Source organism: Mixophyes fleayi, chromosome 3 (assembly GCF_038048845.1).
Source record: "Mixophyes fleayi isolate aMixFle1 chromosome 3, aMixFle1.hap1, whole genome shotgun sequence".
NCBI classification, from domain to species: Eukaryota; Metazoa; Chordata; class Amphibia; order Anura; family Limnodynastidae; genus Mixophyes; species Mixophyes fleayi.
Genome location: NC_134404.1, coordinates 331931861 through 332003949, shown reverse-complemented (window position 1 = coordinate 332003949; position 72089 = coordinate 331931861). Strand labels below are relative to the sequence as shown.

Genomic DNA, 72089 nt, shown 5'->3' with positions numbered 1-72089 from the left:
GTGCCCATCAGCTTCTAAAACTATAGGGGTAGTAGTAACGCTCCCCAAATGCTGCCCCCCCCCCCCCACACACACAACCCCATCGCATGTAAGCACTGAGGTATTCACCAGCACCTGGCCACTAGCTGAGCTGGCAACACCATCTATGATATCCCCAGCTGAGACAGTGGTAGCTGCAACACCACCAACAGAAAATACCCCCAAATCAGCGCTAGAGGAACCTCCAAACTCTGCAACTAGAGGGTGAATAACTCTATTACAGTAGATTATTATGGGGGAGGACAGAGCGTTCTAAACGTGCAACATGATCATTCTGATCTATATATACAACTAGGGAAGACTGGCATTGATCAGTATACAAACAGTGGTTACTGGATTCCTAAATATGCACCTAGGGGAATACTAACAAATATTAAGAGTCAGATCATGCAATGCCCTGAATAAGTGAAAAGTAATGTCAGAAACTTAATACACAGAACTTAATATCAGATATGCAAACCTATGGAAATTGCACCAATATAGAGCATAATACACATATAATGACTTATTCAAATGTAAAAGGGGAAAAAATCACGTACTCGCCCGGCGATCACGTCCAGGGGCTGAGTGAGGGCACTTACTTTCAGAGGGGAAAGGAGGGGGAAGGAAATCTATTTTGTAAACTTCCTTGGCATAATACTCCTCATCAGTCCTCTCTTTCTCGCAGACGATGGCCCTCTGGTTGGCTTTCTCCTGCAACAGGTCCCTGGTGCTGTTATAAATGGCGATGACATCCTGAGACACTTCCTCGGGCTCCGGGTATTCCTCCGGGGGGCTGTTGAGCTTCAGTTTGCTGAGGATCTGCCCTCGGATCGCCTCGATCCGCTTGCGCATGAACTGATCCATATCTAGGGTGCTGCAGGTAGAGAGGCTGAGAGCCACTGCGGCCAGATCCAGGGTGAGGAACACGCTCAGGAGATAATAGTGCATCTTCGGTGGCTTCCCTGTGACAGCAATCCACAAACTCAAATGGTATGTACAATACAAATAAAATAAAAAAAATTGATGTGCAAAAAAAAAAGTCAAAAGTTACCCAAAAGTTTCCAAAGTAAAGAAAAAAAGTTGAAAAACATTAAAGAATAATAAAAAAAAAACAATAATGCAAAATGCTAAAATATCTGACAGCCCAGTGGAGCAGAGGTGTCTTCCTGTAGGTGACTGCACTGGGTATAGGGCAAGGAGAATCCTGATCACCTCCAGATCCCAGCTAAGGCGCACGCAAACATAGACTGGTGGGCAGGGGAAGGTAGATCCTGGTGGGGACTGAGGGAGAGAGATCCAACGTGTCCTGTAGGCTGCATCCAGGTCTCCAAGTACTGCTGGGATTGACACACAGGACTGTGTAGCAGGGCAGCTCCCCTCCAGTGTGCGCTCTCTCCTCCTAGCTGGCTGATGTGCAGACCGTTATGAGGCACACAGTCTGCCCCATGTGTCAGCCCCTCTCTCTCTCTCTCTCTCTCTCACTCACTGACGCTCAGCCTGGGAAAGTCTGCCAGCAGATAACATCACAGGCTTGCAGGGCAGGCACACACATTTATAAGGTCTCCCTGAAACCACGTGTTTGCCTTCCACAAAGTGACGTGATGTGTAGTGGAAGATCCCTTCTGTGAGAGCTCGGGGATCTAATGCGCTGCGCCCTGGGCAGAGACTGACGCCTCAGTGTGGACAGTGCTGGCCGGCGACAAAGTGTCTGCGACATCCCAGTCAGCTGATCTGACGCTGCGCTTACTGCATGGACCACTTCTATGTACTGTAAGATATTACCCTTTTGTGAGTGGTGATGTCAACAGGATTCTTTTTTCAAAGTGTTGTGTGATGGAAGTCAGTGAATGAATAACACACCTGGATGTGGGGCTTTATACAAGCTTGTTACATTTTACAGGAGTGACATCACTGTTTTCCAAAAATAAACATATATTACACATATATGCATGCTGCATGGGTATGTACAGCGCTGCGTAATTAGTGGCACTATATAAATAAATGATGATGATGATGATAATGTAATGCAAAATTTGTACCCCCCCCTACTGTAAAATATTAGACGTCACCGAGGAATTCTGAGCTAACGCTTTAATATATCTTTTTGTTTTACAGTAAGCAGTTCATTGTTATTTAAAAACAAACGTTTACATTGGAAACAAAGCAAATGAGGCTTGTACCAGGTGATCCTAAAATCCAGGTGTGTTGTACCTTCACTGCCAGCTGTACATTCCATGACAGAACACTTACACACTGAGTCATGTGACACCAGTGACATCACTGCTGTCCAAATATAAGTTATATTTTATGGAAAGTGCTCTCCAAATATAACAGAAGGGGTATAAATATGTAACGCCCCATGAAGCATGAGTGAATGTCACCTCCCCTGTGAGGGACGAGGAGTGTGACGTCTTAAGGAGCGTGATAAGAGTGCTCACAAGACCAGAGTGTTTAATAAGTGTGACTCAGAGTTCTGAGGCGGACGGTAGGTTCAGGTTTAGTCTAAGCTTCAGGTTTATGGAGTTATGCTGGTTTGAGCCTATGGGGGAGATTCAATTCAACGCGAGGTACGGCTGAACGCCACGGCGATGTCCGGCTACGCACATTGACGCCTGTTACACTAAGGAATTGCCACTAATTTTTCTGCCTACCTCTACGGGGAGCAGGGGGAAATGAGTGAAGGTTTCTTGTCGGATATGGCAGCAGACTGTCACCGCTGGGCGCCACGGCGATGTCTAGCTACGCACGTTGGCGCCTGTTACGGTAAGGAATCGCCTCTCATTTTTCTGACGACCTCTATGGGGTGCGGGGAAAAATGAGTGAAGGTTGCTTTTCGGACATGGCAGCAGACTGTGGGGCTATCAGACTTTCACACACTTACCATAACTCCAACGCAAGTTGGAGTGTCCCGCATATTAATGAATCGTGGATATCTGCTGCTTTGCATTTCTGTTTCGTTTTTGGGAGCAGTCACCATTCAATAGTATGGTGACTGCTCCTTCCCGCAATCTAACAAGTTCCGAATTAATTTTTTTTCCGGTAACTTGTCGTGTCAATGTACGCAGGCTGAAGCTGGCTTACATTATCATAATTGAAAAATTTCAGTGCTCCGAAGAGCAGAGCTGGACAATGCATGTGTGGAGGGATCACCTGATCCCTCCCTGTCACTCACCGCTCTCGTTGCAGAGATGTTTGTGTGCATGCCCAGGTCTTCGAACTGCACATGCGCAATTGCAGTATGAAGAGGAACGAAGAAGACAAGGAGGAGATCCAGAGACAGCGCGTTCCGAAGAGGCGGGGTAAGTATTTTTTTATCACAGAAACAGCCGTTTATCGGAACTGCTGTTTCTGTGTTGCGTTCTTCATAAATTTGAGAAATAATTCAATCCTTATCAATGCGATAAGGATTGTAAACTATTTTTCACTTTTTGAGAACATTGATAAATGTGCCCCTGTGTCTCCGTGGACTGTTCTAAGGGTGATTCCCTTTGACTATACCTGTCGCATTTCCTGAGTAAGCAGAGTGAGCTTGAGTAAGAACTGTTGCGATGCTGCTGCTGAGTGTGTCTCAGCTGCAAGAGGAGTTCTCCAGAATCCAGAGAGAGCTGAGGGATGCTGGGGAAATTAGACAGCCAGTCAGGGCAAGACGCTACCAACATGTCCTTTATGTGAGTCCAGCAGTGTGAGCATTGGGTACTCACTTGGATAGGCACATGGGAGTTTCAAGACTTTGCTTGCTAGTACCCCAAGTACAGCCATGAGCTGAGTGAGGGATGCAGTACAAAGAGGCATGTGAGGACACAACTGTGACTGTAGCTGTGCAGAGATAGCGGAGTGAGAGAGGGACAGTTCTCCTATACAAGAGTGTCAGCTCTTAAGCCAAGTGAAACAACTAAGTGAACTGTGCTAAATTTACATACGTATATATATATATATAATTTTTGCACGGAATTACTGGTATTCCCTCTATTTTCAGGTACAGGAATACTTTCTTCTGCTGGGCCACCACTGCACATTATACGACAGCTGTAAGCCTCTGTGCTGAATGTGAACTTTGTCCCACCCTTTCCTCAGTTCAAACAAATGTGGAACCCCCTGGTCTGCCTGAAGTCAGCAGGTGAGTGCCATCTAGTGGCAAGTTTAGTAACTTGTACAGGCCTACTGGGGTAACAGGGCTTTGCTAAATGGTTAGAGCCATCCCTCCCCTGCTGTACACTATATATGGCATAAAGCACAACTTTCTGTTATACATGTTAAGGTTATTAGAGGAGTGAATGCACAAAGACACAAGGTCGTAGTATACAGGTCACGGAAATCCGAGGTTGCTATATCCATTATATATGATATGCACTGTAACTTGTTATTTGGTATAAGACAAAAGTATTGCCAATGAGCAAAGGAAGTGATGACATCAAGGCTATTATTTACAAATATATTATTTCCAGGTGTTTATATAAATATTATCATCACTTCTATATTATAAGGAAAATAGGAGTCCCCATAAAGTCATGTTGACCTGTTGTAGATAGATAGATAGATAGATAGATAGATAGATAGATAGATAGATAGATAGATAGATAGATAGATAAAAAGATAGTTCAATAGATAGGTAGATCAATAGGAGATAGATAGATAGATAGATTGATCGATAGATCAATAGGAGATAGATAGATATATAGATAGGAGATAGATACATACATACCTACATACATACATACATACATATATAGATTGGAGATATATTAGATAGATAGATAGATAGATAGATAGATAGATAGATAAATAGATAGATGATGGATAGATAGATAGGAGATAGATAGATAGATAGATAGATAGATAGATAGATAGGGGTTAGATATGAAATAGGTCGATAGATATATATGGGATAGATAGATACATATACAGATAGGAGATAAATAGATCGATAGGAGATAGATAGATAGTTATGAGATAGTAAGATAGATAGGAGATAGACAGGGCCATCTTTTCCATTGGGCACGATGGGCAGCTGCCCGGGGGCCCCACGGGCAAGGGGGCCCCATAGGCACGGCTCTTAATGAGAATAAATAATCCTGCAAAAGAAAAAAACCTGCAGAAAAACCTTCAAGGGTCACTGAGCAAGTACATCTATCTATCTCTATCTATATATTTCTATATCTATATCTGTATCTATATCTATATCTATATCTAGGGGCCCCGGTGCACTGCTTTGCCCGGGGGCCCATAATGTTGTTAAGATGGCCCTGGAGATAGATAGATAGATAGAGATAGAGAGATATATAGATAGATATAGATAGATAGATAGAAGCAGGCGCGGGCTGGGAGAGGGATGGCCGGGGGGCACACAGGCGGCCGCATCATATTACAGGGAATGCGGCCGCGTCATTGATGACGCGCCTGCATCCCCTGTCATGTGATGCGGCCGCCTGTTCGCTGACGCGGCCGCATCTGATGACATCGGATGCGGCCGCGGAGGGGAGAAACTGTTTTTTGCATCCGGGGGGCGGCGGCGGCCGGCCTACCCCCGGCCCTAATAGGCGTCTAACCCTGGGCCGCTGCCCCCCTGCCCCCCTGGCCAGCCCGCCACTTGATAGATGATAGATAGATAGTTTTAAAGATGACAGGGCCTTTTGCTCAAGATTTTGAAAACCATCCCCCACCCCTTCTCACTGAACTTTGATATTTTCTGTGCAGGCACCGGCGCCATATGTCCGGCAATCTCTTAGGAGTCGGTGAGGGTACTCATACCCATCACTGGCATAGAGTGGTCTGTCTCCTGACTGCTCCTGAAGAGAACAAAATAAATACAGCGCCAGCACCTCAGTGCCAGAGTCTTTGCTATCATGCGCAGTCGTTGGCACATATATCCGCCAATTTCTTGGCACAGTCTGGCTTAATCCTCTTATTACTGCCAGAAGTATGACGCCGTCTGGGTGCTGGGTGAGCGCCGTACCACCCCTTGGCTCATGGTCCTGTGTGCACGGCACACTCTGTACCCATTATAGATACATAACTGCCCACAGATGAAGACTCGCTGGCATCCTGGTGCCACCACTGATCTCTACTTATAGGGATACACTTTACATAAGTGTATATTCAGCTGTATCCAGTATTATTGTTACACAACATATGTTTGTATCAAGTTTTATGTCACAAAAAAATTCCATTTATAGCCTCCTATACATCTCCATGCAGATCTGCAGAAAGTTTGTAATCTGCTGATAGATTTATGGGTTTATCTATGTAACAGTATATAGATAGATGTAATTGTACCCAGCATGGGAATATCCCGGAGCAATGAATCCTCCCAACAGCTATATATCAGAGATCAGCAACCTAGAGATCTCAGGCTCTTCTGGAACTACATCCGACTGGTCGGACATGCTGGTACTTGTTGTTCCCCATGGCTAGACAGCCCCAGGTTGCTTAACTCTGTCATACATGAATTGTATTCATTAACAGAATGAATCTACATTCAGGACCCTGTAGTAACCGGCCTTGTGAAGATGATGGAGGTATAAGCACTTAGTGAGCCGCAAGTAGAGAATCCGGAGAAGCTCTATGATGTACATGAGTGAATCGACAGATGATCACAGGGCATTGACCTGGGTCAATGTGAAGTTCAGATTGTTTAACCTATGAATATAGGTAAGATAATTAGGTAAGATAATTGCCCCACATTCATCACTAAGAAAACATAGGCCAATGATCAATATACACCAAGGGTGGGCCCTCTTCTTCAGCTCAGGCTTGGTTCCTCGAGAACCGAACACACCCGAACTTAGGGGATCCGAGTAGCCGGCTCAGTACTCTTGCGTGTCTCGGAATCGAAAATGAGGCAAAACGTCATCGTTACGTCGTCGGATCTCGGATGTCGCGATTTTTGGATTCCTTTTTAAAATCCAAAATAACGGTGGGTGGGAGGGAGGGCGATCCCAAGGGCAATTCCATCTTGCACCATTTTTAGTTTGTGTGCTAGGAACTGCCGTGTGTTTGAGTCATTGCTCTGTCGCTTACCATCCAGCCAGGTCGCTGCAGTATTTGTCCGAAAGTGTATGAAAATAATATTGTGACCTGTGAGGTGGTCTAAATTGACTGCAAATGAAATTAGTGATATTGAGGTTAATAATAATGTAGGAACAAAAAAAGAGCAAAAATATGTGATTTTAGTATATTTTAGGACTTTTTGTAAAAAATCCAAAACCAAAACACACGAGGGCGGTTCTACCAAAACCAAAACACGAAGCTAATCCAGATCCAAAACCAAAACCAGTTCACGGGCTCAGTGAGCATCTCTAATCTCCAGTCAATAAGGGGCAAGGGTAGGGGGAGGTCTTGGCTAACTATAGCGACAAAAGGATAGGTCTACTCCCCTGCACTTTTCCTTGCTTTATATAGTATACATGGTTATTAGGAGAGCTGGTACTGGATAGGGATCGGGATAAAGAGGAGTAGCTGACTTGGGAGGAAAATGGGAACTGGATGCCTCAGGGAAATCTGTGGAAAAAAGAGGCTCAGGCCACGGTTGGTAACTACAACTATTGTTGGATTTCACTCCCCTTCCCTCGCACTGTGGACAAAATACACAATATTGCCCTCTTTGGGGATAGTCTTAAATCCAGGGAAGCAGCAGGTAAATTCTCTAAGGGCATCCCCAATGTTTATCAGTATGGCTGGGGCTGGCATCTTAAGGGGCTAAAATTAACTCAAACTGCAGTTAGTATTAAATCTACACCAACGTGGATGTAATAGTTATACCTTGTGTGAATAAATGATTTGTCTCTCTCGTACAAACACCTAAGTCAGTCTCTCAGTATAAGGCCCCTGGTGACGTCACTGGGACTTCCCTTCACAACGTTCTGGTGCTGTAAGTATAGCAATACCAGAAACCGCTTACCCACTAAAATTCCTGTTGAGAAATTCATGACAAAATGGACCACAGTCAAACCACACCCACTCTGGTGGAGACCACCCCCCTTTTGTGACAGAACACTCCCCTTTCAGCCATTTAAATTCACAACAGTTCTGGTAAACTTGGGACTGTAGATATGGAATTAAATAATTCCCGGCTCCTTCATTGGATGCCCAATAAATTGGTAGAAAGCACCAGAACACTCTTGATTACTTCTTACAGATTTTGTTAGGAATAGCTGGAGAGACCAAGAATCATCATAACATTACCACAATTTCTCAGTGGTTTGCAATTTTTAACCAGATGGGGTACAGTAAGTCTGGTCATGTTGCAATCTGGTCTCTTGTCTTCATTATTTAGTGGATATGGTGCCAGACTGGATGGCCAAATTGTGACCATCCAAACATGGCACAATGATGTGATCTTCAGCCAACCAGGTCTGGTCAAAACACGATCTGATTTAATTTGGATTTGACATAGCAATCAGTTGTGGACCATGAATGTACCAATGTTGGGCTAATTTGATTGGAAACTACAAAATTGGCTAGCCACATTTTACCGCGTGTGGCCAACATACACAATGATTTTATCTTGTTGTGTCCCCATGTTCACTACATGTTTTGGTGAAGAAATTTACATAATGTCCCTAACAATTCAGTCCATTGAATAAGCTTGGCAGTGAAGCCTTCTGGATAATCTTAACAAGTAATATCCTAAACATAATGAATAATTTGACTCCTACTATTTTAAAACTAGGCTCTTTCCTTTACAAATCGACATTTTTGAATACATGTTTAGTTGGCTCTCAGTGACGTTCCTTCACTTGGTAATGTGCCTGTGTGACTATAGGACTAGTTGAATGGAAAGAAATATTTAAATGACCTTCAATGAGTAGAAAGTGTGCGTTTAATGGGGGTGTTCTCAGGCCAACTAGTGGCCAAAGAGTGAATAACATAAGAAAGGACCATTTGCTGAGGATCGAACACCTTTTATAAGATGCACTTTATACGGAAAAGCCCATTTACAGGAGCAGTTTGATTAATGACATAAATATGGTAATGATTGTGATGAAGACCACATCGTTATCCCCTCACTCTCATCATTTTTTTAAGACACGAATAATGCCCTACCAAGCAGTGTTTTAGGAGAACAAAGCAACACTAAGAATGAATGAAGGGGTGGTCTGATAGTGATAGTCAGCAGGACTTTGAGATGACATTATCACTCTTTCCACCATGTACATTTCCATCTGGACCCACAATAAGGCAAAAATTGTGCAGAGTGCATTTACTAGACCAATAGAATGTGAGTGTGTAAGTCACGTATGTGTAACTCACGTATGTGCAGAGAAATGATTTGCATTGTGCAGCTGCATATTCTGTAGTTAGTAAGTGACTCTGATGGACCGTTGCATCACCAGCCGCTTCCGCACAGTCCCACTACAATTTATGTGATTCCTGATCCACATTGCATTTGCTCATATCGACTGGTGCTCCAACTTCATCTTTAGAAAGTGACTGACCTTGTCTTGGGCAGAACTAACCAGTCATAGGTGGCAGATTCCAAAAAACTAGTCTTTGGCAGTGGTGGATAAACCATTTTCTGGCCCTGGGCTCCCACCTCACACGAGTTTCTCGAATACAGGTCAGGTGTATGGCACATGGTATATACATTTGCCGTATACACTTCTGTCCCGTTCATGGGCCATATTATGCCCCCGCCCACGCACTTCACCCTCCTTTTGTCACATATTATTTGTGCATATACCCTCCCCACTCTCCTTTGCCACATATGCTCCTCCCATCATTCTTCCCTTGTTACATACGACCCAACACTCCCCACAGGTTCCTACCTGTTGTGGTGTCTAGTGGAGGAGGTCTCTGGTCTTCATCACAGCAACTGCGGCTCCTTGTGGGAGGGAACTCTATGCCAAGAGCTGGCACCTCCTCCCACTGATGATGTCACTGACGCTCTACACAGACCAGTCGCATCATGGAGCAGTAGCATGATCTGCTGCTGTCTAGTGCAGTGCAAAACCCAGACCCCTCTCCATCACCTCACGCCCATACACCTCAACCCCTACTGCACACAGCTCCTCAGCCCTGGACAGAACAGGCCCTGGATGAAAAATACAGCCCCCTAGGGTGCATGGGGCTGGATCCGTGGGCCTCCTCAATGCGCCAGACCCTGGGCGTTCAGCCTCTCCATCCATACTATGATCTGCCACCTAAGTCTAATTTGGCCACCGACATAGATAGCCCAATCAGACAAGATCTGACTGTTCGGTCTCATTGGCCAGGTGACCGGATCACCTTAAGCGTAACTTCAGACTATTAAATGGCCTCACACACAGTCAAATGACAGCGGTCTTTCACACTCTCTTACCAACACACCATGATAATCATCTGATGGCAATCACATTATTATTTCGGCACTGTGCTTGTCTCCGGGCCACACATGCTGCAATATCCTGCCAGTGATGATATCTGCTGCGGTATCAGTGAAAGTTTATGGCAAGGATACTGTGAAATTTATTAGCACCTTTACAGTTCAGCTAGAAAATGCCTTGTTTCCCTTGTATCAGAGCAATGGAAAGTTCCTTCCCCTGAATCATACAACATTCCATTCACAGAATCTTTCACACGTTGAACTGTTTGATAAGAGTGTGTGGTATATTTGTCTGAGGAATACAGAGAGGTGTGTGTGTGTGTGGTAAAGTGGTAACGTTTATTTTGTTTCTGATAAGATAGATATGTCATTCCGTCTGTGATAAGATAAAATCACATTAAAGGTTACATAATAGATATAACTTCACATGTGGAAAATATCTTATCAACTGCCATATCCCAAATAAAAATAAACCCCAGGTCTTTCGCTTCATAGCTAGAAAAATATTTTAGTAGTAAAATATTAAAGGACAAGTATCCAATAGATAAATAGTATTTTCTGCAACTAATTTATTTTAAAATGTCCCTCTTATTGATCCGTAGAATGGAAGGATTTCCTGGATGTAGATTCAGTAAATTTAAATCGGTCACGCATAAGGCAATTTTATTAAGTCAATGTTTTAGCTAAACTGTCTCAAAGTTCAGTAAAACCTCCACACAACACCGATGGAAGCAGCGGACAATATAAAAATCTATTTGGATTTTTAATCATTTCTGGTTGACAGTGTCCAGGATTGTTATGTGTGTGCAGCAAACATCCAACTGCACTAATGGGACTGAGGGTCCAACGATGAAAGTATTCTTTACGGAAATTTTATTAAAAAAAATTACTGACAGCTAACATTTTACTGACACATTATTTGTGAATCAAAAATTTAAAACAGTAGCATCAAAGGGGGGGGGGGGGGAGGTCCTGGAGATAATGGATTCATAATGGATAATGGAATTCAAACTAGAGATGCTCACTGACCTCCGGAACTGGTTTTGGTTTTGGATCTGGATTAGCTTTGTGTTTTGGTTTTGGTTTTGGATTTGGCAAAACCGCCCTGGTGTGTTTCGGTTTTGGTTTTGGATTTTTCAGAAAAAACCCTAAAATATGTTAAAATCACATAATTTTGCTCTTTTTTTGTTCCTACATTATTATTAACCTCAATAACATTAATTTCAAGTCATTTGCAGTCAATTTTGACCACCTCACAGGTCACAATATTATTTTCATACACTTTCGGGCAAATACTGCAGCGACCTGGCTGGATGGTGAGCGACAGAGCAATGACACAAACACACGGCAGTTCCTAGCACATCTAGGACACATTGGCACACAGCAGTGGCAGAAAAGAAAAATGGTGCAAGATGGAATTGTCCTTGGACCTGCCCTCCCTCCCACCGTTATGTTAGATCTTAAAAAGGAACCCAAAAATCGCGAGATCCGAGATCCAACGACATAACAATGACGTTTTGCCTCATTTTCAAATCCGAAAAAACGCGAAAGTACAGAGCCGGCTCTGCTCAGTACTCGGATCTGCTAAGTTTGGGTATGTTTGGTTCTCGGGAAACTGAGCCTGAGCATCTCTAATTCAAACCATTGTTGTGAAGAATGCTGTGTGTAATTTCTTACTGACATGGTAAAATCTCATACATTTTTTACTGTCAGTAAATTTGCTGATGGTTGGCATCCATGATGGCGTCTCATAGGATCCAACCATGTTGTGGTCAGGCTGTACTGACTCATTGGTGTGGATCAGTCCACTTTAGCCGACGACATCTGGACCCCAAATGAGCATAGATCTGATCCTTCGGTGACCAGGAAAGTCCAGGTCCTAATGTAGCAGCTTTCATTGGCTCCCCAGATTGAACAGGAGACAATCCTAATCAGCCTGGACATTGAGCAACCAAATTCATCCAATTTGGTGACACGTGGCACCAGATCCAGATCTAGCTGTGCGTGGACAACTTTATGGGGTTCAGTAGCGAGACCCTAAGAATTTTGAGCACACTGTAAAATCATCCAGAATTAAAGTGACATCATCAACAGGGGCAAACGCAGGATTTGTAGAGGGGGGTTTCCACACCATGCCGCCAGTGGGCGTGACCAGCATGCATGGGGGCGTGGCTATAATATTAGACAGTGCTTGGCTGCTCTCCAACTCTTCCTATCCTCATAATATACATGGGCAATGCTGCGTGCACTACTGTTAGGTGCATGCAGCTCTCCCCTTTCAAGCAGAACCGTGTGAAGCTGGGGCAGGGTCCAGCCACCTCAAGTATACAGTGCCCCAGACTTGGAGGGGGGTTTACAGGTAATAGGAAACCCCCCTCGGTTTGCCTATGACCAAGTTGTTTCTATACCAGTCTTCAGCAACATCTTGATTTTAAATATTTTTTTTTAATAATCGTACATCCCCCCAAAGTGTTGTCAGCTTGCAGGCTGGTAGCAGCCCTACCCCCCCCCCCCCCCCCCCAAAAAAAGCCACTAGCACTAGGCTATAACAGGCTGCGCTAGTGACACTATAATAGGGATATCTGCAGTGCATCATAATGGCATCCAGCCCTAACCTGTTCAGCACGGGGCCGAAATCTCTCAGGCAGGACTGACCAACCTGTGGCTCTCCAGCTGTGAAACTACAAGCATGTTCTGCCAGCAGATAGCAAACCAATAGCTGGCAAGGTTTGCTGGGACTTGTAGTTTCACAACACCTGGAGAGCTTCAGGATGACCAGTACTTCCCAAGGGGAATCAGGACCGCCAGAAATATTTGGAAAAAACATCAAAAAACATCTGGACGACATATTCCTTGCGGTGGAACTTACCTCATATATAAAAATAACTGTTTTACAACCCCTTACCAAAAAACTACAATCATGTCTGAATTTGTAGGGAAACAATAGTCTGTCCATTCATAGAATGGATTTTTTTTAGTCTTCTACAAATTGTTAGTAAAGCATAATATAGTATTAAGCTAAGGCAGAGTACATGCATATTTATTTTAATAAAGTAAAAGTTGCCACATTGCTTTCTCTGTCAAGTATGTATTCATGCCTCAACATCGCCCTCCAGTGGTCAGTGAGCCAAATGATCGCAATAAATCCTGCAATACCTGGGAGAAAGTGGTTCTTTCTAAGGGCTAGATTTACTAAACTGCGGGATTGAAAAAGCGGGGATGTTGCCCATAGCAACCAATCAGATTCTAGCTGTCATTTTGTAGAAGGTACTAAATAAATGAAAGCTAGAATCTGATTGGTTGCTATAGGCAACATCCCCACTTTTTCAAACCCGCAGCTTAGTAAATCTAGCCCTAGGAGTCAATAACTTTTATAAAGACATTTTGCAGAGAAAATTACCAGATAGATGTTTTTTTTTTAAAAAAAATTATATTATTTTGCTTGTAATCATTTTTAAATTATTCCCATACTAGCAGAAGGAACTTGTCGTGGCTATTTTCTTAGGATATTTATGTTTGTCTTGCTAGTTTTTAGTGGAGCCTAGCAAGCAGTAGATAGTTCAGGGATGGCCAACCCACGGCTGACGAGCCGCATGCAGCTCTTTGACTTTACAGTTTAGGCTCCTGGCCGGCTCTGTGATAACTCTATGGCTGTCAGCAGTGCTCCAGGTGCCGACAACCACAGATCTGTTAGCTCGGCTGACTAACAGCAGCCGCGTCATGTGACCTCCTCTGCATAACGCAGGGAGGTCACGTTATCACTGCTATCCAATCAGGGGAGGAGGAGGAGAGGGTGCAGTCTGCTGTCCCTCCTTCCTCTGCGCGGGATCCAACATCTGTGTGTGAGGTAAGTAAGGGGCATGTGCGGAGGTGAATGGCATGTATGGGGCACATGGTGATGCTGAATAGCATGTATGGGGCAGTGGCGGATCCAAGGAGTGGCGGATCCAAGGAGGGGCGATCCCCCCTAGCAGCACTAAGTTTATTATATATGGGTCCAAGACACCAATCAAAACGGTTGAAGACGGCGGTCCAATCATGGCCGGTGGGCGGGGTTATCCGGGGCCCAGCCAATCAGAATGAAGGAGGGGCGTGATTATGCAAAATCTTCCGCCCTAAAAATTAAGTCTGGGTCCACCCCTGGTATGGGGCACATGGTGACGCTGAATGGCATGTATGGGCATGCATGTTGCATGTGGTGAGGCTGAGTGGCATGTATGGGGCATGTGGGGAGGCTGATTGCCATGTATGGGGCTTGTGGGGAGGCTGATTGGCCTGTATGGAGCATGTGGGCAGGCTGATTGGCATGTATGGGGCATGTGGGGAGGCTGATTGGCATGTATGGGGCATGTGGTGAGGCTGAGTGGCATGTATGGGGCATGTGGGGAGGCTGATTGGCATGTATGGGGCATGTGGGGAGGCTGATTGGCATGTATTGGGCATGCGGGTAGATCTGGTGGCATGTGGAGAGGCTGATGTGTTTGTAAGGGGCATGTGATGAGGTCTGGTGGGAATGTAAAGAAGACTGAGGGGCATGTTGGATATTTATGTCTTTTTTTTTATCCCCACTTCAACAGGTTCCTCCACAGCGATTCCACAGAAGCAGCGTGAGCTACTGTGGAGAGACGTGCCCTTTGAACCTACGTTCGCTGGACACGGCAGCAAGATAAGAGCTAATTTGATTATTATTCTGAACATATTGGCAATATTAAATATCTTATTTTTCACTTAACGAGATATTGTAAATGATGTTGTATTTTCATTGTATGTGTGAGCGGTATGTATGCACATGTTTACACTGTGTATATGTAATGCACACATACAGTATAAAAAAGGTAGAGTTGGCTCTTTGCCGTATCTATGGGTATTTTTTTGGCTCCAACCGGTTGACCACCCCTGAGATAATTGATCGGATGTTCAAAAAAGATGTTAATAATGAAAATTAAACCTTGCCAATTAGGTGATAACTCACTCACCTGGATGGTTATATAATCAACATGTCTGAAATAACAAGCACCGGTACACAAGTGCCATTACATGGAGCATCTTGTGTTCAACTTGATAAAAATTGAAATGCTAATTTTTGTGAAAATGCTCATTTTTTCACCTTTGTGACCCTTTTCAGATTCTATCAGCAGACGTGGGCAGGACTTAGGTTTGTGAAGTGCTCACAGCAAGCAATCAGCTGAGTGTCTCATGCAATGGAACCCTGGGTGCATCGGACTTCAATGTGGATCCACATTGTCCCCTTCTCACTGTTACCTGCAGTTCTGTAGAGTACTCGATTAATATACTCCACCCACCTGTCTTTGCTCCACCCACACGAAATGTGTTTGCAGGATCTTCTCGCTACACTCACCACTATAGCACAAAATATTTTTATTTTTGCCTATCCCCCTCAAGCTTTAGAATAGGCCCCTTTAACTAAGATTCCTTTTTTTTTCTTTGAAATATACCCCTCAGAACCTCGCTGAGCCCCTGACAGAAACACCCACTGCATTCCCTTTATAAAGCATTGAAAAAAGTAACTTCACGTATCATTTTACTTCACAGAATAACTAGCCTGGGATTTCGAGAATTTTGATCTTTGTTGGCCGTGGGACACTCAGAAGTATTAACGCTCTTTTAGGCACGAACGGAATTAAAACGCTGCGTGAGATGAAAGAAATGACATATTTAACAATACAAATAGTAAAAGCCTTGCCTGCAAGCGAGAGCGTCCACTGAGTTTAGCCGGTCATTGGGGAGGACGAGTCGCAGGGTTAAAGAGAAGGGTTTGAACTTCTCAATTGCTCTGGGAAACGGAGACTGTTTCATCATAAAACGTGTATACCATATAGAGAGAGGTCTAGCCAAGACCCACTCTACTACTACTTAGTGTTTGCATTGGCCCAGTTTTCTGCGTGACGGGAATCGTGCCCCAGAATTGCTTTCTAACCAGCTCACGGTTGGCAAGAATACAGGCAATAAGGAACAAAAATCTACATCCTATTGAAAAGTCAGAATAACCTTCATCACTGTTCATTTATATAGCGCCACTAATTCAGCAGCGCTGTACAGAGAACTCACTCACATCAGTCCCTTCCCCATTGGAGATTACAGTCTAAATTCCCTAATATAGACCTACAGACAGACTAGAGTCAATTTGTTAGCAGCCAATTAACCTACCAGTATGTTTTTGGAGTGTGGGAGGAAACTGGAGCACCCAGAAGAAACCCACACAAACACATGGAGAACATACAAACTCCTGACAGATAAGGCCATGGTTGGGAATTGAACTCATGACCCCAGTGCTGTAGGAATAAACTACAGAGGAGCAAAATCTTGGTAAAATTTAGGGTGGAACGAGTTTTGCGGCAAAAGAGGTCGTTATGTAGCGATTTCACTCATCTGTAGTATAAACAGATCCACAAATATATGTGTAGGCTGCTAGAGCTAAGCAGAAATAAAGCTATAAAGCTATGTCATCTGATGTTTTTTGATAGTTGAAGAAGTCGTTCTCCTGTAAGTAACACAAATGGTCATGTAGGAGCCAGCGTTGTAGCACGTGTGTCAGAACTTGAAGTGCCATAGTGATGTCATAAAAGTATATCTGTGGCAATGGGCCTATTTGTGCTTAACCAGCTTGCATTACGCAGGACATGATATTTAAATAATCTCATAGAAAATAAAGTGTTCCTGATTTTGAGAGAAGCTGAAGCACAAAAAATAGGGCCTGAAACTTTTACTTATGGTAGAAAACATTACTTTCAAGAAATTTTACCTCCATATAGTCGCAATTACACAGCAAGCAATTCACATGTGCATGTAAAACAATGCATTTAAAAAAGTATTAAAATATTTGACATTTATAATAAAAGAGGCTGTGATTTATCTGTTTTGTTAGGAAGCAATATATGGGAGAACAACATAGATAATGAATGATGGGGTGATTAGGTTCTAATCCACTGTGGTCACTCACATCAGAAACTATGGGGTAGAATTATCAAACATTCTAAAAAGGAAAAGTGGAGCTGTTGCCCATAGCAACCAATCACATTCTAGCTGTCATTCTCTAGCATGCATTAGATAAATGATAGCTAGAATCTGATTGGTTGCTATGGACAACATTTCTACTTTTCCTTTCCAGAAGTTGGCATATGTTTAGACTCCACACCATTTTGGCTGTTTAAAAATGACCCCCATAGTGTCACAGTACCTCAGTCAATTGATAGGCTGCAGTCACATGAACTTGGGTTCAGCGCACAAAATGGCTGCCTCCACTGCTTGTAGGTAACAAGTAAATAGACCCAGTCACTCAGGCAGGGGGATCACTGCGTCCCCCTATTGACCTGGAAGAGAAGAGAGCCTGTAAATTAGCAATGTCTATGCCAAGCGCCTCAGACTACATTATGCTCCCTCCTAGCATCGCCCATACATCTTCCGTCATGTCTAGTACTGGCAGGATTCAGACGCTGAGGTGATTGGAAGAAGCTGGCCCTGAACAGAGCAGAGTGGAGCTTTAAGCTCGCAATGAAAGCCAAATAATGCAATTAACGTACAGAATGCGCTAAAATTATAGGTTCTTTACAAGACAAACAGGGAACAGAGATACGCGGCCTGATTCATTAAGGATCTTAACTTGAGAAACTTCTTATTTCAGTCTCCTGGACAAAACCATGTTACAATGCAAGGGGTGCAAATTAGTATTCTAAGTTAAATACTGACTGTTTTTTTCATGTAGCACACAAATATCAACTTTAAATTTCAGTGTACAAATAAGCTATCAAGTATTTGTGTGCTACATGAAAAAACAGTCAGTATTTAACTTATGTGCAAAACAGAATACTAATTTGCACCCCTTGAATTGTAACATGGTTTTGTCCAGGAGACTGAAATAAGAAGTTTCTCAAGTTAAGATCCTTAATGAATCAGGCCCCTGCTGCTGATTTTTTTTTTTACAAATGCACAATTCAAATGACACTGTATACTTCATTAATAAGACATCAACCTCCTCACCGCTTCCTCTATGACAGGTTCTCTTTACATTCTGAAAAATTTAGAGAAACCTTAATATTCTAATGAGATCCTCTTCCACACAGACCAGCCTATATGTTGCTTTTTAGTTCCCCTCTAGCCTGCATAGGAGCTTGTACTTTTAAAATTCCAGGAGTTCTTTGCAGCGGTGGTTGAAAAAGAATTTGATGACAAATCAAGTATTTAATGCTGTCTACTCAAACCTCGCTCTCTTTTTCTGTAGCTCTGAGAAGTTGGCAATCCAGCTTACAAAAATATTGAAGGAAAACTAGAATTCAATTGGCGGACTTCACATGGCTTCAAATATTCCACATTACAAATTCCTCCTGATCAGTTATAAAACTGAGGCTATGTTACACAATAGGAAAGAATGGAATGCCTTTCATTTATTAAATAAATATTTTGTAGATATTTGTTTTAATAATGTAAAATATGTTTTTTCCCGGTTTCCAGTGAGATTTCCTCTTTTATGTTACAATGCAAATGGAAAGAATCCATTTCTACTAGACGTTAAAGCATTTGACAGTTTGGGAGGCAAATTAGTGACTAGACTGCTGTAGAGCTGGTCCAGATAAATGCAGACTAGAGATTAAAAGTTGGATTCGTTCTGAAATGGTTGAGTGTAGATTTATGACTGGATTGAAGTGCGCACCTACAGAGGAGGCGGACATTTTGTGTGCTGTATTATTCGGCCTGTCAGTTAAACAGAAACTCGGAACAACACATATGATGTGTCTCTTGCCTCAGTAATATAATTAGAGTTTAGTGAATGTATAGGTTGACGTAGTCCACAAAATGGCTGCCTCCATGTGTAGGAGACAGTTGAGATAAGCAAACCGGTTTGCCCGATTCTGAAATTCGTCTGAATTTCAGCGATTCGTGATTTGTGGATCGATTTGCGGATCCTTACACCTAAAGTTCAGCTAATAAGGTACACTTCCTGCAGAATCAGGCCAATCAGAGGGCATGCAACGTAAAGGAGCCAATCAACAAGGATGTCACTTGTCTATGGCCTCAAAGAATCTAATTGGTGCTTGTTCTTTCTGCTTTATTCTAGGGGAAATGTCTGTGAATGCTACAATTTGTGATTATGTCCTGCGAAGTGATTAACCTACATCTTCACGTGTGTTCTGTGCACCCTTAGTGCATTTACATCCTACTTAGTTATCCCTATAATGACTTTGGGTAGCACAGTGGTTCAGTGGTTAGCAGTTCTGCCTGACATTGCTGAGGTTATGAGTTCAATTCCCCACCATGGCCTTATCTGTGTTGCGTTTGTATGTTCTCCCCATGAGTGCGTGGGTTTCCTCCCACACTCCAAAAACATACTAGTAGGTTAATTGGCTACTGACAAAATTAACACTAGTCTGTGTGTGTGTTAGGGAATGTAGATTGTAAGCTCCAATGGGGCAAGGACTGATGTGAATGCCAAATATTCTCTGTACAGCATAATTACGTTGATAGCGTAATCACGCCTTCCGCAGTTGCCCAAAAATAGGCAAATATGACCCAACTTCACAGCAAATGTAAATATCACGATTTGAGAACTTTTACATATATATTTGTGAATGTGATCAGAAGCTCTTTAATTCAAGGCAACTTTTATTTTAGGTTTAGCGTTCATTTAAAACAGACTTTCAGACACACATGGAGGGCTACCAATACAGCAGTGTTTGAATGACAGAGATTTGGGCTTTGGGGCAAAATTAAGGATTCTTACAAATACAGACAGAGGCATCAATTATTTTTGAAGTTGTTACTGTTAATTGTGCTTTAAAGTGGTGAACTCTAACTCTCTAGTTGTCATCCTAAAGAACAGACATTTCGCACAGTGAAAACATCTTTAAATGTTGTCCATCTCCATTAACGTACCGTGACATTAGCTTGTCTGGTGTCCGACTCCTAAGTGTCAGGGTGCACATGGCGAGCATTGCTGTACAGTCCTCTACATAAAGAATTGTTTTCTGGGTAACAGTAGACTGACTGGCTATTCATCATTGGTACTGTCGGCGACAGCTGAAGAACTGTTAATAAAAACAAGTTCAACTTTTATTAAAAGAAAGGAGAAGACTGAAGTAATTGGATCCTCAGTAGAGTATTCATGTTACTAACCACAAAAAGCTTTGAAGACACAATCACTGAATACCAAATATATATATATATCCTTACCTCTGGCAAAAGGCTCTGGTGAGTTCAACGTTATAAATGTAGTGGTGAAAAAATTAAATATTTTCAGACCAACTTTTTCTAAGAGATATATGGAACTGCAAGAGCTATTTCTATGCATAAGAGAAAAGAATTGACATAAAATTTTGAATTGAAAGGATTGTTGTAATTTTGTGGATAAACTTCTCAGGCAGTAGTCTCCTCCTTAGACAGCATAGGGGGGGGGGGGGGTTGACTGGCAATCAATGCTAAATTAAGGGGCTTGATATTGAGAGAGGAGTTGTTAGTTCTGGGGAATGTGGAAGATTATAACAGAGACCGAAGGGGTGACCGTCCGCTGCCCACAGCATTTTGGGGCCTAAGGCTCAGGAGAGATGGTGCAACGAGGAACGAGGTGGCAACCAAAAATGTGCCCCTTGTTTAATTTATCTTTCATACCAGAGGCTTGTGCCCCAACTTATTGGTATCCAGAATTGTATGAAGAACGTGTTAGGGCGCCGTATGAAGTACATATGACATATGGGGGGAGCACATACCATACTTTCAGCCCAGGGTCCAGATCTTTTTTAAACAACCACTGACTGGAGAGATCGCTGGGAGAGGGTTTCAAATCTACAAGAACTGGAATGAGAAAGTGATTATGGAACCTGATTGGGTGAGACATCCAAGCAACCAATCATGTGATGCATTTACTTCACACTTCCTTTTCTAACTTACTCTAGGATGAGTTCAGTCCTCAACCACCAGGAACCAAAGTGCCACCTTTGAGGTTCCTAATTAAATAGGGGGTTGGCTCCAAGAAGACACCTTTACATATAATTGAACATTTAAAATGATTTAATTTTAAACATCATCATCATCATCACCGTCAACAGTTATTTATATAGCGCCAGCAAATTCCGTAGCACTTTACAATGTACTTAGTCTTTGTTTGCGGATAATTAAACAATGACAAGTAACGGCAATTCCAGCCCACATGTTGAGAGCTAATTATCAACATCAACATTATGTGTGGAGTGCTTCAGTCACAGGATACACAAACAGAAACGACAGTGATACATAAAGTTATATAAAACATACGTAAAGAACACTAAACACAAGGAATAACATAACAACAAAATACATAAAACAAAAGCGTTGTTTGTTATTAAATAAACTGACGTTTACATATACACACAATCATTGAGAATTCAGCTTTCCTTTGAAAAAGAAATGACACTGAAAGGGAAATTGTAAATTTTTCCGCTTTTACAAGAAAATATTTCACCATTGTCTGATGACATCGCCAGTCTTTTCAGAGGAAAAATGTGGTGTTTCTCTTAGCAACCAGTTACAGTTACCAGTTTCCTAGTGTTAACAATATATCCCAATTGTAAAGCGCTCCGGAATTTGCTGGCGCTATATAAATAAATGTTGATGATGATGATGATTTCTGCTTGTTTGCAATGGGCAAACACATTATCCTTTTTCTTTATAGAGCTAAAATCGTGGACCCTAGAACAGAAACAAACAACTTCTAGCTCTCTAGCTGTTGTTGAACTAGAAGTCCCAGCATGTTATGCCACCCAGAGCCGGCAAGACATGCTGAGACTTGTAGTTCCACAAGATTGACCAAGGCTGATCTAGAATCTCATACTCCTTCTTTCCAGAGACTTTGTACTTTTTAAACCAATATTTTCCAGGTTATTATAGTTGACATTTGATATCTACAGAACATTAGGCTGCTCCAACTACCTCCTGACGACATCTACATATTGATATATTCAGTACTTTGAAACCACAAATAGACAAAACACTAATGCCTTACGGCTTATTCACATTACTGGTGACATTACTCTGTGAATAGGATTACTTTCAGACAGAAAACTGGGATAAATAGGCGATCTGGCATCTCCTCACCCTACAAGTTCATGTGCATTTTAAATACTGTAAGACACTCGCAAACTCATATTTCAACCAATGACGTTAATCTAGGTGCATCAGGCATCTGGATTAAAAGCAAATAAAAATTCAATTCTAAAAATAAAAACAGGACTGTTCTGCAAACACTGGGAGACACATGTATGTTCGTATGTAAGCACGGCATTACCTCACTACATGCACAGCGCATATCGCTGGTGTAATGGGAACGAGCCCTTACATCCTGAACATCTGCAACTATTAAGTGAAGTGATTCTGCCAGTAAATCCTTACCAGTGTTATAAGTGGAGGCCCTGAAACAAACTTTGGACCATGGGCCCAAATAAACCTTTTTACTAGACTCTTGGCTGAGTAGCCAAGAGTCTGGGCAACACTTTGACTGCTAGCCACTTTTCTGGTGGGCCAGATTCATGGCTACTGGGCATAGATAGCTCCACTCTGTTGGCTAGTGGGTGGAGCTAGGTCCACTCTGTTGGCTAGTGGTTGGAGATAAGGCACAGTTTGGTGGCTAGTGGGTGGAGCTAGGTTCAGTCAAGGCGGGGCTAGGCCCAGTTTGGTGGCTAGTGGGCAAAGTTTGGTCCAGTCTGGTGATTAATGGGTAAATCTGATGATGTATTGGAATTTCAGAACTGAATATACCTCTGGCTCAAGGAAGATGCATTTTCTTTTGTGTTTGATAATGTAATTCTGCCAAGCTCTTTATAAAATCCATATATGCAGGGGCCTCATTTGTTTATTTTAATTTTGAAAAAGTAAAACATAAAATGACAAATATTATATACAGTATTTTACCTTCAACGCTACCAATTATCACACAAAGTAACATACCATGAAGGCTTGTTTATTAACCAAAGAATAGGTGGATCCCGGCACCTTTTATTATGACCTCACGGGCCTACTTTCCCAATTCCCGGATTTCGGAAGTGTCTCCATGTTAAAGCACTGTGCGATCGTTTGTGGGATTTCGGGGCCAGAAGGGATTATACTTGGTGGAAAAACATTGTTTGTATTACATTGACATTTGTACGCATAACTTTCCCGTCTAAAATAGGTGTGTATCGATGTCTCTGTCTCTGTCACCACCAAGGCCATGTCAAAACCAGGCGGCCAGGTATCGAAGTAATAATTAGCAAAAAACTATATTACCAAGGACTCTACAGCCACCCACTAAGTCCTACCCAAGCGGGCTCTCTCCGCTCCTTAAAGTTCATTTAAAGAACTTGTTCTGCAACACAAAATTGTGAGTTGCTCTACTGGGTTCCATTACAGCAAGGTATGACGTGACCTACCCATCTCAGCCCATCACAAGTAAAAAGTGTAACAACCTTATAATCAACGACATTCCGTCCCACTGAGCCGAGGACTTATTCATATAAACACAGCGTTTCAACAGATATTCCAATATCTTAAGTTAGCTGTGCACAATGGCCACCAAAATCATGGACACGTTCTGATATCGGGTTAATAAAGTTCACATATATTTTATGGGGAATGAATACTGTACTTTATGAGGGCGTTAGAATGGAATGGGACGCACGTCTCCTAGAATAGACCTATCATAGAGTTTAACGCCACAACTATCCCGTCTTTAATCTTCCAGTGAGCGTCATATTCTGTGAAAACCGTTAACCGCTAGGAAAAGAGGCTGCAGAAAGGTTAAATGAAATAGTTATACAGTTAAATGGCATAATGTTCGTAGACATTTCTTGTGTCAGAAGTAATTCCATTCCAACCGATGATCAAATGGACGTCTGATGCATAGATGGAAGCTTGGCAGCTCAGATTAAAAATAAGTGTAAGGGCTTTGCATAGGGTTAAGCTTTTACATAATGTCTTTGTGGCCTGAACCTGTCAGACACCCGTCCGTGACAAGTGAGCATATCAGTTTCAAAAGAAGTCACTCGGAGTCTGAAATTGCACAGAGGCCGTGTTAAAGTAATCACTCCGTGCTTTCAGTCGCTCGTACGTTGCACGCTTGTCTGAAGATATTTTAGAAGTTTTTCGAAACTATTCCGTCAAAGAGGTGGAAAAAATACAAAGCTGGATTCAAAAGAGTTTAAAAATGGAATAAGAGAATACATTATCAGCAGAAAAATAACAATAAATACACAATGGCTATATTGTGCTGCCCGATGGTTTGTTATTGGGTCTATCTGGTAACTATTGAGATGTGTGCAAAATATATGGGTTATAGATTAGGACCAACTTGTGACTTCCTCATCTGAAACTTTGGAATAGTTCAGGCCATGAAAACATTAATAATTGTACAAAATCAGTACTACTTCACCAACTTAATTCCGTAAGGACTGCCAGGTCATTGCAAGTTAATTACCCCCAAGATAGTAATTAAGCAAGAGTCCTGCCCTTATAAGTTCCCAATGCCGATTCCACTGATATACTTACTGAGATGTCCTCTCTGCACATACCTCTGATATACTTACTGAGATGTCCTCTCTACACATACCTCTGATATACTTACTGAGATGTCCTCCATGCACATACCTCTGATATACTTACTGAGATGGTCCTCCATGCACATACCTCTGATATACTTACTGAGATGTTCTCTCTACACATACCTCTGATATACTTACTGAGATGGTCCTCCATGCACATACCTCTGATATACTTACTGAGATGGTCCTCCATGCACATACCTCTGATATACTTACTGAGATGGTCCTCCATGCACATACCTCTGATATACTTACTGAGATGTCCTCTCTACACATACCTCTGATATACTTACTGAGATGATCCTCCATGCACATACCTCAGATATATTTACTGAGATGTCCTCTCTGCACATACCTCTGATATACTTACTGAGATGTCCTCTCTGCACATACCTCTGATATACTTACTGAGATGTCCTCTCTGCACATACCTCTGATATACTTACTGAGATGTCCTCTCTACACATACCTCTGATATACTTACTGAGATGTCCTCTCTGCACATACCTCTGATATACTTACTGAGATGGTCCTCCATGCACATACCTCTGATATACTTACTGAGATGGTCCTCCATGCACATACCTCTGATATACTTACTGAGATGTCCTCTCTACACATACCTCTGATATACTTACTGAGATGGTCCTCTCTGCACATACCTCTGATATACTTACTGAGATGTCCTCTCTGCACATACCTCTGATATACTTACTGAGATGATCCTCCATGCACATACCTCTGATATACTTACTGAGATGGTCCTTCATGCACATACCTCTGATATACTTACTGAGATGTCCTCTCTACACATACCTCTGATATACTTACTGAGATGTCCTCTCTGCACATACCTCTGATATACTTACTGAGATGATCCTCCATGCACATACCTCTGATATACTTACTGAGATGGTCCTCCATGCACATACCTCTGATATACTTACTGAGATGTCCTCTCTTCACATACCTCTGATATACTTACTGAGATGTCCTCTCTGCACATACCTCTGATATAATTACTGAGATGGTCCTCCATGCACTTAACTGTGATATACATACTGAGATGGTCCTACCTGCACATACCTCTGATATACTTACTGAGATGGTCCTCCATGCACATACCTCAGATATATTTACTGAGATGGTCCTCCATGCACATACCTCTGATATACTTACTGAGATGATCCTCCATGCACATACCTCAGATATATTTACTGAGATGTCCTCTCTGCACATACCTCTGATATACTTACTGAGATGGTCCTCCATGCACATACCTCTGATATACTTACTGAGATGTCCTCTCTGCACATACCTCTGATATACTTACTGAGATGGTCCTCACTGCACATACCTCTGATATACTTACTGAGATGGTCCTCCATGCACATACCTCTGATATACTTACTAAGATGTCCTCTCTGCACATATCTCTGATATACTTACTGAGATGTCCTCTCTGCACATACCTCTGATATACTTACTGAGATGGTCCTCTGCACATACCTCTGATATACTTACTGAGATGTCCTCTCTGCACATACCTCTGATATACTTTCTGAGATGTCCTCTCTGCACATTCCTCTGATATACTTACTGAGATGGTCCTCCATGCACTTAACTGTGATATACATACTGAGATGGTCCTACCTGCACATACCTCTGATATACTTACTGAGATGTCCTCTCTGCACATACCTCTGATATACTTTCTGAGATGTCCTCTCTGCACATTCCTCTGATATACTTACTGAGATGGTCCTCCATGCACTTAACTGTGATATACATACTGAGATGGTCCTACCTGCACATACCTCAGATATATTTACTGAGATGGTCCTCCATGCACATACCTCTGATATACTTACTGAGATGATCCTCCATGCACATACCTCAGATATATTTACTGAGATGTCCTCTCTGCACATACCTCTGATATACTTACTGAGATGGTCCTCCATGCACATACCTCTGATATACTTACTGAGATGGTCCTCCATGCACATACCTCTGATATACTTACTGAGATGGTCCTCCATGCACATACCTCTGATATACTTACTAAGATGTCCTCTCTGCACATACCTCTGATATACTTACTGAGATGTCCTCTCTGCACATACCTCTGATATACTTACTGAGATGGTCCTCTGCACATACCTCTGATATACTTACTGAGATGTCCTCTCTGCACATACCTCTGATATACTTTCTGAGATGTCCTCTCTGCACATTCCTCTGATATACTTACTGAGATGGTCCTCCATGCACTTAACTGTGATATACATACTGAGATGGTCCTACCTGCACATACCTCTGATATACTTACTGAGATGGTCCTCCATGCACATACCTCAGATATATTTACTGAGATGGTCCTCCATGCACATACCTCTGATATACTTACTGAGATGGTCCTCCATGCACATACCTCTGATATACTTACTGAGATGGTCCTCCATGCACATACCTCAGATATACTTACTGAGATGGTCCTCCATGCACATACCTCAGATATACTTACTGAGATGGTCCTCCATGCACATACCTCTGATATACTTACTGAGATGGTCCTCCATGCACATACCTCAGATATATTTACTGAGATGGTCCTCCCTGCACATATCTCTGATATAGTTACTGAGATGGTCCTCTCTGCACATACCTCAGATATACTTACTGAGATGTCCTCTCTGCACATACCTCTGATATAATTACTGAGATGGTCCTCCATGCACATACCTCAGATATATTTACTGAGATGGTCCTCTCTGCACATTCCTCTGATATACTTACTGAGATGGTCCTCCATGCACATATCTCTGATATACTTACTGAGATGGTCCTCCATGCACATACTACTGATATACTTTCTGAGATGTCCTCTCTGCACATTCTTCTGATATACTTACTGAGATGGTCCTCCATGCACATACCTGTGATATACTTACTGAGATGGTCCTCCATGCACATACCTCTGATATACTTACTGAGATGATCCTACCTGCACATACCTCTGATATACTTACTGAGATGGTCCTACCTGCACATACTTCTGATATACTTACTAAGATGGTCTTCCATGCACATACCTCTGATATATTTACTGAGATGGTCCTCCATGCACATACCTCTGATATACTTACTGAGATGGTTTTTCCTAATTCTGATATACTCAGATAATTCTCTTTGGACATAGCTGTGATACATTCATTGGTCATTGCTCTAATATTGTTAGCCAGTGCTCCCTCTATACTTAGAGAGTTTTCCCCAGGACACGCATCTAATACACACAGAAAGTACTTCTAGGACATGCTCAGAAGGTACCTTGAGGACATACCTCTAATATACTCAGAAGGTGCTCCAAGGACATGTCTATAATATATTCAAAAGCTTCCCAGGACATTCATGTGTTTTTCAAGGACATGCCTCTAATATACTTTTTTATACTAAGATGGTGATCCCTTGATGTGCCTGCAATATACTCAGACATTGCTCCCTGGACTTGTCCTGAATATACTCTCAGCCGCATCATAAAAAGAAACAACAGCTGAGAGTGAGAAATGTTAGAAATGTGGGTAATAGGGGATTCCCACGGTGCACGGTCCAGCCCTATTGTAGTTGTATGAAAACCAGATGGAACATTGATTTCATGAGCAGCGTTCCGTGTGAGACTCAGGATCGAATGGTTAAGAGGGCTTATGAGTAGAGTTGCTATACTTGAATCGAAAAACTGGGACACATATAATATTGAGTGTGTTAAGTTTATTTTATCTCAAAATGCAGAAAAAGAGATGTACTTACGAATTGTCTTAATATTCATCCCTGAAACAACTGAGGAGTTTATGTTTAAGTAAGTTTCCCAATCGTGCTATCTGTTCTATTCTTCAGAGATAGTATGGTTGTGTATCTCTATTCTGCAGCAGTGCAATGTGCAGATGGGCAGATTGATTCACAGAGGTGTGGTCAGTGATGTCACAGCAAGTATAACTGACATGCTATGTTGTACATTTTTATATTTTTGTCCTATATTTGATCCAGGTAGAAAACCGTCATTAAAATGTGGAATGGGGCTTCAGCTTTCTGTAATGTAGGGATTAGCACTTGCTGAATACCACTTTGCTTTTTAACAGAGCTGCCGTGGACTTTTAGGGTAAAAATGAAGTGTACAATACCCTTCCATCATATATTAAAAATCACGAGGTTTAAAGTTAAAAACATGCCATTGATTCAAAACTTATTAACACATTGATCAGTTGTGGTCCTTTATCAAGGAAACTAAAATAATTATAATGTCTTTGTTGGAGACGTAATTGATCAGTTCTGGATCCTGTTCCTGTCTACAAAAGGCCAACCGGCGCTATAAATAAAGGCTAAGTCCATCTGAGAACCTCCTCAGCAGGAAGACTGCCAGTGCCACTTCCCGTTGTTTTCTTATATGTCACCATTATTATATGTACCCTGTAAATTCGGTTAAAAACTGTATATGTAGTTCATGAAGCAGATATATCCACCATGGGGATTCTTGGACATTAAGGACGTACATGGAGCTCCGTATTTTAGAGACAATAGGCGCCAACAGCTTCTATTTCAGGTACTGGGGGATTGTGTTAGCGGTCGTCAACATAGGACCAGAAGAACCAGTCAGTCCTAAGATCCAAAGACACGCTATATTCTAGGAGACAGATCACCAGTCTTATCATCTATGATTAAGTCCCTTTGTTGAATAAGTGCTTGGCTGCTCTCCAACTCTTCCTATCCCTATAATATACATGGGCAATGCTGCGTGCGCTACTGTTAGATGTACACAGCTCTCCCTTTTCAATCAGAGCCGTGTGAAGCGGGGGCAGGGTCCAGCCACCTCAATTATACAGTGCCTCAGGCTTGGAGGGGGTTTCCAGGCACTGGGAACCCCCCACTCGGTTTGCCTATGAGAAGCCAGAGTATGTGAGGCTTAACTTTAATTGATCCCCAGGAAATAAGGACCCCCAACCCAGGCAGTCAAGGAGGTTAATCTTAACTCCCCCCATACTGTCGGAACCAGGGGGGTATAAAAGGCAGTGCCCAGGAGCCCTGGCTGTGGGTTATGGCTTCTGTGTCTCAATCTGAAAGGGTTACTTACAGCTTATCATGTATAGGTAGAATCTCCGACCCAACTGCTCTTTCATTGTGTGTCCCCCGTTAGTGGGTTGCCATTTGGGGATGGTTACTGCCTTGCTAGCAGGAGAACAGAGACTGTAACTGACCACTCTTATTGGAGTTCAGATACCCAGGGTGACTTGCTTTGTACCCATACTAGCAGTACTAGGTATAGGGATAAGTCCGGGGGTGCTCATCAGCTGCTGGTGGTACCCTGGTTATGTCTGTGTGTGTGCTCTTCGCTGGTTGGTAAAAGAGCCAGAAGGTGACCCGAAATTCTAATTGCTGCCTGACTAGACTATCCTGGACCCTGTTGGTGCGACACCCAAATATTGGTTAATTTCCTGATATTCTTGTCTGCAAGTACATGTAACTTCAGTTTGGTCCAGCAGTGTAGTGCTTCCATCTACTTGTCGCACTCCCGGAATGTGGCAGCAGTGCTGTTTCCATTCTTAGAGTTCTCTCATGTATGTCTATTAGTCAGATCTACTTCCAGTTTGGCTGCTTACATGGGGCTAACATTAAAAAATAAAATATATGCACTGGTAAATGACTTAAAAAAATGGCACTTTTGCCAATTGACTAACGCAGCTGCTGTTGGATTCTGGAGGCCAAAAAATGTGGTCTTGTTTTATCGATAAAAAAATGTGAAATTTACAGCCTTTTCACCATAAAAAGTGTAATAGCTTTAGTCAAAACCTGCCACCTACACATTGGAGGCAGCCATTTTATTTATTTATTATTAGCATTTATTCATATAGCACCATCATATTAATTCTGCAGCACTGTATAGAGAAAACTTGTCATTCATAATAGTCCCAGCCCCATTGAAGCTTACAGTCTAAATTCCCAAACACACACACAAACTAGGGTCCATTTTAGTTGGCAGCCAATTAACCTACTAGTATGTCTTTGGAGTGTGGGATGAAACCGGAGCACCCGGAGAAAACCCACGCAAATACGGGGAACGCTACACTGATAGGGACCAGGGCGGGAATCGAACTCATGAACCCAGTGTTGTGTGACAGTAATGCTAACCACTGTGCCACCATGCTACCCTTTTTGTTGATGAACAAGAATGCATTTTATCTTCACGGTTTTTATTGAGGCCTAATTATTATTTGTGAGGTACTTGTTCGATTCTCAGGAATAGTCCATCCCACAAAATGGCTGCCTCCCCTGTGTATAGATGATAGATTCAGTTTGAGACAGTCACTGTAGGTTCTTAAAGGAACAAGTGCAACAAATTTATAACACAATGCATTCTATAAATGTAGCACTGAAAAACAGGTTTATTTTTTTGCTAAAATTCTGAGCGTAATATTTTTGTGTCATAAAATATTAATTTTTGTTGCCAGCCATATCAGAGTATGCACATAGTGATATGATATTATTATTAATTTTTATTTATAGGGCGTCACTTGGTATCCGTAGTGCCGTACAGGGACATACAGAAACACGGTACAGGGTGAGACAGCACTGTACAGTTAACAAAAAGCACAGTAACTCGGAAGCTCAAAGTACAGCTAGATGAAAGGTGAGAGCCCACAGCGGGGTAGAGAGAGGGGTAGAAGGGCAGAAGGACCTCGCGGAAGAGGCAAGGAGCTGGAGAGCAGAGTTAAAGTGGTGGAGAACACGAGGAGAGGAGGCCCTGCTCGAAGGAACGTACAATCTAAGGGGAGGGTAGGACGGACAGAAGCGCAAGGGTAGGAGGAGGAAAGGGGGAGAACGGAGGCAGAGACGGAGAGGGGAGGGGAGAACGACGAGGAGGTAGGTAGGAGGGGGACAGGAAGGAGGGCAGAAGTGGGAGGGGGGTAGGTGGGAGACTGGAAGGAGGGCAGTTATACTTATTATGGTATTGGACCTCTAATGATTATAGTGGAACAATTTCTGTATATTTACATTTTCATATACAGCAATATCCTGTCCAATGAGATAGATATACACAAAATACAGTCCATGTTTATGATCTTACAGCTTTTTGTACGGTATGACGAGATCTCTTTAAACTAGAAAAAGATACTTTTAGTAAACCAAAGACACCTGGAAAGTCAATTCACCAACCTTCACGGTCTCATGTTTCCTGTTTAATGTTACACATTATGCGGTTGGGTTTTTACAATTTGCGGTTGCTTTTTAGATTGCCTTTCTTTAGTTATACACGGATAAGCTTTGCTAACACAAAGGAAGTAATCTTTCTGAAATTGCTGACCAGATCGTTAAACCAGTGTCCAGATTTCACAAGCTGAATGCTTCAAGGAGACGCGCGTTTAAAAGCTCGGAGAGGAGACGCGACTCAGCACAGCAAACTCCTGATAATTGGAGCTTTAATGAGGCTGGAGACCTTAAGATTTATTTCTATACAGTCATCATAAACTGAGGTTTTTTCTATAACATCAGAGAGGGGCTTACTGAGTCAGTATCCTCTGGTTAAAGACAAGGGAAACATAATATAGATGAAGTATTGGTAATGAGTGCTGTAGCCCAAAGTACCCTTTCCTGTACCTGGTACCTTGCTATTGTCAGAAGTCAGGGTCAACACCATGGGATAGGTACATAACTGACCCAGCTCAATATCATTCTCAATTAAGAGGTAAGTGGAAGCAGGATGTGGGTTCTGTTTAACCAGGGTAAACTTGTTCGCTACATCACATTTCCAATACCCACCCAAGTGGATCATCATCATCATCACCATTTATTTATATAGCGCCACTAATTCCGCAGCGCTGTACAGAGAACTCATTCACATCAGTCCCTGCCCCTTTGGGGCTTACAGTCTAAATTCCCTAACACACACACACACACACACACACACACACACACAGACACAGACTAGGGTCAATTTGTTAGCAGCCAATTAACCTACCAGTATGTTTTTTTGGAGTGTGGGAGGAAACCGGAGCACCTGGGAGAAACCCACGCAAACACGGGGAGAAAATGCAAACTCCTCACAGATAAGGCCATAGTTGGGAATCTAACTCATGACCCCAATGCTGTAAGGCAGAAGTGCTAACCACTTAGCCACAGGATAGTTTAATTATTCTACTCCCAGGTCTACGGTGTTACTTCTGGTTTGGTGACCAACCCGTTACCATGTCTAGTATAAGACAGACTTGGTCATCTGTCTCAGTCAAAAGTTTTGAAGGTGAGGCTCACAATTGCATGGAATTAATTTAAAAATTAAAAACTAACTAATTAGTGGCTTCTTCCTTGTTAGAGGAGCTAATAATGATCAAAGCGACAATATTGGACTTTTATGAAGAACAATCCAAATGTTTCTGGCAGTTTTTGAAAGGGATGGATGGGCAACATTGCAGCGGAAGTAGACAGATATGGCACAACCTGACCTATAGATAGTCGCGCATTGAGAGCAGAACAAGATAAGAGATTCCTCTCTTCTAAGTATAGCAGATGTTCCCAGCTTATAAAGGTTATTTGGGGGTCAATGTTTACGTGGATGAGACCCTGCCATAAATGCAACTAGTTTATACTAAACATAGATTGAAATTGATGCATTACATTTAAGAGTTCACACTTTAGTCCATTCCTCTAAATCGCTGTATATTCTGGGGTATAAACCCTCTTACAAATTTTTGCATCATCATCTGCAAAAAGACTTAACTTCCCTTGTAGCTCAAAATACCACCAATGAGTGCATTAAACAAAACAGCACCCAGGACTGATCACAGAGGTTCTGGCTTTGTTGATTTCCAATCATCTGGAGTGACTGAAAAAAGTTTGGTTAATGACATTGTAAGTACTGCTCTTCTGCAGTAAATATATTTGGATCTACAGTACAGTAGGATATATATTTTACGTCTGCTGTAGGTGACCACTCCATTTTACTCCACCATTTCTCAGTAATTTTACCTTTGTTTAGGCAGTTCTTTACCTGCTTTAACATATCCTCCCCTTCAAGTTTAGCTTTAACATTCCTCCCATTGTGTTTGTTTCTTTTCCTTTCACTAATACATCTACAGAACCTTTTACAACACTTTTTTTAACTGGTTGTGCAATCTTTTCTTCTGTTTGTGCTTAAGCAAGTTTTATTGTGTTTTGCTTTAGACCAAGTTTATGTGTTTTTGTCCTCCTCTGATTTGGTTTGTATATATTTCTTACCACTTCCATGAAGAACCATAATGGTTTTCTCTTCCTTATGTCAACATATTTAGCACAGGTTCTGTTTTATTTAATAATAATTATTTTCTATTGTTTTTTCCACTGTTCCTGTATTCCACCTATCAATTCCCACCCTGTCAGAGATTCACATAAATGGTTTCTCGTGGGACTAAAGGATTTTCTGATGACTGTGTATTAAACCACAATGACTGATGAGCACTAAACCAAGGTTATTTCCAAGAGACAGATTTGATACTATTATCTATTTGTTACGCTAGAATCTTTTCTTGCGTTTTGGTTCTGTAAAGAATTACTTGATAGATGTGTAAGGGTTAAACAGATTTTTTTTTATGTGACTATCACTTCAATGTATACTATTGTTTCTACTTGAATAATGTAACCATAACTGGTATGCTGTGCAAATCATATATCTACATTTGTATTATTACCTTATATGGCCACGGTCGAGGAAGCCATCAAGATAACTTCTATATAAGGATGAGTTTAACAAAGAAAGACCAACCTCACACTGAGACCATATTGAATTAAACTGATTGGTGTCCAGAAGTCTTCTCTCTAAATAAATCAGCTGTCTGACAATGGGGCTCCCTAACTTCTCACTGTTAGTAGTTAAATATAAATTATTTAATCATTTAATGGTTGTTTGTTTTTAATGCTAATAAATTTCTAAAAGTCATTTGATAAATCACTGGTATTATTTGTCACGTCTCCTAGCCGATATGGCAATTGGCATATTCCCATCCACATCAGGTAGATTAGTTATCGCCTCACCATTAATTGACATCTCAGTGATTTCCTCTGTTAATAATCTATCCAGTTACTCATCATGTCTGGGTGGTCTCTAAATTGTTCTTACTTGAAAAACTTTCTTTCAACAGTTTCTAGTTACTCAAATACCCTCAATCCTATCTGCCGTGCCCTGTATTATAGCTGATTTTATCTCCATTTCTCATTTCCTAATCTGTCCTTTCTAAACAATGTAGAACTGGGGTCAATTATGTCCTTATCATGGTTATCTTGGCAATAGCCATGAGATCTGAACGAGCCCTTGCCATGATTGAAATCAGTTCCAGAAGCTTATTTCCTAAATTGTGAGCATTTGTACGCATTTATAACTCAATCAGTTTTCTATGACCTGTCACGATTACCAATACACTTTTTCCAATCATCTTTAAGGGTCAAAGGGACCTATCATTTTTTCGTCCTCCCGTTTAAATAACCACTAATGAAATGTTCTGAACTCCTAAGAACTTCTACCCTCCCGCTACCAGGATGCAGACAGTCTCTATTGAACAATGACGTATCCTCCCAAACTCTGTTACCATGATTGATTAACGCCAAACCCTTCCTCCTTGCACTATTTGTTTCACCACCGGCTAAAGAATCTGATGTGGAGCATCTTATCTTCTACCGCATTATGAACAGGACACTTCAGAGGACGCTGTCTGCCCAAACTCCTTTCCGATCAGACACAAAGCTCTCTGAACTGGTCCAACATCACTGGTAGATAGATCACTATTTTCAACATCAACCTGTCCACCCTGACTCGCTGATTCAAGACAAGTTCCTCCTTGGTTTTAGTTAAGGAGAAAAAGTAAAAGTGATTGTGAACATTGACACACAAACCAATCCACCACGGGGGCACACACGTTACAGGATCCATGTCCACTCAGAGCATGTCTGCTAATTGTCCCCTTTTGGGTCTGAAGTACAGTTTAGTAACCTCCTTCATTGGTTCCTAACAATTCCCGTTTGGTCTGTGTGATCATTTATAAGCAATATGTTAGACAATGGATTTACAATTATAGAATGTTGAGGCAAAACTTAAAGTTTTCTTAATTATAATTTCCCTAATTATATTATATCTGGGTGATATTACCCAGCGAGGCTAGGCAGTTGGTTCTGCCTTTTTAATAAATTTATTTTGGTTATTATTTTGGTTTTATTTCGCTACTAGTGGTACTAAGGTACTAATTTGGGACTCTACTATCGTTTTAAATGAACTATTAAAATGTATGTTCTATATAAATAAACAATCATAGAGTGCCCCTAATATACACGTTTTCTACCCTCGACTTACCTCTGTGAGTTCTTTAAGATAGTAGAGAGAACATTGAATTGATCATGGTAAGAATTCCCCCCCCCCCCCCCACCAAAAACAACATTTTCATTCCATGACGCAAGAAAATAAAATGTAGTCTACGCCAAAAGGGGTTGAATACTCTTTAAAGCAACTGTATATGGGCTAGAAAATGATCATGTTAGATCTGCGATGGGCAACAGCAGGACCGTCGAGCCTTCACCTGTGACCCCCAGTTGGCTGCTCCCACAAGCGGAGAATGGGAGTCGCTGACTTTATCATCATGTGACGTTCTCTGTCCGCTGCAGGAAGGTCACACAGGACAAAAAATCAGAGGAGGGGGAGGAGTTAATGCAGGCTATGAGGGGCATGGGTGGGGTAGTTTGGTGTACATGTGAGATTTGAGGGCATTCTGTGACAAGTAGGGGTCTGACAGCATCAGGGGCAAATTTGGAGCAAGTAGGAGAATTTGGGATCGGGTGGGTTTATCGGGATGCTGAAGTTGTTTTGGGGCTGTTTTTTTTATATTTTGAAGCGAAGGGTAATATTCGGCCCCTTTGAGGTTATAGAACTGCCCAATGTGACCCCTGAAGTATATCTGGTTGCGATTCAATCCCATCAGAATTGATCCAACAAGCACAGAAACCAAACATACATTACACTGACTGGGCCATGTGATTGTAGCTTCACCACGAGTGTTACTAGGTTGTAGTCATGAAATTCAAAATAGCATTGTCCAGCTTTATTTTTATTAGTATTTTCATCTGCTTTAATATATGCAAAATGTAAGTGTCTTCATTAAGGAAAGATGGTTCTGTAAGTCTATATATGATACAAGCAAAACATGCATGTAATACATTCCGCACAAGTCATATCCTGCTATAATACAATAACCTCCTCTAAAGCCGATATTGGTGTGGTCAATCTGTATTATTGTGCTTTATTTCTTTACATGCAATGAAACCGGTCAGAAATACACAAACTGCACAAAGTACTGAATTCGCTCAAACGAATGATCGATTTTCATAGTGACAGCACAGAAGCAAATGTAAAACTTTCAGCATAAAAGACTCTTTGCCGTTCTCGAATTTCCCGTAGAAGTATATTCAGCTCATGGTACAAGGAATTTCAGGTGTATTTAGAAAGATTTTAAATGCTAAACATGGTGGAGGCTTCGATGAACCAGCGTTCAGCTTATCAATCTGCTGGGAAACAGTGACATCACATCACGTTTTCTATCCATCAGATACTGGTTCCTAGTGAGTTGATGAGATACATTCTCAAAACCATTAGTTCAGGCTCCAAACCGGTTGCCTCTATGGATTGTAGGTGGCTGGTCTGCTTTAAAGAAACTAAGCCTTCAACAAATATCATATGTTGTGACATTAGGTGAACTGTGGTCTTTACTTAAATCTCAGAGCAGCTGGTTACTTTCTGTACACTATCATATATTTGTGTCCGTCTGTCCACAAATTTAAAATCATTGTTTTTAATTGATGATTAAACAATGCAATAAAAAGTGAGAAACATTTTTTTCTATTAAAATGGACCACTTTTCACTTTGACACATGGGCATGACGGCCGTGTCAGAAAGAGTTGACATTTTAGAGGCAATATGTCAGCCTTAAATCCCAATTTATTATTTTTACATATTTTAATAAAATATCATATGTTCATTTTAGAAAACTTTTCAGAGGTTTTAAAGGCCAGATTGATTTTTAAAAGTTTTTTGTATTGTTTCTTTGTATTTATCGAATGTATTACAATATACAAAAAAAAAAAAAGGAATGTAGAACTAGATTATGGATGATCTGTAGAATCCCGATCAAACAAACCCAATTATAAATAACAAATGCAAGGGGGAGTGGCTTAGTAGCAGTGAGAGGACTGATGTCACTGAGGGGCGTGGCCAGGAGAGAAGGGAAACAAAGATTGCCGACAGCTTGTATAGCGAAACATGAACCCATATAGACCCCTATACCAAGTACCAAGTCCAGTTAAACAAAAAAATTTTTTTCAAAGTACATTTATGGCTTTGTTTTGGTTTTAACCGAATTCCAAAGCGTCAATATATTGGGTCAGGTAGCGCTCGGGTTAGATAAATCTCAACGTGGGCGGTTTATGTTCCCGTTACAGTGAGCAGAGTTAAGATTGGTGGACGTTGTTCAGTCAAACTGTACAAGATGTGAGCAAACGGCTCTAATCATCGCCCCTCTCATCGTTATCAGCCCCAAACGGCACAATAATCGTATGATCAAAGGTTTTATTAACTCTATTGTTGAGTTTTTGTGGCGCTGGGTTGTAGTCCTGTAGAAAGATGTTCCTTCCCCCGTTTTATAGCTCCCGTCAAACTTTATTTAACCCTTTCAAGACCAAAAGGTGGTTTCCAGCTGCATGACCCCACGCATTTTACTGCACCAATTCTACTGGAAATAATAATTTTTTTTTAAATTTCTTGAGTGACCCAAGTATTCCAGTGTTATGCTGCAAAGAGTTGCTACTTAAATAGCCCATCTTGTGTAGATTAAGATTTAACATTTTCAAATGTAAGCACAATATATCTCAGCACAAATGTATAAAATATGAAATAACTGCCAACAACAAAACTTAAGACATTAAAAATACAATAATACCTCCCCCAAATAGGATTAAGATTGGTTCGAGGCACCCTCACAGTAAATATGAGGGGTCATTTTTAAAATAAAACATAGAATGCAGTTTGTGATACCCAACTGTATCTTGTAGAATATTTAACTATATTGTGATTTCATTGAACAAACAAAGCTCCTGCCCTTTGTTTTTATATGTTTATTGCCAAGACTTGGTACAGTTGAGTTGGAAACTTCACACGAGTTTAAAACTGGTATTTTTAACTTCAAATACAGCGCTCTCTTAAAGACACTGTAGAGGCTAAATCAGTGGATTCAAAAACGTTAAGTAACATACTTAAAAGTAAAATGATTTCAGGGTCTATTCATAGCAGTAATTAGCCCATGATGATCTTTTAGAATAATTGGCTGCTGACCCTGTGAAAAAAAAATGCATCATTGTATATAACACTTTAGTTTCAAACAATGTTAGAAACTATATATAATTTTTTTTTACGTCTAACGGCAGATATGACAAAGTTACAGTAACATTTTTACCCCATTTCCGAACATCTTGGCCAATATCACCCAACTGAAGGTATCGTTTTTCTTACATTTTTCAACACGCTATCATCAAACCCCAGGCCCTTAGAACACAACGCCATTCATCGTTAAGTGGTGGTCTTATAGCTGTCACTTAGAGGGCATAGGTAATCCCCCATAAGGACCCTCCTCCCCCACTAATCTCAAGAGAAAGCGATCTCTTCAGTCCACACTCCAGCCACAAATCCCCAGATGAGGTCACATTACAGCACCAGACATCTCCCAAATGTGGGAAATATCAAACTCTCCTTTCCTGGAACAAAAGATCGGACAAGACTTCTTACGGTAGGTGCGCCTCTTCATTCTATTACCAAACAACTAGTTTAGGGTTCTTCTACTCAACCTTTACTTATCCCACCCCCTTTCTTAGACTACTATATTTTAGCACAAGACAGGAGACACAGTTACGTCATAACCGCTACCCAGCTCCTCACTGCAGCCATTCTCAGCACACCCCTGCCAAATACCGTTGACTACTTTGTGATATACACTATAACAACAGTATAATAACTGCCATAGTACAATGCGCTACTGCTGTATAGATTATTATTAGTAATACGTGGCGGAACGTAGGGAACCCGAGAATTCCGTCAAAGTCAACTGTTCGCAATCAAGACTCCTGGAAACGTGTAAAGTGTATATCGTCATCTGTCAGTGTGGCTATGGTCTAACATTAATATAAAAAAGGGGCAGGTTATTTAAAAATTGTAGGCAGAGAACCCCCTTTAAAAGGATAAATATGCAAGTTAAAACAAAGACAGTATTACCAGTACTTAAGGAATATGGCAAACTTTAAAGCAAATCAACTTTACATACAGCACTGATGAACGCTTAACCCCGAAGACATTTTAATGTATCCACGGTAGCTTTTTCTTTGATCAAAGCTCAAAACAGCAACTACACTGCTCTTCCCCAAATGCGATGGGGAACCTTTGATAAGGCCGGGTCAAGCTGTTTTCTATTCTGCTAACCTTGAAGAGATATTCGGGAAAGCCAAGGAGTTGCTTCCAGGCAGAATAATTTGAAGCGCAGTGCTGGAATCCGTTTCATGCACAGCCAGACACCCCCTGTCCCTGCCAACAGTAGTAGACACTTAAAAACACATCTACCACACAAGGTGAGGAATAGCAGCACCTCCTCCCGGGACCCGCAGCAGATGGAGGGAGGGAACGCACCGAAATATGGAAAGGGGCAGAATATCAAGAGCGACCAACGCCGCAAACTCTGACCTTTGGCAACGTCCCCCCCTCTATTATTGGGCAGGTGCCACTGTTTAGACTGCACAAGATGTTTTGGAAAAAGAAAACAAAAAAAAAAAAAAGCGACATTTTGGAAGAATATATTTCAGGATTAAAAGGTTTGTCAAGTCCAGGAAAATTCTTCTTACTTTTATTTTTTTTGCATACACTAATATATAGGATTTGTGTAATGTGAAAAATGTTATGCATTCATAGAATGAAGAGTTTATTCGAGTCAGCTGGAGAGATAAGACGTTATATCTTTAGCTTCTCAGAGCCGAGCGGCTTTATCTATCAGAATCACTTTCACTATCTTCCTGCTCTGGCCCAGGATCCGGCTCTGCCTTGACCCCTCCGTCATCGCTGTCCTTATCCCAGTCCTTCATGGCCGCTCCCATCATGAAATCGTCCCGTAAGATGTTCCATTCCGGCGTCTTGTCCGCTTTCCCAGCAACCTGGAGCGCGCAACGAAAACGACAAAGTGAGTAACAAACTAATGCAACCAGGAACAAACAAACGCTTTACTAACATTCATTTATAAACCACACGCGCTCATATCAATGTTTTTAGAACTCTGATCCACAGGTGCAAAACACTAGGTCACCTTGCAAGGCCAAGAAGGGGAGATCATTGGGTACTTTCTCCCTACTATTGAAAAAGCCACAGCACGTATACTATGACTTGATTTCAAAAGATAGAACTTGATTACGAGATGGGTTTTGTCCCAGCTATATACAAAAGTCCCATAAGTGAAAGTTAATTTTAATAAACATTACAACCTGCCTACCTTCTACACCAGTGATGGACAACATGCGGACCACCAAACCTTCTGTGGCCCCCATCTCCTTCTGACAATAAAGCAAGATCTCAGTTATAGCTTGTAACACTTCTATAAAATGTCTGCCGATATGTTATTACAGATCAGTGTCTTTCTTTACGTTTATTATTTTAAGGGTTAGAGGGAGGTACCACGCGGCCCTCGAGGTGTATCAGGTCGCCCATCACCATTCTACACCGTAGTAGTTTACTTGAAAAAGGTTTAACTGTATATAGGACAAGCACACAGGCAGAATCCTGGTGGGTGGGTTCCAAACACCCACTGTATACCACATTGCAGTGAAGAGTTTTAATTAGCAGTTACTGACAGATACCTCCTGTTAGAGTGTATCTAACAAAGTACACAAGAAAGGATAGGCTAGGGGTACTATTTACAAGAGAGACTAATTATTGTTCCTCTAATGTTACTATTAAGGGATGGCTGTATAAACCGTTTTATAGCACGTTAAATCCTATTGCAGTGGCAGTCAGCAGACTTGCCATTGAGTGTCTTCGTTCCCATATTCCCTTCATCTTCCCTCAGAGCAATCCTGTTAATCTTACTGAAGTGTGCTCCTCCTCTTGGGGGTGTGGCCTATAGGTAAGGGCTCACCCGCGAGATCACTGAGGTAGGGTATGACATAATTAGAGGCATGGCTAGGTCCAGAAGGGACTGCAAAGAGGATTGGCACAAAAATGGCAGAATTTTGATCCTGGTCTGTACGGAGGGTTAAAACTATATCTAGCACAAACACTAACTTGTGCAAAGCACAATTAAGTCAAAGTTCTTGAGGTTATCCCTTTAAGAGCAAACAAGCGACTCCAAAAGAAGAGCAGACTTGTGGGTAAAGTTTACATATCTTTAAGATGACAAAATGACACTTCATTTAGCTATCAATCAGTACACATTCCTTCACATATTAACCCCAGGTGCCGAATCATTAATACATACTATTTTAGTACGTAACAGAATGGACAATAGTCTATTAAAAACATAAAATGCAAAAACAAAACAAAAAACACTTAGAAACTATTTCAGAGATGCTTTTTGTTTTAGTGGCCTGAATGTATTCAGGAACTGCGACATGCCATCAATGAAGCATATGATTTGCATACAAGTGTAGCAATCTTGCTAAATAAAGATATTTCAAAGAGTAACAATGTTTAACTACGGTTTATTCCGAGAGTGGTTTCGGCGTGGATACGAATCAAGGTGATACAACAGCCCCACCAAGTGGTTATACTGAGGTACTGTCTGGGTCTCTAGATTGACTGCTGTAAAGTTAGCTTTTAAATCACTGTCCTATTTATCATTCAAAACTCCTGCATCGTATCTTATGACGTTTCCTACCTTCCTCTCTGTATTTCATCCTGTTTGTTCCTTGTTCTGTAATACACATCTGTTGTGTACTTGAGCTGTTGAAAGATTTATTTTCTCTTCTCTGGCTTATTCTAGTAAATCGCATATCATTTATATGATGCATTAAGTGTAAATTGAATTGCAGCAGTACCTTAGTCATATGGTCCTTATAATACAGGGCTGGACAAATTTAGGCTGCCATGGCTACAAGTGGCTCTTACTACACCAACGCTGGTTTGTTGTGCTGGAATGTATGAACACACTACAAGTCTGTCTATTGTGCATTGCATTCTATTACATGGATGAGGATATTCAAGACAAATGCCCAGCAAGCAGCCATTTAATTACAACAGTCTGGTGAGAGGTTGGCACCAACATCCTTGTACGGAAAGGAGTTGGGTACCTGCATATCCTCCTGCATTTCAAGTGTATTTTTATTACTAGGAAAAATGCCCATCTATTTAGATTTTTTGTTATTGTTTAACATTTTTGATTAACACTTTTACTAGTGTTTTTTTGTAGGCTTTCCAAAGCGTGGAACGCAATGCAAGAGAAAATCACACCAAGTATGGTACAGGAGCAACGGTGTCCAGCGTCACATACGTGTGCACCTGTTTTACAAAGGTTAAGAACGTCAGCGAGTATGGAAACAAACTAGTTTTGCTTTAGACAGATTAGCCTAAAACTAGGCACAACAGCTACGCTCGGGCATAGGACAACTATTTAAAATTATCGGGTGTGCTCAAGTAACTTTGCATCATGCCTGAGGCTGTCTATGTTCTCGTGGGAGCAGAGATGTGGGGTAAACAACTGTACAATTTACTCTATTTTACATTAAAGATGAAAAATCTGTCCTATCTGATTTGATGCATTTAACCTGATCTGTGCACAATATCTCTAGTTAGTATCCGGTTTACCCCAGTGTTCGATTTCGGACATTGGACGGAGCTAGCGGGAAATTTACGACTATGCTGAAACCAACCGCAATTTGGGATCTCCTGTGTGCGGAGGAGGGCAGGGAAGATAGAGGTTTCCCTTGTATGTTTTATAAGCTGGCCTTGGGTTCTGATTGTGTAAATAAAGAAAATCCCTATTGCACATGTGTTTAAATCGCTGGGATTTCAACTGTGTGCAAGCAAATGTCACAGTATTCTAGCTAATGGGGAGAGTAAAGCTAGGTACACGCTTCAGAAAATTCCTCATGACTCGTTATCTTTACATCCCGATCAGCACGCTGATGCATGTGTACACACTATATACGGTTTACAGTCAGGAATTGCATTTACTAGAGGAATGGGCAGACTATCATTGCAGCTCCCATAATGCCATGTAATGCAATGCTTCACGCGGATCGTTTTTTTTTTTTATATTGCAGAAATTGGTACTCGTACCTCTCAGTGCGCCAGGAACAAGGGACGTCACGGTGGCACAGAGAATTTCTGACACCAGTGATCGACAACAGCAGAGCCTTCACCTGCGGGCCCCAGCTCCTCCCAGCCTGGTCCGACTTGTTTGTAATAGCTTGTCACACTTGTGCAAGATGGCCGCTGATCTGTTATTATAGACAGGTGTCTTTCATTAAATGTATTGTTTTACCTTATTACGGAGGGTGATGTGCGGCCCCTGTAGTGAATCACGGCACTGAGCCCTGGAGAACTAAATAAATGTTCAGTAAAGACTTGGGAGCCCTGTGTTTCTGCCACTTGGTGTGGGGGGTTCTTTAGTGCAACCAGATGTGTATTACAAAACAATGAACAAAGAGGATAGAGGGGAAGGTAGGAAACATAAGAGGTGATACCAGAGTCCTGAATGATGGATAGGACAGTGATATAAAGCTAAAGGACCTGTACACCTCATGTGCAGAACACTTCATAGAAAAGAATGCTTCTATTAATCTACATAGATGGGAAATCTGTGTACAGTGTAATATAACGACTACTGTAAAGACTTGTATAGCAACAATATGTAAATGGCACGGCCCTTAGCAGCAACGCTAATTACTTAACAGCAAACCACACTTAAACTGTAACTGGCGCCTGCACGCAGGGAGGCAGCCATTTTGTAGGATGATATTTATGAGAATACCGCCTATAGATTCATTAGAAACAATGGATATCCCTGAGGTAAGAAGGCATCCTAACATTCACAAATGCATGTCCACCCATGACAGAACAAGATATTTCAGAGTATAAGCTATTGTGCTTTAATGGTCATTTAAGGCTCCCAGTAATTCCCTACAGATGCCGGAAATTTCTTTGACTGAAAGATGGGAGCATAGAATGGGAATGGAGGTCAAACGTCCCTCACATAACCTCCTCATATCCTGTCACCATTAGGGGCCTGATGAAGATTATCCCTGACCTGCTGTTACTGGTTTCAGCCCACAAAATGGCTGACTCCACTGTGTGCAGACAACAGGTACTTTAAAGGTCCATATATTGCATGTATATTTATAAAGACCATCTGCAGCTCTCATGTAAATCAGCATACATTCAGAAAAATTTACCGAAACCAGGTCAGAGTAAGCCGGGCCTGGACAACCTGTGACACACCAGGTGTTGGTAAACTACAAGCCCCAGCATGCTTTGCCAGTAGGTAGTCAGCCGATAGCTGGCAGGGCATGCTGGGGCTTGTAGTTTCACACCACCAGTAGAGCCAGTGCTTCTCCAGTCCTGGGGTAAGCAATGGATGGTGTCGCACACAGCTCATTAATTTGGGCTAACCCTGAATAATATAACAGCTGTCCTTTACAGACAGAAGACAGACAATTCCATTATAAGTTCACAAAGGTTAGAGCATTCCTAATGATAATGACAGTATTTGGACAGACCACACACTGTAATTAGCAGTTTTGTATATTTATTTAGCTGTGTCAATTTGCTGAAGTGAATGGGAGTAAAAGGTATATTGTTTATGGGTACGTGTACAAGTGCTGTGCAAATAACCCAGATAATTAATGTAATCCCCATCTATTCAGCAATTGTCCATTCTTTGTGTCCGTGGAATGTCAAGGAGCAGCAAACAGTGAGGAGGAACCGAGATACAAGACTCCGATATCATCACAGAGACGGGCAGACCACCCACTGCCTTGTGGCACAATCCCCCACACGTGGTATATGTGCATAGATGCTTATGTCCAGACGGTGTTACATTAGCGCAGGCGGATGATTATTACATACGCGGTTTTGCGCTAGTCGTCCCACTACATCATTTGTCACTTTCCACATTCGACGGCTCCTTCTCAGATGTAGATTGGGATCAGAGATCATTCTGTGGTTAAACACGTCAAATGATATATATTTTTGCACACCCAGGACGTACACTTGTACTAGGGGGGCAGGAGGTGGAGAAAGGGGATAAAAACAGAGAATGCTGTAGGACATGACAAATCTGACGCAAATTTTAAAAAAAACTTTTTAAAACAAAGCGACGGACTGTACTAAATGGGAACAGAGGTTTCCGTCACACTCAGTCCTCAAGAGCTGCCCACAGTTCAGGTTTTCAGGATCTCCTTAAACGTGCACAGGTGAGTTCATCTATTTTCCTGGGTCAGTCATTATCCCAGCTGTTTCTAGAGACAGAAAACCTGAAAACATGTCCTGGTGGTAGCTCCTGAGGACGGGGTTTGAGCACCTCTGTAGCATGTTATATAAAGGTGGCCGTCAATAACTCTGTTTTACATCAGTGTCCTCGTCCCTAGTGATCTGATCCCTAGCACTATCTAGCTGTGTGGAGGTAACTGGCGTGTAACACGCTTGCAGAACAATCTCACACGTGTCCCAGCTTCCTCGGTCTGAGAACAACCTCTGATGCTCTGAACAGACCACTGTTTGAAGCAAGTGCGGAGGGTTTAAAACCGCTCATTGTAGCCTAAAGGGAAAGGATGATTGTTAAAGATATCATTCCATAAAACATTAAACATATACCCCCTCCCCCCCCCCCATTACAAAAAAGGATTAAATTAAAACTACATGGTATATATTTATATGCAGTTTGTTTCCATTGTTCTATATCTGTGCAGTAAAACTATTTCAATGTCTCACAGTATTATTGTGCAAAGATTTAAGAAAAGCAGCCGTTTTGTGGACTGAATAACCGGGAGAACCGCAACCTATGAAATCACTAGGAACCAATGACATCATTGAGGCACAAAGTGACATCACCAGTTCCCAGGCTGCGCTCTCAGGGATATTGGTTCAACCAAAATCGCTGCCTCTAGTGCACGCAGGCAACAGAACGAGAATAGATGTCCTAATTTGTAACCTCTGAAAATTATGGTGGTAGAATTTAAACTTTGCTAAATCGAACATGTTTTTGAGTAGCTAGGAACCAAAACATTGAGAAAAAGGAGCAACCTAAGACCGTTTATTTAGAACAAAACTGTTGCAAGACACGAAAATGCTGAAATTGGAGGTATACCTGGAGTTTGTATGTTCTCCCCGTGTTTGCGTGGGTTTCCTCCCACACTCCAAACACATACTAGTAGGTTAATTGGCTGCTAGTAAAATTGACCCTAGACTTTGTGTGTGTGTCTGTATGTTAGGGAATTTACACTGTAAGCTCCAATGGGGCAGGGACTGATGTGAGCGAGTTCTCTGTACAGCGCTGCGGAATCAGCGGCGCTATATAAATAACTAACGATGAGGATACCTCTCCTATATGAAAGTGACGTCAACAAATTTGACTTCTGGAGCGTGGCGCTTGGCCCACAAGCCTTCCAACAACGTATGGGTTTCATCTGATCCACTCCGTCCCAGAGGACCAGAAATAAATTAAAACGCCGTTGCCCAGAAACCAGAACAGCGCAAAAAAAGGACCCCGGGAAAGACAATGACACAAAAAAATGGCATAGGTTGAACAAGGATAACGCAATCATTTGATAAACAGTGGGAGATATGAAAGGAAAAAAGAGAGCTGGCCTCCTTCCAAAATATAATACATTCCATACGGGCACGCAATCCTCTCTGCATTTCACTTGGGGGGTGAGGGAGTGGCCTACATAATGCAAATATTCATCAGAAGCTTATGGTGTACATTGAAAAAAATGAACAGCACTTCTGAAAAGGATCACTAAGTATTTATGGCTGCTGTACGCAAGAGGAGAGGAAACGCTTCCTTCAAGCCAAAACTATTCAACACAAAATATCAGTTTTACTAAGCAAATTACAGTTCACATTATAGGGGTAGCTGTGTGCACAAATAGGACCGATTAGAAGTATATTTAATTTAATGCAAGTGAATGTTTCACTAAAATAATAAGAGCGAGGGGTATATTTAAAGGTAGAGAAAACAAGCAGCTGAAGCTTTACCCACTAGTGTTTTGAAGAATGACAGTCTTGTGCCAGAGCAGAAAATGATATCCTGCACTGATGAGCTCTATCAAGGATGAAACAGGTTGTAAAATGGATAATTTGCACTCCTACTGTGTCAAAGACACAGAAAATGGAGGAGACCAACATAAAGCGATTTATTTATGATGGCAAGTACACTTTAGGATGATTATCCTCTGTGGAACTAGGCCTGGCCAACCTAGTGTTGTGAAACTACAAGTCCTGACATTCCCTGTCAGCTCTCTGCTGGCTAACTACTGGCAGAGCATGCTGGGACTTGTAGTTTCAGAACACCTGGAGAGCACCAGTTTGGCCATGAATGTGGGACCTCTCACAGATACCTGTATTTATTAGGAAACTAAATTATCCATCAAATGTACATGAACAATGAGTTGAGTGACCACTGAGGACAACCGATGGCCTCAGGGCTGTGAGTATTTTAACAATACTTATGCCATTAATTGTCTTTTAAAAGTTTTTCTCAACATTCCGATGGCCCCTTTTAATGGTGTAAACTGAGCTTCTGTTTTCGAGCTTCAACAAAAGGAAATTGATTAAATCAAAGACAATAAAAAGTTACAGGGCTGCCACTGTGGAGACCCCTCCTTTATTACTAAGACAAGGAAAATAAAAAGGTTCCCACAAATGACCTCCAGTGGCGTACGATGTGGAGGGTGGTTATTCATCTTAATGTAATCCTGATGAACAGGTAGCCAGGCAGTATTGGCTGGAGATGTGAGGCAGGGATTGTAAAAAGCAAAACTTAATGAAATCCAAAGCAAGAGGCGGCAGGACTCGTCAAACTCTTTCAAGGTGCACGGGGAACATAAAAACACAGATAAGCTGGCACAGCAAGAGAGGGAAGAGGCCACACAGCGAAAACTCAGCAGCTCATCACACAAGGAGTGCTTTCTGGCCGTTTATACTAAGATGGGGGGATTGTTAGTCGTGTGACCGAGATCAGAGCATCTTTGTGTTATCAGTCGTTCAAGTTCCTCTATCTTTAGATGTCCCTAGTTTTGGAGTGGGCGGGGATAGAACAACCTGTAGCCAATCAGATTATGTGAGGAGGGGAATGGTGGCAGCAGGAAGCCACAGTTATATAGTGAAAGGAGCAGGGTCCCCCAGCAGCACAGAGCAGCAGGAAGCCATGGACTGAGAGTTAGACTCAGTGCTGCTGGGGGCTCTGCTCCTTCCACTATATATCAAGAGATGAGTAATGTGTTAGTGAGGACAGGGCTGCATGTGACAGGGGCAGCGACATGATATGAGGAGGGGAATGGAGGCAGCAGGAAGCCACAGTTATATAGTGGAAGGAACAGGGTTCCCCAGCAGCACAGTAGTGATGTGGGGCTACAGTCACACTTATGATGGTTCATATATCCAGCTTGTTTCATCTAACATTAAGTTGATGGGATAAGTTAGCACCCAGAAGGCAGGGACTTCAGCATTCACTACTATAACAGGATGTAATAACACAACTGCTCCTATGTTGTGCAGGAGACTGATGGCAAACACTGCTGTACTAGGAAGGACACAATCCACCTGCTCAGCCATGTGATAGACATACAAAGCTTATCCCGCATCTCTATGCCAATTGTCCCAATGGCAGTGCAATCATCCCAGTTGTTACATCCCTGCTCCCGCCCCTGTGCTTGAATCTACCAATCCGCACAGTGCATTACTGCACAGCAAGTCTGTCAGGCTGTCACTCACACCGTCATTTAAATACTCTCTTTGTTATGCTGATCTGTACATGTCAACTTTGAACAACATTTATGAAAACAATTACACATGAAAATAGTTGTGTTTAACTGCAAAAAAAACGCTACCATCCGATCTGCTGCCATGAGCAAGACCACTTTTTTTTATTGCACCAGTTTTCGGAAATGTTAGCATCAAATGAGGATGCAAAATCGTTTCCAAGATATAATGTCTTAAAATGGTATTCCCACCTTCAGCTGACTTATTGTCTTGTGCTTTTTATCGGACAAAGTTGTTTATTTTTGTTGCCCTGGGATACAATGGCGTCAGAGCTGCGCCGTATCCCACGGCAACCCATACGAACAATACCCGCACATATAACTGCAAGGCTGAAAAGAAAAGTAAAAGCAATATATAGTAAAAGTTGCCAGATGGTATGTACGAGCCAGATAAAAGTAATCAGAGGGTGCTCCTAGAGTCTCATATTAATTACAGATCAAAAGTAATCTTTATATATCAAGCCTTAGATTCAGAACATCTCTGTTCAGTGGTTAAGTAAAGCTTCGACGTGCCCAGAATACACACAAACAGAAACCATATGACAAGATGTTTATGTGGTAATTGGATGAAGTACGGCTTTACTGGCATACAGAAAGCACTTAGAGAGGCAGGAGAGGGCCAAGTGCCCTCCGCTCACATCAAAGTGTAAACACCGACGTACCGACACCGCGGGCTCTGCACACGCCGTTACTGCCGCCCCATCAGGGAAACATTTGTTTTTCAAATCTCTTCTATTACTGAACATAAACCACACGGACATTTTCCAGGAGAAAACTTGGAGTTCAGCTGGAAGGCCGAGGAGAGGGAAATAAACGGGCCCATTAGCAGAAGCATTAGCTCATCAGGGGAGCGACTCAGCGCCAAGTCCATATAAAGGGAAAACCCAACTGCCTACTATGCACTTTTCACGAGGACATTCACAGCGCAGAGACCTCAGGAGATGTTAAAGTACCCCCTCGCTGCTTATCCGAAACAAGATGCGACTACGCTGCTCAATGGTCAGGGGTAGGCTGTGTAACTCCCCTACTGTACCATATAAATACTCCACATTGAGAGACTTATCTCCATAGGCTATAGAAGAAGGTAGGAAAGTTGTCACCTTTAACATAGGAGAATAAATAAAACACATTTATGCAAAGTAACCACAGATCCTAAATCAGCCACTACCAAATGGCTTTTATTTACGTAAATAAAAATAAACACCTCTGCTTAAAAATCCGTAGAGTGTAAGCGTTCCAGGATTTACAATCATCATTTATTTATATAGTGCCACTAATTTCGCAGCGCTGTACAGAAAACGCACTTACATCAGTCACTGCCCCATTGGAGCTTACAGTCTAAATTTCCTAACATACACACACAGACTAGGGTCAATTTGAAAGCAGCTAATTAACCTACTAGTATGTTTTTGGCGTGTGGGAGGAAACCGGAGTACCCGGAGGAAACCCTCTCAAACACGGGAAGAACATACAAACTCCACACAGATAAGGCCATGGTCGGGAATTGAACTCACGACCCCAGCGCTGTGAGGCAGAAGTGCTAACCACTGAGCCACCGTGCTGCCCCCAATCCTAGTGATGTTATCACTGCTTGTGAGGTACTCAGTGTTACTCACTGCTTAAGACACTATAGTAAATGATCAAAGGTTTACCCCAGCTATAAAACAGAATTGCTTGCGTTGCGGGTAATTATTTTTTTTAAAAACCTCCCTTAAATTATGTCCACAGTTTGATCTAACACTGTTGTTCTAGTGGCTCAGTAATTGAACGTTGCATGACCGCCAATTCAATAGGCCTGACAGAGAACTACAATCTCAAAATAAACACGGATAGCAGAATAAAGAATTAAATTACCTGACAAGCCAAGGGGGCAGAAAGAAGTGTTTGAGGGCTACACCTGTCCTACAATAGGGGTATAGGGGCATAAGGCACAAGTAGAAAGCAGACGACTTAAAATAGTTTAAAACTAACATTGAAAGAAAAGGTTCCCTTAAAAGTGGACCTCTCGCTTCACACAGATGAAGCCGCCATTTTGTGGCCTGAGCCAGCGCTGTGTCATGCCTTAGTGACGTCACTAGTTGTTGGTGTACCGATTGGCTGCCGTCTCACGTATACTGGATCAACCCTCAAAATGGCTGACTCCAGTGTATAAGAGCGACAGGTTACTTCAGTCGCAGGCTCTGTGAGAAAAGTCCAGGATACTACAGGAGAGATTTCATTATCTGGGAACTAGCAACTGTGGTGAAGGTAAACACAGCTGGTCAGACCAGTCAAACTCATTTTATAATGGGTCACGCTTGTAAAGTAGCAGCATATTTCCAAGCTCTGCGCTTTTCTTTAAAGAGAGACAATAATAGCACAAATAACTAGCATTTCACTTCACAATGAGTCTCAAAACGAACACATACAATTGAGCGGACAATAGAAAAAAAAAAATTTTTGCTTTCCTTTTATAGGGCATCTCCAGCCAAACATGACGGTCTTTGCTGGAACCAAATTACTAACTACTGACTCTTCCAAAAATGCTAAATAGATGGCGACTTCCATGAGAAAAGGACAGAACGACCCTGTAAAATTAAACATTTCAACACTGTTCCTGGCTTGTTCATTTTCCCCATTCACATCCTATATTTGCAAAATATTCAAGTCTTGTATTACTGCTCAACCAGAGAACTGCAAAACTGATGGGAACCCAGCGTTTTAGAATACAACCCCTCCCCCCCCGCAATCAAATAAGACTTCCCACAATGCATCACAAAGAAAAACGTCAAAAGACTGAAGTCCTCTTACTGTATTTAACTATAAAGGGGGGTTAGGAGTTTCTCTTAAAAGAAAAAAAAAACCCCACATAATACACCACTTATGTGTTTAATCCTGATGCAACGACAACTTCAAGGCCGACAAAGTTTTTCCTAGCTGTATTCTGAAACAACAACCAAACACCGTTCGCTTATGTTCTCCGGCTGTCCCCTGCCTGATGCGATAGCTACACGAACGCCTGACGTCTCCACTTACTAAAAAATTTATTTAAGGAACAGCCACGGAAGAGTCCAAGGCATGGACCGGTATTTTTTCACACCCACAACGTAGGTACCACCGCTATGATGTACATCAGCGATAGGCAGCCTGTAGCTCGACTGCGCTTGTGAACTATAGATCTCAGGCTGGCAGGCCATGCTGAAACTTTTAGTTCCACAGCAGCAACACAGCCACAGGCTACCAACCTCTCTTGTAGACTGTACAGCAAAATTGCGTCAGTACACAACAGATCGTTATATCTTCCATAAATCTGTTTAAGAATAAACTATAGACACATATGAACAGCACCATATTAAGCAAGACAATAGGCTCAACTCTGGTACTTCCCAATACACTAGCATGGATTGGCACCAGGGCAAAACGGAAGACAGAATAATATTGCGCTATATCCCATTTAGGAAAACCTATTGTTTTTTTTCTACTTTATACAATCTTTATTTTGTAAGAAAAAGTATGCAAAACTGAAGCCAAAATGACCACCTGTGTTACGCTAGCTACACGGTAATATAGATGGCCAATATGGAACCAAGCTGGCTACAAAGTGTATATTGGGTTCAACTGGGACCAGCGTATAATCCGTTCAGTTGATGACGGATCTGCCAGCACGTGTGGTTATCAGAAGATCGCAGCGACTGGACAATCGGATCTGGATTTGCAGAAATTGAACACAGACAAGGAACGCTCTATCCACACACACAAAGTACCTTTTTGGGTTCTCTCCGCTTGTCCGGTTCGCCTTTAGTTTCTTTTCCTCGAAGCACGTCAATAAAGTCCCTCTTCGACACGGAGGACATAAGTTTACTTCTTTTCCTTTCAGAGCCACCGACTTCTTTGATTTTATCATTTATGTTGCCCTGATGAGTTCGTACCGCGTTAAATAACTGTACAACGCCTCTGTGGGGACAGCACACAACAGGTCAGTATAATAATGTCAGATGTATTGCAGAAATACGTTCATTTATGTGTAGCAAAGTTCAGTTACCGCACCACATGAGCCATCCACCCATATATATGCACCTGTATTAAACTCCCTTTACCAGACGAGTGGGTGGGGCCATTCTCCTAACTCCGCCTCTTGCCGACGCCTCAACCATACATTAAATTCTGGGCTGACAAACTTTAAAATAAACAAGCCAAAACATTATGTCTGATATTCATGAAAAACGTCTCCACAGGTATCTATAAAGAAAAGATGGAGTTGCCTACGACAAGCACGTGTTATCATTGTCTATACTGTGCTAGAAAAATGACTTCTTGGTTGTAATGGGCAACACCACCTTCTCCTGTAACCCGGAAGCCTGCTCAGAAATCTCCAGGATCTCACGGAAACGTTTTAGGACCATGTTTCAATGTGGTCTCTGGTTTCCAGGGGACGGTGCTCATGAATATTACATCAGCCCAACAAATGGCAGCCTCCATGAGGAAACCGGTCAATGTGATATAATATAGCCAACTCCTGACAGAACGTGTAGGTCAGTGTTGGCTAACCTGTGACACTCCCGGTGTTGTCAAACTACACGTCCCAGCATGCTTTGCAAACATATAGCAGCTTATTGCTGGAAGGGTATGCTGGGACTTGTAGTTTTACAACACCTGGAGTGTCACAGGTTAGCCAACACTGGTGTAGGTCATAAATACAATTAAAACATCAGGCCTTTGAGCGCCTTTCAATATATATGCAGAACAAATGAACACCACAAACTCAGCAACAAGCAAAAGCCCCTCAACGAGCCAGTGAATGTGGAGTCATCCCCTTTATATGAAAACAATCCAAGGGCTAGGATTTAATAAACTGAGGGTTTGAAAAAGTGGAGATGTTGCCTATAGCAACCAATCAGATTCTAGCTGTCATTTATTTCGTGCACTTTACAAAATGACAGCTAGAATCTGATTGGTTGCTATAGACAACATTTCCACTTTTTCAAACCCGCAGTTTAGTAAATATACCCCCCAATGATTTATATAGGCTGGTGCTAGAGCAAAGCTTAACTCAAATCATCAAGATGGGGCAGGTCTAGGCTTTGGGGGGAATTCAATTCACCGCGAGGTCCGGTAGAATCTGTGCACAGTATCAGTTATTATGGTTAAGGTTTCAACCCAAACAGCTCTGCGGATGGCTTCACGCGGGGGCTCATTGAATTGAATTACCCCCTATTTTGTTTAGGAGGTGGCTTTCTAGCCCCCCGCTTCCCCCAGTCACATGCTTCAACTCGCCCCTCCCACCCTAGCTGATCACATGACCCAGCTAACCTGTCAATTAAAATCCCTTTCACTGCAGGCAATATAAATTCCCAAGAGATTTCAGAGTGACAAAATAATCGCACCCTGGATCCATCATCGTTCCTCAGTCACAGATCGCTTTTCAGATCAGAATTCATTTATATTCAAAATGTCCGAACATGGGCACAGATAAAACAGCGAACCCATTTTGATGTGCTGTTGTAGGAACGTATGCAGACACCCTCCCTTATCACCAGTGCCATCTCAGCTTAAAACCAGTCAGGGATTTCCAGTCAGGTTTTCGATTATTGTCCAAGTTTACAACCTGCACAGCGGAGGCAGCCATTTTGTGTGATGGAGAAGGAAACCCTGTAATTACCTAACATCTAGCGCTTCCTACCTCGGTGGTGCCTAGTTCCTCATGACTGGAAAAGCTGAATATGGGATCAGCTCACAAAATGGCTGCCTCGCCATGCGGGATGAAAATGAGATCCCACAAATTTGTCTATTATTAAACGTATACAGATGCCAGGACAGAGCACACAACAGACCATCGCTCACACGTGCATCCGAGATACTTTCCTGGAATCCCAGGTTAAACCATTATATCCTGCTCTCCTTTTTTTGGTCACATTAAAACACTTTGTTCAGCGCCTCCTTCCCCCCGTACTTATCTCTTCACATAAATCATTTGGCTCTTTTGCGGCGGATATGAAAAAAAGTCTCTTATTAGAAACAGACGATACACAGTACACAATCTCCAATATTAGCTGGGGAAGGGGGGGGTATAAGATGCAAGAAATAAAAGGAAGGAAAACATCATTTGATTTTTTTTTTATTTTATTTAACCTTGTGGCAATTCTCTGCAGATTCCTCTCCACTTCTCTGTCTTTCACGACATCTGGCTTTAATCTACACATCATCTCCCACTGTCGTTTTTCATCAAGCTGCAATAGAAACCAAACATCAGGGAACACGAAGCACGTGAGAAGGGTAACGCAGTCTCTTATCTCACCTTATGGCCATTAGTAGACCCAAGAGCTGACTGCCCCTTAAAGGGCCGCTAAACAAAAACAAATTTGATACAACGAGAAGTGGTTCTCCCCCTAAAATTTATATCTTCCCAACCACCCCTTCCTTCATCGTACGTTATTTATATATAATGGCTATGCTTAGCTTCTGCGGTTACAATATGAGTTAGATGGTGATCGTAGGTTCCGTCTTCCTCTCTGACAGTCCCGCTAATGAATTATCACGCGCTATACTCTAACAGCACAATATAGTATATCTCACATTACAATGTGCTATCACTATATTATATTCAAGTATAGAATGCAGAGAAAAAAGCCTATTAAACCCATTTCCTGTCCTTTTTATTAAGAGGGACATCCCAGCCCTGGCCAATTTTCAGCATTAACCCCTCCTACTTCCTCAGTATTATAAAGCCCCCTCCGAAAAGATGCCAGGTCCATACTGCAATCATGAATCGGTGGGGTAGGGGCTATAGCTTTAGTGATCTGACCAATGAAGGAACCAACACAGGCAAAACTGAGTAGAAGTTGTGTAATCTTTATGGCAGTGATGGACAACTTGGCCATACTGTCACTGCCCTCCAACCTTCAAAAGTTAAAAAAAAAAAAAAAAAAAACCCAAAACGACTACAGCACCCATCCCAAAAACAGACACTTGTCATAAAATTACGGTCCACTCTAATCAGACTTTTAATGAATTTCATTGGTCACGCTTTCCGTGTTTTGCGCTTTGAGCAGCGCTGGTCCACACTCATCCACTATTCTGCATTTATAACAACATTTTTACCTACTGATGACTAAAGCCTCCTAATTAGTAGTTGATAGCTTACATTAGAAAGCTGTGGTCCTTTTATGAGCAGACTAACTCCAATTAACCTATTCTCCAAGTTCTCTGACTCTACGGACATAAGAGATGAGGTCACCGTCCCTCCAACGTAAAACAGAGATGAAGAAAAATCTATATAGGAAAAGTTGACCAGCTTCATTAAGAGCTGGGTTTTAATAGCCGTATTAAAGTCATTTCGTTATATAGCTGCAGCGTACAGGACTGTTCTTTCATCGGCTCCACCTTTATAAATACTGGGGAGGCCCAAAATGAACAGACGACTAAGATGTGGCTTCAAATCATAATCACCGACTACTACGGAAAATGAAGAGCGCTCCGGACCCTGTACTCAGAGGTCAACACTGGTGATATTAATACACTATAAAATACCTAGAGTGCTGAGGACAGGCCAGTAAATGCACAAATAACTCTTTATTCCCGTACATGGGAGAAGGCAAAACAACTTCTCCAAGAATTTATGCATGCCGGTGATTTTACCATATTATACGCATATCTATTTGTTCTGGAAAGAGTCACCTGGTCCTCTGTTAGTGGCAAACCCGTATGACCAAGCAGGTTGAGATTCAGAGGCGTTCCTCTAAATATTTGATTTTGCAGAGATGTTTGGAAGAACGAATAGAGAAAAAAACTTGGCAACAAACCTAACGCACCCGTTCGTCTTTGCCCATCAGCTTTTATTGGCCACAAACTAAGGTTCTCCTTCATCCGACTTGTATTAGCCGACAACTACCTGCTACCATTAAATGCATTTTCCTACAGATAAAGGTCACATTTTTTAAATTTGTTCTAGAAAAAGATTTTCTACGAGCTGAACGCTCCCCCCGCCGTCTCTACCCAAAGGCAGAAAGGAAAGATCTCGGCTCTCTTCTGAAGAGGCAGCCAGCACCGGTAAATAACAACCAAGCCTTGAACGCACCTGTTTCTTCTTTTCTAACTTCTTCTGCTTGTCCTTTTCTTTCTCCTTCTCCACGGTTTTGCTTTTCACCAGGATGGTGCCGGCCTTGTTGGACGAGACTTTCTTGCCGAGGACTTTGGCCATGGCGTCGGCCCAGCCTTTATTTCGGTCTCCATCAGACTCGTCCTGGTCGTTGGCTTCAGGGTCTGACGCATCCAGCTCATCGCCACCATCGGAAGAGAAGTCTCCATGCTCGAAATCGGAGCTCCCTTTGGAATCTGTAGAAAAGCATCATAAAAATATTTTTTAATTCATACAATTCAGAACGTAGAGTTCTACAGTTCAGGAGCCAGTCAGTCAGTCGACTCCAGAGGAGGTTTTACCTTTTAAGGAGCCAGGAGGATTAACCTTATTGGAAGTGGCTCATAAATGACACCGGCAGTAATAATTTGGACGTATTGGCCGCCTGGCTCTCTGAGTATGTTCAACCCTGGTAACTAAACTAAGACATCTATGATTCCACAGCAGATTCTAAATAGTTACTTAAGAAAATACCACACATTAAATAAATGGTTAAGTACAGTAAACAAATTTTTGTGTTTTATTTTTTTTAATGCTAAGCTTTTTGTTTGTTATTGAGGGGTAGGGAGGTGACAGTATCCCTTCTCTTCAATCAAATTACCCCACTGTTTTTAATTGGGGAATTTTCAAGATCGGACAATTCAATTAAGGACAATACAACTATTCTGGCAAACAAATACATAAAAAAAAAAAAAAAAAAAAAAAAAAAGGACTTAAAAGCCAACGAAGAAAAAAGAGCAAAGACCCTTCTGGGATAATTAAGGGAGGTATCCACTTTTGGACAAACCCCTTCGTAATCAAAAGTAAATATAGAATTATTATAGAAAACATTCTGAGTAATATCAAAACAAAAACACTAATGTTCAAATTAATTATATGCAGAAAGTATCCAAATAAACGCAACTAATGTATCACTGAAAATGGCACAGGAAAAACTGTCACGTCTCACCCCAAACCACGACTTTAAATATAAATATCTTCAGTTCCGATATATGCAGGATTGTGAATGTGGGATTTAAGGTTAGGTAAAGTAGCCCTTTAAAAAGGAAAACAAAAAAAAAGTATTTTGAAACAGTGAATAATACTAAGCATCTACAGATGTCCCAAATATGGTCTATGTAAACCTATCTAAGAATCTACTTTGTTGCCTGTTATTAAAGGTTGGCAATCCACAAAACAGATTCATTTAAATACATTTCAATTTCCACTAGAAATACATTTCAGCCTAAAGTTCTTCCTATCTCCAGAAAACACACTGTGCAACTTGCTAATGATTTCCTTGTGTTCATTGGCTAAACAGATAAGAAGCAAAACAAATTTCCCACCAGATTCATCTCTACAACTAATCCACCATCACTGGAAAGGGAGGACAAGACTGACATCTAGAGGTAACATGGGCTACAGCAGCCTTACAATCTAATATCCATCATCTACAAACACTTTTCCGGACATGTTCGATAATAATGTGATTGGATTTTTTTTTATTAGGGAGTGGCTTAGCTTTGGGAGGGGGGGGGGCAGCACGGTGGCATCATCATCATTTAATTATATGGTGGTTAGCACTTCTGCCTCACAGCACTGGGGTCATGAGTTTGATTCCCGACCAGAGCCTTATCTGTGTGGAGTTTGTATGTTCTACCCGTGTTTGCGTGGGTTTCCTCCGGGTGCTCTGGTTTCCTCCCACACTCCAAAAACATACTGGTAGGTTAATTGGCTTCTATCAAATTCACCCTAGTCTCTCTCTCTCTATGTGTGTATGTTTGGGAATTTAGACTGTAAGCCCCAATGGGGCAAGGACTGATGTGAGTGAGTTCTCTGTACAGCGCTGCAGAATTAGTGGCGCTATATAAATAAATGGTGATGATGATGGTTAAACCAATACAGCAATGTGGAACTATACACTTTGTTTTTATAGGGATCAGTTGTAAAACACTAAGTTCAGATTTTATACAAGAGAGGGTCTGGAAATAAAGGAGGTCTAGAAAATAGGACGGAGTGTGCAATATACGCAGCATCTGATTGGATTAGCCGTGTTTCCCATCGTATCAGCAGGCGCTCAACAGAGTATAATGGCGCTATATGAATAAATAATTGATTACAGGCCTCCTCTGCAACTTTCGGACTAGCGACTTACAACAGGTAACTGTGTGGAGGAGGCCACTGAAATGCTACGTGGGTGCAGCAGCTGGAGAAAGAGGGGTTTTAAAAAAATGTAACAATCCCTTTAATAAAGGTAACAAAAAAAACCTAAAGCTGGTTAATTTCAGTTTCGTCTTAGGATGATTTAATTAATTCTGCAATATTTCTGGTACGCGGACCTTTGCATTGAAATTAGGCTGATGGGAGCCTATCGCCTCTACGTCCCTTCTTATGTCCCTGGAAGCAATAAGAAGTAGTGATTGTGCCATGTTTAGGTCACATAGCCACCGGCGATGCCTACCAAACTTCACACCTATAGGTGTTTAACTAGTCTTTTAGAGAGCATTGCAGGATTCTCAATGCATTTAAAAGGCGGCAAACACACAGAAATGGAACCAATAGCGTACAGAAAAACGGTACCACAATGGATAAAACCACCAACGGATATAGTAACACTAGAGACAATTTTAGCGTCGCACCCATTCACGTTTGTTTGTTGTTTTTTTTTTTTAACCAACTAGAGCTAACCCAGTGTGTAGTTCGCTAGAGATAAATCACACAAACTCCACCGTCAATGACCCAGAAACCAGTATCGAGCAAACATTTGGAACTCAGTTTGTTGGGTCGGACCAAGCACTGCTTGTGTTAAATGATACGGACTAAATAACTTTGCTAAAACGATAATGATTTATCATAGCAAGTAAACAAAAACTTGGCACCCCCTCTGACAGCAACAGAAAATAGTTAAACTGAGCTATAACTAAGCCCTTACATACTCGGAACATACTTTTTTTTATTTAATAAGATCCAGATTGATAAAACCATACCAATATGTATTTCCACATAAGAAGTACAGATGGGAGAAGAACTATGTCCAGAGGAGACGCCACTAGCGCAGGGAAGCCGTTACCTTACACTTCAGATATTGTTTTGATAATGGTGCCTGCGGTCTGTTTTACTTGATAATAGAAAGCAGATCTCCGCAACAGAGAACAGGCATGGAGCTGTCCATGTCCACTTTATGCTGCGTGAAAAATACTAGGTGGTCCGGAGACTGCAACAGCTAATCTGAAGCACCTCAGATGCTTCATCACGAAGGTCTGAGACACATGTTGCACAGCATTTCAGCAGCACTCCACAAGGACATTATATAAACCAAAACAACTTACTTTAAAGACATTGAATGTTTTATAATACAAAATTAGCATACAATTTTGCGAATACTACTGCAAATTAACATTGGATTATACCCTTTTGGTAGCTCGTTACCTCTACTGATACACCAGTCCTCCACGTATGATACCATGGAGAGAAGATCTGGCAGCTCCTGTGGACAGAACATATTCTTGTCTAGAGCTGGGATAGGGTGTGCAATATATGCAGCGCCTGATTGGCCGTGTCTCCTATTGAATCAGCAGGCACATTCACTACACGCCTCCAGTCCTACCTGCTGGAGACTCTTGAACATAGAGGAACAGCGATGTAGAACAGGTAACAGAGGTAGGGTCACTGGAGTGCTACATAGGTGTAAGGACTGGAGTAAGAGGGGTTTTTAAAAATGTTGCAATTTAAATAATTTGCTGATAAACAGAGGCAACATGTACTGTGGGCTGGACCATAATCCCAAACAGTGTTTTTGTTTTATTTATATGTGCACACGGCCGCCTGTGCAGAATTACAACTGATGCATGAGGGAGGATTAGGGCTCCATGTTGTCAAATGTACGTGTCCTGAAGCTTAAGTGTTCTGATAACTGTAAGCCTGTCAGTCAGCATACCCCTTACATATACAGTACATACTACACCCCACCTAGAGCTCAAAAAATGTCCATTTAAGAGCTATAGACGGACTGAGCCCTCCCGTGCAGTCCCAGCACATCTTCAGATAACGGAAGTTCCTGGTGGGAAGGTGCCGTTGTATTTGATATACGTGGGGGGAGCGGCTGGTTGACCAAAGCGGACAATTCTTCTAGCGGAGGGAACGCCGAATGTGAGAAACAAAATGAATCTGTTCCACTAAATGACACTGCGACTAAACAGAACAGAGCTAATAATGGGCATTAACGGTCAGCATTACTGAAAGAAGATTTAGCCCAAAGGTTATGGCAGTGGTTCCCAAACTGTGCGCCGCGGTGATCTTACAGGGACGCCGCGGCCTAGGCCAGTGGTTAGCAAGACAGGGGGACTACTTATTTTGGCTTATGAGTGCCTTTAAAAAATTATGGAGACTCTAAAGTTGCTATGAACTGAAAATGTTTGGGATACACTGGGTTAGGGGAATTCCAACCTCATACAATCTTTACATGTATTGATTCGTACACGACCTCCTTTAACTTTTACTAATACTGAACTATTTTTCTGGCTTATGTCTGATTTACAGCCACTTATTTATATAACTAGGAAGAGTTGTCTATTTTCATTTCCTTAGAACATTTTATTTTTACCTTTCCCATGTGATTTATTTACCAGAGTAATAATAATAATAATATTGTTTTATTAAAGAACTACAACTGTCCTTTCCAAGTACGCCCTCCCCATCATTTATGGTGAAACTACAGCCCCCCCCCCCCTCTCTATACCACAGATAGAAGTTCTTTACTATCTTATCAGACATTTGGTTAGAGGAAAGAAGGTGGCAGGAAGCACAAGGTACCACCAAGCAACAGACACAGCCAACAGCTGTCTGTAAGCACATTCATCACCTTAAGCACATTCATCAAAGACAAATCTATTTTTGGCCTTCTCAGCAGATCGAGGCCTCTTTTGTGGAGTCCAATTTAACCAGGGGACTCTAATAGCAGAGGACAGGTGTGCCAGTTAGGGGATCCGTTTTACAACCTTAAACACAAACAAAACCAAAAGGAGTATGTGCACAAACAGATCACTAAACATGCATGTTGATCTTCAGGGGCTTATTAAGATATCCTAAACATGGGCCATAGACTGGGAAGGCAACAGTGCTACCGGAGAGTTGAAAAAGAATGATTCCTTGGCTACAATGCATAAGGAAAAAGAAATCTAGTTCTGCGACAGCTAAAAATCCTGCTATACGTAGTATATTACAAATGTTACTTTACTGAGGAAATGATTGAATTTTTATATTTCATATATCATATTTATTGTTGTGCAATACACAACACAATTTAAAGGTGAATTCCCCCAAACTATTTGGTAACTAACATCTCCCTGTTCATCGTTTCATCTCCCAGGCTGTAATAGCTCCTATGCGGCCCTTCGGACAGGTGGACATAAGAGGGTCTGAGTGCCGGCAGCGGTATGGTCACCCAAACTATGTGGGTGTCTTTAGCATAGTACCAGCCAACAGGGAGAGGGGGCATGTAGCTTACCTTTAGTACACTATCAAAGGCCGGTGAAATCTCTTAAGACAAACATAGGGGATGAAAACTGCTGCGCAGGAATCTGATGTTGCAAAACCACAATCACCACTTCAATTCTAACTTATATTCTAGTTGTTGTAAAACAAAAAAAAAGGGTCTTATACACAAGTTTTAGGATTTCACATTCAATTTGTATATCTTCCATAAACTTATAAAACAACTTACTACACACAACTACAAACTCCACAAAACAATGAGGCAGGCAAACTTAAATTGGATACTTTCTCTTAGAACATCACTGATATCAAGTCAGAAAAGTGCAACATTCAGGGCTTAAGCTAGGTACACACTACAGAATTTTCCACCAACTTTTTATGCTGATGGATTTTAAATGCGATCAATGGTCAGATAGCTCGGTCCATGGACTGCATACACACTAGCCTTGTTTTAGACGATAAAGGGAAGAGCGAACGTCCCTTTAGCGTCTTTTTACAGCCATGTTGTCGTGAGCAATGACTGTAATTTGGTACACATCGTTCAGAAGTTTATACACACTACACAACGGAAACGAGATTGGAATGAAAATATTAAACGGTACGACCAACCAAATGAGGCGACAATCTTCCATTTGGGCAGACTTTCGACCATCGTGTCACTGTACACACTGACCCGACTTTTGAACGAGCGGTCGTATGTCGGCTGATTTAGCCGATTATTGGATGAAAACTGTGTAGTGTGTACCTAGCTTCTGTCACACGTTTGCTCTGGAAAAATGGGCAAAAAACAAACAAAAATTACAATCTACTGAACTTGTAGGGTACTTTGGTGCATGAGAAATAGATTGTGAAGAATTTAAAAGTTTTTGAATGTGTGAACAGCACCATTGTCTCTTATATGACCTGTTTTGATCGTGCTTCTTACATATTATTTGTGAAAAGCGCAAAAGAATAAGGCGAGTCATCCTTCACAGATAATGTTATCCCTGTTAGGAACATGCGCTGTGAGAACACTCCTGTGTGACCGAGTAAAGGTGTTTCAATTGAAAGCAGATATATATTTTATTTCAGCCAAACAATGTATTTGGAAACACCAGTGAGCCTCTATCTTTATGAAGAACTCACACAGGTGGTGTTAGAAGTATAGAAGAGATTCTCTATACATAAGACCCAAAAGAGACAAGTTGGGAAGAAAAACAGGAAAACCTAGGTCCAAAACAAAAATGTTTGAGAGATTATGTCTCATGTGAATATGTCAGTTTATAAAGAACAGATGCTACGGCCCACAGAAACCTAGTATACATACTTCAAAAGGAACGGTAGTTGTCAGTGTCTGATGGCATTACAAATTACAGGGGGGGGGTACATAAAGATTCTTGTTAATTATACAGACACCACCAGGGGGGAAATTACATAAGAGCGGCAGTATAGCGGCTCATCTTCTATGCAAAAATACCCATATGACACTAACTGGTGGCCAGAGGCTGTGTTAAGTGGCGCCCATCTAAACAAACACCTACATAAAATATGATGAAATAAGGGTGGTATGAATATTAGGAAATGTAAAATGCTGCATGCAGGGGCTGGAAATTTTAGCCCAGGGGCTGAGACTTGGCTCAGCAGTTTATTGGGGTCATTTAAAAAAAAAAAAAAAAATGCTGGTAGACCAGTGACTCAGCCCTATAAGGGAAAGGGAGTAGGTGGGGGTGCAAATGCCCCCCATGCTACATATAACTCTCAATAATAACCCCCACCTCCCAGCACTACCATGTTCTGCTCTTCTAGACTTGATACATCTGCAATAATCTGGACCTTTGTATAACTGATGCTCCAACCATTCAAACACCTTTAAGGCAGAATCACTGCTTATATTTGGGAGAACAGATGCAGAATAATATTAATGGGGCAGAAGAACTTGTATCTCTCCAGCTGTGGAAGCACAAATTCCAGCATGCCTGGCTAACCAGAGACTGGCAGGGCATGCTGTGACTTGTGGTGCCACAGGCAACCTAATCCTACACAGTCTGGTATGAGGGTCTCGCAGATCACAGTACAACCCCCACAGGACTACCGAGCCCCGGTCAGCTGTGTCCCACATACCCGCCAGCTCCGTCCGATCCTCAGCTGCCTGCACCTCCATAGCGTCCCCAGCTCACACACGTGTTTCTACCTCTTCTTCCGGGTTGGGCGGAGCTTGACGTGCCCTACTTCCTGTCCCAGAACGACGGATCCGGGCTTGTGCGGGCAGAGGCCGCCATCTTTGAGTTGGGAATTCCCTCTCTACCACCCTCCAGCGCCATCTAGTGGCCGGCAGGATTCCTAAATTCCTCATATTAGCATCTTTTTTTTTTTTTTACCCCACTAAATTTCTATTTGCAGCAACACTGACTGCACGAATTGATGTTTAAAACACCTTTAACAACAGTTATTTAACTGCATCCATCGGTGGATGATAAGTAAGAAAAGCAGAATCAAACGACTGGGACAATGTGAGAATCTGAACACACATAACTCCCAACTGTGCTGATTTAGGCGGGACAATCCCAATATGAGGGGAGTCAGCACATTCCGACTAATGGTATAATGAAGTCAGGATCACCTCTTCTTTTTATACTAGACCTTCGCATCTCTGATAGACCAGATAAAAAAGTAGGCAAATAAAAAGTAGACACACTGCAAAACAGTTAGCTTCAGCATAGAACAAAGTCAATGTATCAAATTAGAGCAAAGCTGTTAAAACATACCTCCCAAATGTCCCGTAGGAGTAGGGTCATGCACATGTACAAGTGTAGCATGCTCCCAGGAGATGCGGTGTAGCTATTTGTTCCTCATTCTCAACAACACAACACTCTGCACCCTTAGGTGACCCACTTCACATCGTCTCCGATGTTCCAAACCTTGACCCTGGTCCTCCAAACAAACTCAATATCTACCTGCTTCTGTGAATGCCGATGGAAGGAATCTTGCTCTAACACTGACTACATCCACATCAAATACTTCCTGACTTACTATTACACTGCAGTCTCTCTCACCAAACAAACCTTCTTCAGATCCCTCACCTCGACCCTGTCCCACAACTTCTCACTTCTTTGCCACCATTAATTCTCTTATCTGCCCTCTCCCACCACTTGCTCCCTCTTCCCTCACCGCTTTTCACTTCACCAATTACTTGAAAGGCAAAATTAACACCATTCATCATAATCATCATCATCATCACCATCCATCATGAAATCTCCTCTTGACAGATCCTACGCCCCCACCCACCGTCTCCAACACTCACCTTCCACCATCAGTTCTTTCCTTCCTCTATCCGAGTTCGAGGTCCTCACTCTCCTCTATTCCTCTCCTTACCTTCATATATACCGTTCCTCCCCTTACTTCTCTCCCTCTCTCTTATCCATGTCTCCAACTGCCTCTCTGCCATCTCCTCTTGGATGTCCCAATCCTACTCAAACTGAAATGCTCTAAACAGAGGTCATCATCTTTCTCTGTGTCAGGTGCCGTCTCCGCACTGACACTTGGTGCAGGAGACAGACGCCTGCACCTTCTCGGCAGCCGCATCCCGTTGCCTAGCAGCGGGACGCTATATCCGCTCAATTGTAGGCAGTCAGCGTGTCTGACCGCCAAAATCTCCCTAACCCAATCAGGATGCACCTTATGGTATATAAAGCACCCTCTGACACATGACTAGTGCCAGAGTATTGGTTCGCTCCTGCTCCAGTGCTTACAGAACTTCTGATCCTGTGTTCTTCGGTTCTGACCCGGCTTCCTGTTACTATTCTCCTGTGTTTCGATTTGGTACCTCGCTGCCCGGCTGGTTTGACTATTTGGCTTGACCTGACTTTTCTCTGGATCCTCCCTGTGTACCGCACCACTCGGTTGGCTCTGACCTGGATTGCCTGACTACGCCTGTCTACAACTGCCGCTACACCGGTGACTGTCTTGGAGAACTGCGACCTGCGTACCCTCTGCAGCTAATCCCAAACTCCCTTGCGAGGGTCCCTGGTGAATACGTTAGACTCCGTGCCTCCCTGTTCAGTTGCGCCAATACTGGTTAGCGGCCATCTCTGCAATTCCGTTACACCCTGAATACCCCCTTCTTGTCTTTCTCACAGTTGACAACATCACGCTCTTCCCTGTTCTCCACATCTATTGCCTTGGTGTCATCATTGACTCCACACCCTCATTTTCACCTAACGCATCCATTCTCTCTTGCAGTCTTGTTGCACAGCTCTCAAACTTCCCACTTGTTCTCCTACAGCAGTAACATGAATGGAATTAATTGAGCCACGATATGACCAGATGACACATTGTGATATATCGATAGACGTTGGCTAAACTGAGGGCGTGAAGTCTAATGGGAACTCTGGTTCTCACCAGGGATTGCTGCAAAAGAGTGATGGACTTCACTGCACACAACCGACAAGTCACAGAACGCATGTTGGTCTCACTGAATGATGGCTGCTGAACAGAAGAAAGTAGAGGTCAGGGCAGGCAGCTCAGGTGCAAAATGGATGGATAACATGGCCAAGGATCAGGGTCGGAGCAAACAAATGTATTCAAACAACCTGTATCAGAACACAGCAATTCAGTAGAAGATAAAGGAGTTCAGGTAACTGTAGGTATTGTATTTATTGTTCAGGCACTGAAGAAAGAGCTGAGAGACCAGAGAATATGCACCAGTGCGCCTGAGGTAAGTTGTGCGTCATCGGGGACTTGCTTACTGTGCACACTACTGAGAGTGCACAGAAGCTGGGTATGGGAAATCCGAGTCTCTCAGCCACTAAAGTGACAAATGGGCAGGAAATGGGCAAATTCATGTTGAAATGATGTTTGTCCATTATTTAGTTCAAATTGCTGTAAGAAAACAATTGGGAAATTCAGAAGATTTTGTGCACTGTGGATGAGGTCATGCTGGAGGGTCATTGAATAAGTTTTCATCATTGTAGAGTAAGGTAGTCCTCATAGACAATGCAGCAGGAATTCCAAGCACCCCTTGCAGTTGCCTGATTATAAGTAAATTCTTATTAGACCTTCGTGATTTTGTGCAGCCCAAGGGAACTACCTAGAGAAGTTGGGTGTGTGGCCCAATTTTATCAAAACAATATGTACTGTGCTTATAAAACAAAAACAGCTGCATGTATGCGTTCATTCAAAATCCCCACAGTTGTTTACAGTTGCTCCTGGTTTCAAACACATGTTGTAGCATGCATTCACAGCCGTCGTCACTAGTAATCAGCACTTGCACCTAACCTGTAGCTGGTGCAGAGAGGAACAACACATACCTAAGAGATGCCCAAAGCTTGATTAGGACGCTGCTGCGTGTGCTTGAGGTTGGCACGCCTTTACTGTACATTGACTATATGCATACGCCCCCCCCACCCCTCTCCGTTCAGCTGTCGGGCTGTCGTAAGTGTCCTTTGCACTCGTGGATTATTTGAATGTTGCTGCGTTCACTGGCGTATGGCCCGGTTCTGTGCAAAACGATTTTAGGCAAAATACAGCATGCATCAACATTTACATCCATAATGAATCAGGCCCTATATCTTCAAAATGAATTAGTTAATTGGAACACTTGATAATATTTCGGGATAGCAGTGTTGGTATCTGTCAGTGGCAGCGTCAGTGGTTATTCCACCTGTATATTTATATTTTGATCTATTCCTGTATCTAACAAAATCTAAACAATACAAACATATCTGACAGAGGAATAGTATGCTCTGAAGGTGGAGATTCCCATTTAATCCAATGTGCATTGATCCCTATAAAACACATTTTAGAGCACATTACATCCACGCCCTTAAGAATTGCGCCGTCTTTTTCTAAGGTCCCATAAAGTAGATTGTCAGGAGCACTTAGGAAAACAGGTTTGGTGTTCAGTGTGTAGTTATTCAGACACATATTTTACACATTTATCATCACAGCACAAAGATTGTGTCTTTCTGACCTTCAATAAACATTTTAAATTGATTGTATGGTAGTTTTGCAAAGTTGAAATGGCCTTGAAGCTGTGACCTCCTCACAGTGACTGACAACTTGTTGCTTCTATTGGTCATATATCTTGTGTATGAAGAAGGGGGACAAATGCATCTCTGACAAGGGCTGGCAAAAAGAAAAAACCTGCGGTACCAATTAGATCAATTTTACCACCTTAATTTTCTGCTTGTGATATAATGAATGTACACCTAGATTTCTTGTACGTTTTAAAGGAAATTGTTCTTTGTTAAAGTTTATAGACTTGTGTTAAAAAAATAGGGGTAGATTCACAAATCATACACCTAGGTGTGGAAAGTAATTTGTAACTGGGAACCAGTACCTTAACATTCTCAAAAAGGTTGGAATCTCTGATCAATATCTTAACAATAAGTATTAAGTAAAAGGTTTAGAGTCTTGGAAAAATGTTGTTAAATCCTTATTGATACCTTCTACAAAGGAAAAGTGGAGGTGTTGGCCATAGAAACCAATCAGATTCTAGCTATCATTTTATAGAATGTACTAGATACATGATAGCTAGAATCTGATTGGTTGGTGTGGGCAACACCTCCACTCTTCCTAATTAGAAGGTTTGATCCTGTTAGGTTTCAAGGTTACCTTAGTCAGTATTTACGCCGGCCTTCCTAAGGCGCGGAATCTAACGGCCCTCCCGGTCTTCTCCAAGAACCGCCGCAAGGCAGGGTGGGTTTTGCTGCCGGAGAACCGCAGGTCGCGGCCCCCAGGTTAGCCTACTGACGTAAGGAAAGAATTCTATGAGAAATTACTAACCGTATATTCAGAAGGTAGTAGTCTGGAGTTGAGACTGGTGGAATGCAGGAGTCAAACCGTGGTACAGCCCCAGGAGCAGAAGCGTAGTCCAGAATAGCCAGTTCGGTACACAGAGATCCGTCCATTTATGCAGTACCAGGGATAAGGCAGAAGAATAGTCTGGAGGATAGCCGGTTCGGTACACAGAGATCTGTCCGTTTTGCAGTACCATGGATAAGGCAGAAGAGTAGTCTGGAGAATAGCCGGTTCGGTACACAGAGATCTGTCCGTTATGCAGTACCAGGGATTAGGCAGTAGAATGGTCTGAAGGATAGCTGGTTCGGTACACGGAGATCAGGAGTCACAAGGGAGAATACCAGGGAAGCCAAAGCACAGGAAGTGCAGCCAGATACAGGTAACACGTTGCTCTGACACCTACAGTGTGTCAGAGCAGGCCTGAAGTAGGAGTTTGAATTCTCCGCCCAGATCAGCTGACCTGCCGCCGGGAGCTACCCGGAAGTGCGGCAGAACGGAACGGAGGAGCGGCGATGACACAGGTAACCGCCGTGACAGATCCATATACTCGCTAGTTTTCTTCAGATTTAATTAAAAAATGGACTGCTCCAAAGCCATATTAAAGGGGAAAAAAATAGATTGTCCGATCTAGTTGCTTCAAGGGGAAATAAATACATGTATTTAATAAAACATTAGTTTAAGATTGAATTACACAGCACAGCCAACATGTTAACTTGAGCTATCAATACTCAAATCTCTGACTATAGCAGCAAGAGTGGAGTTTTTATTATATTTGAACAATGGGATCAGTTCACACAAATACATAAATTATTACACTGTTATTCAACAATTTCAAAAAGAAGTTAATTTTAATATGCAATAAGTTCTGCCTCTCTGGGCGGATGGAATGGCGTTTTTTTTTCCGTCCGTCAGGCAATGTTGACATCTGTCATTATGGTCAATTAATAACAGGTAAATCCTAAATAGAAATAGTACATTTAGTGAAGTCATATTTAGTATTACATTAATAAAGGATTTAACAGGTATAATAGTGACATTATCCAAGACTCTAAACCTTTTACTTAATAATTATTATTAAGATATTGAACAGAGATTCCAGCCTTTTTGAGAATGTTAATCAGGGGCTGGTTCCCAGTTACAAATTATTTTACACACCTAGGTTTTACATATGATTTGTGATTACAAAAAAAGGCTGTGTTTATACTAAATAAAATATAAGTGCAAATCTAGTTACTTACATTAATTTAGTTTCACAAGTAATATTTGATACTCTCATCAGGGTGTGGCAATTTAAAACAACTTGATTTTAATCACGATTTAAATCAAATGATTTATTTAAAAAAATCATAATTTAAATCACCATTAAAAAAAACCAACATGGTTTTAACAAACTTTTAATGGTAATTGACATACTGTGCAATATGAAACATAGTCCTTTGACCTTTGACTAGCTGCTCTACTAATAAAAGGTCTGTATCTAAGGCTATTGCTTGCTGACCTAATTTAATTATGACTCCACTAAAGAAAAGTTAGACGCTCTTAAGTTTGCCAAAGAAAAATATCCCACATTCAAATACCCTTCTACCAACACTAGTCAAGTTCCAAGCAAAAGAAACCCAGTTTAATGACCTCTGTTTGACCACAATGTTGGGTCAACAGTGGCACCAATAGACTGGTGGAAAATGCACATTGGTTCAGAAACTGTAGCTGGTAATGAAAATATCATGGTAGCAGTAGAGCAATTGCTAACAGCTGCAGCATCATCAGCTTCAGTAGACAGAATATTTT

At 41.9% G+C, this 72089-nt stretch overlaps 2 protein-coding genes across 3 annotated transcripts in view; both read right to left on the bottom strand.

Moving 5' to 3' along the window:
* TGFB2 (transforming growth factor beta 2) overlaps positions 1–1636 on the bottom strand; it is a 114099-nt gene extending 112463 nt beyond the window's left edge. Inside the window, exon 1 of one of the 2 annotated variants that reach the window (XM_075204261.1) lies at positions 579–1636. In XM_075204261.1, the coding sequence (XP_075060362.1) occupies positions 579–969 (391 nt within the window). In that variant the 5' untranslated portion in view covers positions 970–1636. The remainder of the gene's footprint in view (positions 1–578) is intronic. The other variant, XM_075204262.1, reaches the window with a different exon arrangement.
* Positions 1637–39034: 37398 nt separating this feature from the next.
* RRP15 (ribosomal RNA processing 15 homolog) lies at positions 39035–65732 on the bottom strand. Its single transcript, XM_075204260.1, has 5 exons — positions 65625–65732; positions 57993–58249; positions 56048–56145; positions 53683–53872; positions 39035–41125 (listed from the first exon to the last, which is right to left on the bottom strand). The coding sequence occupies exons 1-5, from the start codon at positions 65662–65664 to the stop codon at positions 40958–40960; spliced, it is 753 nt and encodes a 250-aa protein (XP_075060361.1). The 5' UTR covers positions 65665–65732; the 3' UTR covers positions 39035–40957.
* Between the last annotated feature and the right edge of the window lie 6357 nt (positions 65733–72089).

Coding starts and splice junctions, on each gene's coding strand:
- RRP15 (XM_075204260.1), bottom strand. CDS start 65,664: ATGGAGGTGCAGGCAGCTGAGGATCGGACGGAGCTGGCGG. Junction 58,250..65,624: donor GGATCGGACGGAGCTGGCGG/GTATGTGGGACA, acceptor GCTTTTCTACAG/ATTCCAAAGGGAGCTCCGAT. Junction 56,146..57,992: donor AGTTAGAAAAGAAGAAACAG/GTGCGTTCAAGG, acceptor TTTCTATTGCAG/CTTGATGAAAAACGACAGTG.